Consider the following 72089-nt stretch of genomic DNA (forward strand, 5'->3'; position numbering starts at 1 on the left):
AGAAAGCATACTATCTGGATGCATCACGGCTTGGTACAGCAACTGCTCTGCCCAGGACCGCAAGAAATTGCAGAGAGTTGTGGACACAGCCCAGCGCGTCACAGAAACCAGCCTCCCCTCCACGGACTCTGTCTACACTTCCCGCTGCCTCGGTAAAGCAGCCGACATAAACAATGACCCCACCCACCCCGGACATTCTCTCTTCTCCCCCCTCCCATCGGGCAGAAGATACAAAAGCCTGAAAGCACGTACCACCAGGCTCAAGGACAGCTTCTATCCCGCTGTTATAAGACTATTGAACAATAAGATGGACTCTTAACCTCATAATTTACCTCATTGTGGCCCTTGCACCTTATTGTCTGCCTGCACTGCACTTTCTCTGAAACTGTAACACTTTATTCTGCATTCTGTTACTGTTTTAACCTTGTACTGCCTCAATGCACTGATGTAGTGAATTGATCTGTATGAACAGGACAAGTTTTTCACTGTACCTCGGTACATGTGACAATAATAAACCAATTCCAAGATACCAGAAGACTGAGGCGAGCTAATGTTTTGTGGAGTCATGGATTCACAGAACACAGAGGCCCTTCAGTCCAACACGTCCATGCTGACCATTCTGCCCTTCTCTCTGCCCCAGTTCTACCTGAAACTGAACGTTTCTCTCTCCACAGATGCTGCCTGACCAGCTGAGTCTTTCCAGCATTTTTTGTTCTATCCTTTCTATACCCTGCCTATTCAAGTGTCTGCCTAAATGTCTCTTAAACGGTGACTATATCTGATGCCACCACCTCCTCTGGTGGCAAATGCCAGATATCAACCACACTTACCCCTCTGATCCCCTCTCCAACTCCCTCCTCTCACCTTAAACCTGTGCTCTCTAGTTTTTGCTCTCCCTGCCGCAGGAAAGAGATTCTGACCACCTACCCTCTCCGTGCCTCTCAGAACCTTACACGCTTCCAACAGGTCACCCCTCAGCCTCCTCTGCTCCAGGGAAAACAAGCCCATCCTGTCCAATCTCTCCCCATAACTAGAGTCCTCCAATCCAAGCAACGCCCTGGTTTAAGAAAGGCAGCACGAATAAGCCTGGTAGCTATAGGCCGGTGAGACTTACATCAGTGGAGAAAATCCCAAGGGAAAGGAATTAAGTACCTTTAGAAAGCCAAGGACTGATCAGGGGTAGTCAGCATGGCTTTGTGTGGGGGAAATCCTGCCTCACTAGTTTAATTGAGTTTTTTGAGCAGGTAACTAAGAAGATTGAAGACAGGGTGGTAGATGGTGTCTGTATGGACTTCAGTAAGGCAGTTGACAAGATCCCGCATGGTAGGCTGGTCCAGAAGGTTAAGGTCCATGGGATCCAAGGGGACCCGGCTAATTGGATCCAAAATTGGCTTGGTAACGGGAGGCAGATGGTGGTGGGGGGGGTAGGATGGTTCTCCGATTGAAGGTCTGTTTCCAGTGCCATACCGCAGGGATCGGTGCTGGGACTCCTGTTGTTTGTTGCATACATTAATAATTTATGTGGGCAGGCACGGTAGCGTAGCGGTTAGCGTAACGCTATTACAGCGCCAGCGACCCTGGTTCAATTCCCACCACTGTCTGTAAGGAGTTTGTACGTTCTCCCCATGTCTGCGTGGGTTTCCTCCGGGTGCTCCGGTTTCCTCCCATGTTCCAAAGACGTACGGGTTAGGAAGTTGCGGGCGTGCTATGTTGGCGCCGGAAGCGTGGCGACACTTGCGGGCTGCCCCCAGAACACTACGCAAAAGATGTATTTCACTGTGTGTTTCGATGTACATGTGACTAATAAAGATATCTATCTCTCTACGTGTGACTGTAGGAGGTGTGATCAGTAAGTCTGCCAATGACACAAAAAGTTGGTGGTGATGCAGATAGTGAGGAAGGTTGTCCAAGGACACAGCGGGAGATAGATCAGATGGAAAGTTGGGAGGGAGTGTTAGCAGGTGGAATTTAACCCCGACAAGTGTGAGGGGAGTCAGACCGGGGAAGGACGTGTACAGCAAATGCTGGGGTGGTAAGGAATGTTGAGGACCTTGGGGTTCAAGTCCATTGTTCCCAAAGTGGCAACACCGGTGGATAGGGCGGTGAAGAAGGCGTACGGCGTGCTTGCCTTCGCCGGTCGGGGCAGAGAACATCAGAGTCGGGACGTTATGTTGTAACTTTACAAAGTGATCGGACCGCACTTGGAGCACTGCGTGCAGTTCTGGTCACCACAGGAGGTGACTGCACTGGGGAGGGTGCAGAGGAGATTCCCCAGGGTGTCGCCTGGATCGGAGGACTTCGGTTACGGGGAGAGGTCGGAGAGGCCGGGACTGCTTTCCCCGGAACGAAGGAGGCTGAGGGGGGATCCGATACAGGTGTGAGAGGCAGAGACAGGGTAGACGGTCCGAACCTTTCTCCCCGTGGTCGGGATATCAAAAACAAGAGGGTGCGGGTTTAAGGAGAGAGGGAGGAGATTTAAAGGGGGTGAAGTGTTCCACACGGGGAGTGGGTAATATCTGGGCTGCCGGGGGAAGGGGTGGAACCGGACACAGTCAGGAGGCATTGAGACAGGCACTTAAATAGGCAAAGAAGGATACAGACCTAATGCGGGCAAATGGGAATAGCGTAGATGGGCAAAAAGGTCAGCATGGATGTGCTGGGTTTCTGCGCTGTACTGGAGATCGTGCAAACTCCACACACACACAGAGTGCCAGAGATCAGGATCAAACCCGGGCTGCTGAAGGTGTAAAGCAGCTGTTTTCCTTCTTATTTACTTTATTGTTAAAACACTACGGGGAGTTAGGTTGTGACTGCTTAACAAGGGGGCTTATTAGCCAATGTAGAACTTTTGTACTGGTGCCTAGTCATACCGCTGCTGCTAATACCGCCAGTATCGTCCATGCTCTGACCAATCAGATTCGCATGTCACTTCCCCCAGTCGTTGCCCTGGTTGAGACTTTCTGAAGGATACTCCCTTGTAAAATGGTTTATTATTGTCACATGTATGGAGGTACAGTGAAAATCTTTGTTTTGCAAGCTGTCCATACAGATCACTTCACCACATCAGTACATTGAGGGAAAAGCAATAACAGAATGCAGAATGAAGTGTTACAGCTACAGAGAAAGTGTGGTGCAGGCAGATAATAAGGTGCAAGGGCCACGATGAGGTAGATTGTGAGGTCAAGAGTCCATCTTATTGTTCAATAGTCTTAGAAGCTGTCCTTGAGCCTGGTGGTATGTGCTTTCACACTTTTGTATCTTCTGCCCGATGGGAGGGGGGAGAAGAGGGAATGTCCGGGGTGGGAGGGGTCTTTGATTATGTCGGCTGCTTTCCCAAGGCAGTGAGAAGTGTAGACAGAGTCCACGGATGGGAGGTTGGTTTCTGTGATGTGCTGAGCTGTGTCCACAACTCCCCACGGTTTCTTGCAGTCCTGGGCAGAGCAATTGCCGTACCAAGCCGTGATGCATCCGGATAGGATGCTTTCTATGGTGCATTGGTAAAAATTAGTGAGGGTCAAAGGCGACATGCCGAATTTCTTCAGCCTCCTGATGAAGTAGAGGCACTGGTGAGCCTCCTTGGCTTTGCAAAGTTGTCTATCAAGTAGTATCTAGTACCTTAGCCTAAAAATATCCACGCTGGTTATTTTTGTAAGGCTTTTTTTTTCTCTCTCTTGTCAAGCAGGGCTGCGTGGAACAAGTGGTTCAGTGTGTTAGCCTTTCTGCTCCTGGGCTCGAGGTCTGCACCCAGCCTCGACCGATGATGGGAAAGTATTTTCTGTCTGATGCGCTCCCAGCAGAACCAGCTGGGGTAAGGCACTGTGAGGGTTGTTTGTCTGGCCGCCCACAGCATCACACGGTGGTGTCTGCACATTGTATCCGCCCTCTGAGAGGCTGGTGTGAGGCAGAGTGGAACGTGCTAAGTGTTATAGAGTTGTACGGCACCCAGAAAGGCCCTTTAGCCCGCAGTGTCCATACTATCGATATAGTGGGACCCAGGAATACAGGTACATAGTCCACTGAAAGTGGCCTCATGGGTAGACAGGGCGGTGAAGAAGGCGCTTGGCACGCTGGTCAGGGCATAGAAGTTAGGACGTTGTGTTGCAGTTGTACAAGATTGCGCTTGGAGTATTGAGTACAACTTTGCTATAGGAAAGACGTCATTAAGCTGGGAAGAGTACAGAGAAGATGTTGCCGGGACTCGAGAGCCTGGGTTATAGGGAGAGGAAGGGCGGGTTAGGACTTTATTCCTTGAAATTCGGAGGCTGAGGAGTGACCTTATGGAGGTGTATAAAATCATGAGGGGCATAGATAGGGTGAGTACACTCAGTCTTTTTCCCAGGCAAAGGGAACCAAGAACTAGAGGGCGTGGGTTTAAGGTGAGAGGGGAGAGATTTAAAAGGGAACCTGAGGGGTAACTTCTTCACCCAGAGGGTGGACCGTAGATGGAACGAGCTGCCAGAGGAAGTAGTTGAGGCAGGTACAATAACAACATTTTAAAGACATTTGGTTTTGAGGGATATGGGCCAAATGCAACTGGCAAATGGGACTGGCTTAGATGGGCAACTTGGTCGGCACGGACTGGTTGGGCCGAAGGGCCTGTTTCTGTGCTGCGTGACTCTATAATACTAATCCCACCTACCAGCACTAGGTCCATGGCCTTTTCTACCTTGGTGATTCAAGTTCTTGTCCGGATACTCCTTCAATGTTGTGAGAGTCTCTGCCTCCACCACCCCCTCAGGCAGTGTTCCTGATTCCAAACCCCCTCCCCCCACCCCCAGGGGGTAAAAGATCCTCCGATCTCCTCTAAAACTCCTTCCCCTCACCTCAACCCTATGCCCTTTGGTCTTAGGTGTCTCCATTGTGGGGTAAACTTTCTATCTCTGCCCCTCATAATTTTGGACACTTTCCCCATCAGCCTTGTCCGTTCCAGGGAGAACACACCCAGCCTTACCGTGCCTACGAATCTCCGCCGCCCACTCGGCATTCTGTGTAGCAGGCTCATTGCTACCAATCGGAGACAGCCGTGAAGAAGGCTTGCCAACGTCTCTACTTTTTCAGAAGCTGAAGGAGGTTCGTATCTCACCAAACGCTCCAACAAACCGATGCAATGTTGAAAGTGTCCTGACTGGTTGCGTCACGGTCTGGTATGGCAATTCCAACGCAAGAGGCTGCAGAGAGTAGTGGACACAGCCCAGTCCATCACGGGTACAGCCCTCCCCACCACTGACAGCACCTATAGGAGGTGCTGCCTCAAGAAGGCAACATCCATCACCAAAGATCCCCACTATCCGGGCTGTGCCGTCTTCTCGCAGCTCCCATCGGGCAGGAGGTACAGAAGCCTGAAGTCCCACACCACCAGGTTCAGGAACAGCGACTTCCCTTCAACCATCAGGTTCTTGAACCAACCGGCACAACCCTAACCCCCACCTCAGCAACGGGACATTTACGGACCGCCTCTTGCACTGCCGTGGAGTTGTCTCTGATTGTGTCTTTGTTGCACTAATGTGTTGTTTTGCGGTCTATTTTCTTCTCTGTATAATTATACTTCTTCACTGTATATAATTATACTTCTACACTATTTTCTTCACTGTATATAATTCACTGTATATAATTCATTGTATTCACTGTATACACCACTGTATTTAATTCACTGTATATAATTCACTGTATACACTTCACTGTTTATAATTCACTGTATTCACTGTATACACTTCACTGTATACAATTCACTGCATATAATTCACTGTATTCACTGCATACACTTCACTGCATATAATTCACTGTATTCACTGTATACACTTCACTGTATACACTTCACTGTATATAATTCATTGTATTCACTGCATACACTTCACTGCATATAATTCACTGTATTCACTGTATACACTTCACTGTATATAATTCACTGTATATAATTCACTGTATATACTTCACTGTATACACTTCACTGTATCTAATTCACTATTCACTGTATACACTTCACTGTATATAATTATACCACTTCACTATTTTCTTCACTGTATAATTATACTTCTTGTATAATTTATGTATGATTTATGTTCTGTGTGTTGTCTGTACCCTTGTGCCTGTGATGCTGCTGCAAGCACGTTTTTCATTGTACCCGTACCTCCCTGTACTTGTGCACATTGACAAAGTCAAAGTCAAGCTTATTGTCTTACACATGAGTCCATGTGTGCACAGGTGCAATGAAAAACTTGCAGCAGCATCACAGGCACAGAGCATCAGATAAGCCGCATTCACAAGAAAAACATAAATTATACACAATTGCTTGTTGTGAGGCTCTCTGCCTCCAACACCTGCCTCAGGCAGTGGGTTCCTGATTCCAACCCCCCGTGGGGGAGAAGATTCTTCCTCAGATCCCTTTACCCCTTCCATTGCCCTCTGGTTACAGAAACCTTTGCTGTGAGGAGTGATTTCCTGCTATCTATGCTCTTCATCATTTTGCATCCCTCGATCAGGTCCCCCCTCACCCTCCTTCGTTCCAAGGAAAACAAATCCAAACTCTTGCATCTCTCCTCATAACTGAAACACTCCACCCCAGGCAAAATCCTGATCAATCTCCTCTGCACCCTCTACAGTGCAACCACTTTCTTCCTCTAGTGTGGCGACCAGGAGTACACACAGTACTCCAGCTGTGGTCTGACCAATGTTTTATAAAGGTGGACCATGATCTCCCTGCTTTTATATTCCATGGTCCAGCTAATGAAGGCAAGTATGCTGAACACCTTCTTCACCACCTCATCCACCTGTGCTGTCACTTTCAGGGGCCCTTGGACTTGTACACCAAGGTCCCTCTGTTCCTCAATGAGCCCTAGGGCCCGACCATTCATTGTGTTTGTGGGGGGGGGGGGGGGGGGGGGGGGGGGGGGGGGGGGGGGTGGTCAGGGGAAACGTGGATCTGAGGTTATAGCCCACGTTATAGAATGACGGGGTCAGATTTAAGGGGCTTCCACCTGATTCCACCGTGTGTGTTCTGTTGAAATGTCAAACTGAGGCCTCGTGTCCTCTCTGGGGGAGATGAAAGATCCCATGGAAACACGTCAAAGAATTGTCAAGAGTTCTCCCCTCTTTCCCAGGCCAGTCTTTATGCCTCAATGAAGATTTTGGAAAGAGGTGACCTGGTTGCTATCGTTACTTTGAACCAGACTTCGGAAGCAGGGATGGAGACACGAGATTCTGCAGACGCTGGAATCTGGAGCAACACACAAAAAGTGCTGGAGGAACTCAGCAGGTCAGGCAGCATCTATGGAGGGAAATAGTCGATGTTTCGGGTCGAGACCCTTCATCAGGACTGGTGTTTCGTGTGTGTTGTTCCGAAGCAGATGCTCTTTTCCAAGCTCCATCATGGGAAGAGTTACCAGGCAAACAAAGGGAAAGGTTCAAGGATCCACTCGATCCTTGAAGGATCCCAATGCCTTTATTAGTCTAGGCACCGAGTTCAAGGGTTGGGAAGTTATGTTGCAGCTGTATAAAACTCTGGTTAGACCGCATTGGGAGCATTGCGTGCAGTTCTGGTCGCCCCGTTACAGGAAGGATGTGGAGATTTGCAGAGGCTGCAGAAGAGGTTCACCAGGATGCTGCCTGGATTAGAGAGCATGAACTATAAGGAGAGGTCGGACAAACTTGGTTGTTTTCTCTGGAGCGGCGGAGGCTGAGGGGAGACCCGATAGAGGTTTATAAGATTGTGAGAGGCACAGATAGAGTAGACAGCCGGTATCTTTTTCCCCCAGGGTCGAAATGTCTAATATTAGAGAACATGAATTTAAGATGAGGGGGGTAAGTTCGAAGGAGATGTGCAGGGCAATTTTTTTTACACAGAGAGCGGTGGGTGCCTGGAATGTGCTGCCAGGGGTGGGGGTGGAGGCAGAGGCAGATACGATAGAGGGGTTTGAGGCTCTTAGATGAATGTGCATGGAATGGAGGGAGATGGACATTGTGTAGGTGTTCAGGCGCCTAGTTCAGTTAGGCATTTAATTACTTAGTTCGGCACAACATGGTGGGCTGTTCCTGTGCTGTACTGTTCAATGTTCTACATTCCCTGTTCTATGTTCGTTCTATGTTCTATGTTCAATGTTCTATGTTCAACGTTCTATGTGTGTGCAACATCCCTCCTGACTCCTGGGAATCTCTGACCTGTCACTTCTCAAGGTAGAGGAGGTATGTTTGGGATGGGTTTGAGAACCTCAAGTCCGAGTCTGGGGTGCACGGAGCAGTGCGTGAACAGCAGAAGGGGCTGTCGCCTCTTGCCTCCCTGCGGTACAACCTGTGGTTGCCCCATTGGCTTCACCCTGCCACCTCAGGATCCACCGAACCAGAATGGGAGCAAGTTATCCTTCAGGGAATCCCTAAGAAGGAAAAGGGTCCTTGTGAGATCTTGCTGGGTACAAACTGGCCGCCATATTATCAACAGTGACTTCATTGCAAAACTCTGACGTCGTTAAAACATAACAGCACAGAAACAGGCCCTTGAACATCAACATTTAATCAATTTATATGCATCCCCACTTCATTCTCCCCACATTCCCATCAACTCCCCCCAGAGTCTACCCCTCACCCACACACCAAGGGGGCACAATTTACAGCGGCCGATTAACCCACCGACCCCGCACGTCGTTGGGATGTGGGAGGGAACTGGAGCACCCGGGGGGGTGGGGGGAAGCTCAGGAGTGTTTGGAGAGGTTCCGTAATGGAAATGTCAGGTCCTACATTAATACAACTCTTTCTAGCTTTGAGTTTAAAAGCTAGCCCATTGTTTGAAGATGGGACTTGCATAAATAGTGAGATCTTTCCCAGCAGGATAAGTTGGACCAGGGGATGCTGCAACCTTTGGACTCCAACCTAACTAGAAACCTCGGCTACGTATAACTCATAAATAACTATCACTGAGTAACTGGCGTCGAAGACCAATAATGCATTGTGCGTATGTTTCTATAAAAGCTGCTCCACAAATATTATTGAAGTACTTCCATTCAATGGAATATCAATTCATTAACAATTTAGGAAACGGGCTGGGTAGGGCAAACAGTCGCTTGCTTCAGTCAACTATAAATAATTTGAACAAATAAAGGAAATCAAGGAACACAAGATGTGAATGGGCCAAATTCAGTCAAAATTGGATAAATAAATATTTGGTGGTGTGACATCACCCCTGGGCAAAGCTCACTAAATCCGGTGTTCCATAAATACAATAGAATTAAGAGAAAATAAACAGACTGGATAAAGTACTCAAAAGGCTGCAGATCCTAGGGCAGAGAGAGAGAGAGAGAGAGAGTGAGAGAGTGAGAGAGAGAGAGAGAGGGGGGGGAGGGAGGGAGGGAGGGAGAGGGAGGGAGGGAGGGAGGGGGAGAGACAGACAGACAGACAGACAGATTGAGAGAGAGAGAGTAAAACCGATAATCTGGTGGTGCCAATTTTCTGGACTATCGGATGTTACTCCTGTTAATACCCAGACACTTTTTTTTCTTTTGCGCATTACACAGTAGTATAATAAATCTTACAGTGAACCCAGTGAGTTTAAAGGGAGCAGGAGTTTAAAGGGCCCAGCACACAGATGCAATCACAAGGAAGGCGCGCCAGCGTCTTTACTTTCTTAGGAGGTTAAGGAGGTTCGGCTTGTCACCAAGCACTCTGACAAACTTCTTCAGATGTGCTGTTGGAAGTGTCCTGACTGGTTGCATCACGGTCTGGTACGGCAATTCGAAACACGCAGGAATGTAAGAAGCTGCAGAAAGTGGTGGACTCTGCCCAATACATCACGGGCACATCCCTCCCCACCATCAGGAGCATCTACAGGAGGCGCTGCCTCAAGAAGGCAACGTCCATTGTCAAAGATCCCCACCATCCGGGCCGTGCCATCTTCTTGCAGCTCCCATCTGGCAGGAGGTACAGAAGCCTGAAGTCCCACGCCACCAGGTTCAGGAACAGCGACTTCCCTTCAACCATTCAGTTCTTGAACCAACCGGCACAACCCTAATCACTGCCTCAGTACAGCAACACTGGAACTGCTTTGAGCACTTTGCACTAAAGTGGACTTTGCTTTTTTGTTCTAATTGTGTTCTTTCCTGTAAAAATTGTGTATAATTTATGTTTAATTTATGTTTTTCTTGTGAACGTTGTGTATCTGATGCTCTGTGCCTGTGATGCTGCTGCGAATAAGTTTTTCATTGCCCCTGTGCAGACATGGACTTGTGCATGTAACAATAAACTCGACTTTGACTTTGATATATAAGGATTCTGGAACCCGGCCTCAACTGCAAACCCACCCACATTCCTGATACCCGGAATGCCACACAAAGCCCCCAGATTCGGGCGCATGCCGTGCCCACAGTCTGGATCCTGGCTCAGATTCCGGATTGATGAGTGAGCAGGAATTTCCGAACAATCGGAGTTTTACTGTACAGAGCAAAAGTCTCACTTGGGGGTGTGTGGGGAGTCCTTTCTACCCTCTTGTGATATCCCACGGCTAGGATTCAGAAGAGGAGAGGTAAAGTTCTCTGCTTTGATTTACCCCTCAGACATTGCCTCTTAAAACAGATTCACTGGAGATTATTTTCCCCTGCTAGTTAGTGCTTAAATTGGCTGCAATATTTCCCGAATTATGCAAGTGACTTCTCAAAATTAGGTCTGTTTTCTTGGGTGTTTCAGAGAATTCGGGGGGTGGGGGGAGATATCACTGAAACATCTCAGACCCTGAGATGATACGACGGGGTAGATCTTTCCACCAGTGAGAGAGTCTCAGACGAGGAGACGTAGTTACAGGATTGGGAGTGGGGGGCAGTCATTTAACACTGAGGTGTGTGGGACCTTCTCACAGAGGGTGGGGGATCTCTAGAATTCTCCTCCCCGGAGGGCTGGGGTGGATTTAAAGAGGAGGGAGAGATGTTGTTGAAGGATTGGGCGGGGGGGGGGGGAGGAGTGAGGGTAGTGGGGAACTGGGACAGAAGAGGGGATGAGGGTGGCGGCAGATCAGCTATGATCGTGTTGAATGGTGGGGATAGGCTTGAGGGGCCAAGTGGCCAACAATTGCTCCTGTCTTCTGGCTCCATTTTCTATTTTTACTTTAAAAATTGGGGGCAGCGCAGTGGGTAGAGCCACTGCCTCATGGCTCCAGAGACCAGGGTTCGATCCCCCCCACCTCCGGCGCTGTGTGTGTGTGTGTGTGTGTGTGTGTGTGTGTGTGTGTGTGTGTGTGTGTGTGTGTGTGTGTGTGTGTGTGTGTGTGTGTGTGTGTGTGTGGAGTTTGCACATTCTCCCTGTGACCGCATGGGCTTTCGCCAGGTGCTCCGGTTCCCTCCCACATCGCAACGACGTGCAGGGTCGTTGGGTTAATCAGCCGCTGTAAATCGGCCCCCCTAAGTGTGTGGGTGAGGGGTAGGATTTGGGGTACGCCCTGCACCTGGAGCCCTGTGTCCAGTTTTGTTCACCCTGTTATAGGAAAGACGTCATTAAGCTGGAAAGAGCGCAGAGGAGATTTACAAGGATGTTGCCGGGACTCGAGGGCCTGAGTTACAGGTAGAGGTTGGGCAGGCTGGGACTTTATTCCTTGGAGCGTAGGGGTGACCTTATAGAGGTGTATAAAACAGATAGGGTGAACGCACACAGTCTTTTTCACAGGGAAAGGGAACCAAAAGTTAGAAGGCATAGGTTTAAAGTGAGAGGGGAGAGGGACCTGAGGGGCAACTTCTTCACCCAGAGGGTGGTCCGTATATGGAACTAGCTGAGGCAGGTACATTGACAACATTTAAAAGGTACTTGGACAGGTACACGGATGGGAAAGGTTTAGAGGGATACGGGCCAAACGTGGGCAAATGGGACCGGCTCAGAGGGGCACCAATGGACGAGTTGGGCCGAAGGGCCTGTTTCCGTGTTGTGTTCCTCAACGACTCCAGTAGAATCAGTGGGGGAATGGGATTGCTCTGTGAGCTGGCAGAGACTTGATGGGTTGAATGGCCTGTAAGGAAAGATGGAGAGGGGGTAAATCGCAGGATGGTTTACCAGGTTCACTGCCTCCCGGGGTGCTGAACTCCTGATGGCTCAAAGACTGAGTGTTCCCGGAACATACAACCCCACCAGGTCTCGGCTCCTATGTTTATTTCTGTGGTCTGTGGTCAGTCTGTGGAGGCATGTGACGTATGTTGGGAGCGTCTGTCTGTCTGACCCTGTCAGCGATGATTCAGTTTCAGCCTCAGATCAGCAGGCACTGGGGAGGGCCAGGTGAACCGCCCAGTTCAGTGATAGAGCGCCCAGCCACACCTGAGACAATGGGTGGGCACGGTGGTACAGCGGATAGAGCTGCTGCCTCACAGCTCCAGAGACCCGGGTTTGAACCCGACCTCCAGCGCTTTGTGTGTGTGTGTGTGTGTGTGCGTGCGTGCGGAGTTTGCACGCTCTCCCTGTGACCGTGTGGGTTTCCCCCCGGTGCTCCGGTTCCCTCCCACCTCCCAGTGACTTACCGGTGGGTTGATCATACATTATAGTGTGGCCGTAGATTTTAAAAGGGGGGTTGGAGAGAAAATACAGAGGGATCTTGGGGTTCAAGTCCAGGGCTCCGTGAAAGTGGCCACACAAGTAGATAGGGGGTAACGAAGGTGTACTGCATGCTTGCCTTCATCGGTTGGGGCGTTGAGTATAAGAAAGTCACATTGCAGCTGTATAAAACTTTGGTTTGGCCACAATTGTCTGCAGTTCTGGTGGCCCCCCCCCCCCCCCCCCCCCATTACAGGAAGGATGCGGAGGCTTCGGAGAGGGTGCGGAAGACGCTCACCAGGATGCTGCCTGGATTAGAGAGCATGAGCTATAAGGAGAGGTCGGACCAACTTGGGTTGTTTTCTCTGGAGCGGTGGAGGCTGAGGGGAGACCTGATAGAAGTTTATGAAATTATGAGAGGCAGAAATAGGGTAGACAGTCTGAATCTTTTTCTCAGGTAGAAGTGTCAAGTACTAGAGGGCGTGCATTTCAGGTGAGAGGGGGAAAGTTCAAAGGAGATGTGCGAGGCAGGTTTTTTACACAGAGAGTGGTGGGTGCCTGGAATGTGCTGCCAGGAGTGGAGGTGGAGGCAGATACGATAGAGGCGTTTCAGAGGCTGTTAGATAGACACATGCAGGGAATGGAGGGAGATGGATCATGCGCAGGCAGAAGGGACAGTTTAATTTGGCATCGTGTTCGGCACAGACACAGTGGGCTGAAGGGCCTGTTCCTGTGCTGGACTGTTCTATGTTCTACGTTCTACGTATACAGTGGGGTAATGACTCTGAGCTGAATGCTATGCAGGGAGTTAGGGAAGTTCAGTAAAACTCCAATAATCCAGCATCCGATCATTTGGAAATCTGGATCGTCCCGTATCTGGTTCATTTATTAGTCCGAAATGTGTGTTGAGGGTCAAGTCGACTCGAGTTTATTGCTGTGTGCACAAGTACGGGGAGGTACAGGTACAATGAAAGGTGTGCTTGCAGCAGCATCACAGGCATGTAGGTACAGACAACAGGATGTAATTTATACAAGACTTAAAGAGAATAGTGTGCAAAATCAAGACTTTGCAAAAAAAAAGACACAATCAGAGACAAGTCCACGGCAGTGTAAGAGGCGGTCCGTCGTGTTCTGTTGCTGAGGTGGGGTTAGGGATGTGCAGGTCGGTTCAAGAACCGAATGGGTGTAGGGAAGTCGCTGTTCCTGATCCTGGTGGTGTGGGACCAGAGCCTGGGGTGTGGAATGTGGGTTGAGTGTGTGGCCAGAGGTGGGGTACTGATCTGCAGCACCAGGGGTCAGGAAACTGGGTGGGTTTGTCTCCGAGCTGTGGTCTGAAGTCTTCCTCCCACTCCCTTTAAACTCACCAGGTTACTGAGTTCGCTCGAAAGTTTATCATTAACGTTTAAAAAATGTCAAATAAAGGTGTGTGTGTGTGTGTGTGTGTGTGTGTGTGGGCATTGGAGACACATGAGACCACAGATGCTGGAACCTGGAGCAACAAACAAGCAGCTGGAGGAACTCAGCGGGTCGAGCACCGGAAATGGGCAGATGACATTTCGGGTCGAGACCCTTCATCTGGACCACTGAGATCTATTGTTGACTGTGGGAGAATGAGGGGTGACCTTATACAGGTGTATAAAATCACGAGGGGTATAAATGGGGTAAACGTACACAGTTTTTTCCCCCCAGGGAAGGGGGAACTAAAAACTAAAGGGCGTAGGTTTAAGGTGAGAGAAGAAAGATTTGAAAGGGACCTGAGGGGCAACTTCTTCACACAGAGGATCAAGTTGCCTGAGAAAGTGGTTGAGGCAGGTACGATAATATTTGAAAAACATTTGGATGAGTGCATGGATAGGAAAAGTTTAGAGGGATATGGGCCAAATGCGGGCAAATGGGACTGGCTTGGATGGGAATCTTGGTCGGCACGGACCAGTTGGGCCGAACGGCCTGTTTCTGTGCTGTGTTACTCTATGACTCAAAGATCCCCACCATCCGGGCCATGCCATCTTCTTGCAGCAGGTACAGAATCCTGAAGCCCCACACCATCAGGTTCTGGTCGCCCCCATTACAGGAAGGATGGGGAGGCTTTGGAGAGGGTGCAGAAGACGTTCACCAGGATGCTGCCTGGATTAGAGGGCATGAGCTATAAGGAGAGGTTGGATAAACTTGGGTTAATTTCGCTGGAGCGTGGGAGACTGAGGGGAGACCTGAAAGGAATTTATAAAATTATGAGAGCCAGCACCTTTCTCCCAGGGTGGAAACGTCTGTTACTAGAGGGCATGCATTTAAGGTGAGAGGGGGAAAGTTTAAAGGAGATGTGTGGGGCAAGTTTTTTTTACACAGAGAGTGGTGGGTGCCTGGAATGTGCTGCCAGGGGTGGGGGTGGAGGCAGATACAATAAGAGGCATTTAAGAGGCTCTTAGATAGGCAAATGGATGTGCAGGGAATGGAGGGAGATGTATCGGCAGAAGGGACTAGTTTAGTTCGGCCTTTAATTGCTAGTTTAATTAGTTTGGCTCAACATTGTGGGCTGAAGGGCCTGTTCCTGTGCTGTACCTATGATCTATGTTCTAACAGTGACTTCCCTTCAACCATTCGGTTCTTGAACCCACCGGCAGAATCCTAATCACTACCTCAGTACAGCAACACTGGGACCACTTTGCACTGCAATGGACTTTTTTTTGTTCTAATTGTGTTCTTTCTTGTAAAGAATGTGCATAACATGCTTAGTTTACATTTTTTGGTGAATGTTGTGTATCTGTGATACTGCTGCAAGTTTCTCATTCCACCTGACAATATTTTGTCATTGCATGTGACAATAATTGTATATGACAAAAGCAATCATTGCATTTGACCATAAGCTTGGCTTTATAGTTCTCTGCTGCCTGACCCACTGGGGTCTTCCAGCAGCCCGTTATATTGCTGTGATTGGGACTGACATCCAATAGTCTGGAAAGGCACAAGGTGCCAGATTGTGGGAGTCTAACCCAATGAGAAAGAATCATAGAACGTAGAACAGTACAGCACAATACAGGCCCTTCGGCCCACAATGTTGTGCCATCCTTTAAACCTCACCTAAGACTATCTAACCCCTTCCTCCCACATATCCCTCCACATGCTTATCTAGCAATCTCTTGAGTAAAGCCCTAGCTCCCTTAGTCTCTCCTCATAATGCATACTCTCTAAACCAGGCAGCATCCTGGTAAATCTCCTCTGCACCCTTTCCAATGCTTCCACATCCTTCCTATAAAGAGTTAAGGAAAATCCCACTTCCATCCGTTTATCCCGCCTTGTTTGTGAGCTCAAGTACACGTGAGGCCGAAGCGGACTAATAGATTCCTTAAAACATGAGGAAGTGGGTGGTCCTATCGACTGCCAGAGACAGGGAGGTGAGTGCCGGGCTGCCTGTCTTTTCGCTTCCCTTCGCCTGATCCCTCCCAAATTTTCATCCAGTCCGACCACGGTGGGGAGTCAAGAATGGGTCCTGCTCTCCACGGCCTGGAGAGACTGTGTAACGGATCACTGTGAGCAGCCTTAGAGCGTCTGGGAGAACCTGGATCAGCCAAGAAGTTCTTCGGGAAGCGGCGCTGGGAAGTGAGTGTCTTTATTTTCCGGGGGTGGGGGGGGGGGGGGGGGGTGTAGGGGTAATGACGTTTGTGAAATCCTAAACTTGTTTTCCCTAGAAAAAAAGATTTAAACGGGCTCCTTTTGCTTTTAATCTGTAAATTGTTCAGAATTTCACTATTAAAGGAAAACTTCCTTTAAAAAAGTTTGCAAACATTTTAAAACGAATAAAACTTTTAACCCACAACTTGCAAAGATTTAAACATTAAAAACGGGGAGAAGAGAATCTGTCACGTTGTAAGGTTTAAGAAGTTTGGTAACTTTTGCAAACTTAAACTTGCAACATTACCACTTCTCTTATTTCTGCAGACTTATAAGAAATTGCAACATAAACCATTTCTCTCCCTATTTTTGCAAACTTTTAAAACTTGTAACAAAACCATTTCCCTATTTTTGCAAACTTTTAAAAATTCGCAACATGACCATTTCCCTATGTTTGCAAACATTTAAAATTTATAACGTAACTATTACTCTCATTTTTTGCAAACTTTTAAACATTTGCAACATGACATTTCTCTCCCTATATTTGCACTTTAAAAAATTTGCAACATGACCATTTCTCTTCGCAAACTTGCAACATAATAATTTATTTTTGCAAATTTTTTTATAAAGAATTTGCAACATGACGGTTTCTCTCCCTGTTTTGAGTGTGACTCCGGCTGTCTAATCTGTGCAAGCTGCCTCAACGTCTGACGTTGGTCTCAAAACTTTTTGCAAAGTTTTTGAAAACTTTTTTAACGAGTGGCTTTTGTTCCCCCCCTTCTCTCTCTCTCTTCTCCCCCCCCTTCTCTCTCTCTCTTCTCCCCCCCCTTCTCTCTCTCTCTTCTCCCCCCCCTTCTCTCTCTCTCTTCTCCCCCCTTCTCTCTCTCTCTTCTCCCCCCCTTCTCTCTCTCTCTTCTCCCCCCCTTCTCTCTCTCTCTTCTCCCCCCCTTCTCTCTCTCTCTTCTCCCCCCCTTCTCTCTCTCTCTTCTCCCCCCCTTCTCTCTCTCTCTTCTCCCCCCCCTTCTCTCTCTCTCTTCTCCCCCCCCTTCTCTCTCTCTCTTCTCCCCCCCCTTCTCTCTCTCTCTTCTCCCCCCCCTTCTCTCTCTCTCTTCTCCCCCCCCTTCTCTCTCTCTCTTCTCCCCCCCCTTCTCTCTCTCTCTTCTCCCCCCCTTCTCTCTCTCTCTTCTCCCCCCCCTTCTCTCTCTCTCTCTTCTCCCCCCCCTTCTCTCTCTCTCTTCTCCCCCCCCCTTCTCTCCCTCTCTTCTCCCCCCCCCTTCTCTCTCTCTCTTCTCCCCCCCCCTTCTCTCTCTCTCTTCTCCCCCCCCTTCTCTCTCTCTCTTCTCCCCCCCCTTCTCTCTCTCTCTTCTCCCCCCCCTTCTCTCTCTCTCTTCTCCCCCCCCCTTCTCTCTCTCTCTTCTCCCCCCCCTTCTCTCTCTCTCTTCTCCCCCCCCCTTCTCTCTCTCTCTTCTCCCCCCCCTTCTCTCTCTCTCTTCTCCCCCCCCTTCTCTCTCTCTCTTCTCCCCCCCCTTCTCTCTCTCTCTTCTCCCCCCCCTTCTCTCTCTCTCTTCTCCCCCCCCCCTTCTCTCTCTCTCTTCTCCCCCCCCCTTCTCTCTCTCTCTTCTCCCCCCCCCTTCTCTCTCTCTCTTCTCCCCCCCCCTTCTCTCTCTCTCTTCTCCCCCCCCCCTTCTCTCTCTCTCTTCTCCCCCCCCCCCCTTCTCTCTCTCTCTTCTCCCCCCCCCCCTTCTCTCTCTCTCTTCTCCCCCCCCCCTTCTCTCTCTCTCTTCTTCCCCCCCCCCCCCCCTCCCGTTCCTGGATGCGGAGCAGTTCCTCGCTCCTCACCAGCCCCTTCTCTCACTGGTGAATGAGCTGTCCGCTGAGCCGCTACCCTGGCGTCGTATGTTCTCCTCTCGACGTTCGTCCGCCGTCCGGAGACTGTGGAGGAACCGCTGCGTGGCGGCCGGGCAGAATGAGGAGCCGCCGGCCTCGCTGAAGCCGATCACCCACTCGCTGTTCAAGAGGCTGCGGGACGACCAGTTGGAGCTGCTGGCTCGGGCGGTGGAAGCCGGGGGAGCCGAGGAGCGCATCGGCTGCGTCTTCCTGCCCCGGGGCGAGGTGAACTGCTGGCCCCAGGTGCTGACCTGCAAACTCTTCCGCTGGCCCGACCTGAAGCACCCGCACCAGCTCAAGCGCCTGTGCATCTGCGAGTGTTCGCGGAGGGCGGCGGAGGAGGCGGGTGTAGTGTGCTGCAACCCCTACCACTTCGGCCGGCTGTGTGAACCAGGTGGGTCCGGGAGGGGGTCCCGCCGCCCTGGCTCCGGGAGAGATTCCCCGCTGAGTTCCTCCAGCACCTTGTGTGTTGCGACACATTCCAGCGTCTGCAGATTTGTGTGTGTGTGTGTGTGTGTCTCTCTCCACCCCCCGCCAGGCCCTTCGGCCCGCCGCGCCCCTGCTTGCCCCCTTGTCACCTGCATCCCGCCTCTGGAGGAGCCCAGCGGGTTCACCTCTGGGTGTTGGGGCACGGGGACAGGCCCTTCGGCCCACCGTGTCTGTGCTGAACACGATGCCCGAGTTAAACTGAATCTCTTCTGCCCGCGGGCGGTCATATAGGACACTACAGCACAGTACAGGCCCTTCGGCCCACGATGTTGTTCCTACATTTTATCCTGCTCTAAGATCTATCAAACCCTTCCTTCCCACATAGCCCCCTTCGTTCCCCACGGGCAGTCCCTATCCCTTCATTACCTGTGCACACTCCCTATCTCTCCGTTCCCTGCAAATTCACGTGTCTCACAGCCTCTTAAACCCCCCTATCGTATCTGCCTCCACCCCCACCCCTGGTAGCACATTCCAGACATCCGCTGCTCTCTGTGTAAGAAAACTTGCCCCGCACATGTCCTTTAAACTCTTTCTCTCCCCCCCCCCCACCTTAAATGCATACCCTCTAGTACTCTACGTTTCAACCCTGTGGGGAAAATGATTCTGACTGCCTACCCTATCTATGCCTCTCGTAGATCTATAAACTTCTTGGGATAAAACCCCTTGCAGTCAGCACTAGCTGTCATAGTCAGTCATACAGCGCAGAAACAGGCCCTTTGGCCCATTGTGTCCATGCCGACCTTTTTTTGTGAGTGTAATTCACCAGCCCCCACATTGTGGGGTAGGAGGAGGCCATTCTTTCCATGCTGACTTCCTGTGAAGGAATCCTATCCATCCTGCCCCTAGTGCTCTCCACTGCTGCCCTGTTTATAAGGAGGAGGAATTCTCTCTGCTATCTGGGTGGCACAGTGGGTAGTGCCGCTGCCTCTCAGCGCTGGAGACCCGGGTTCGATCCCAACCTTCGCTGCTGAGTGTGGAGTTCACATGTCCTCCCTGTGACTGTGTGGGTGTATGTGCTACAGTTCTCAGGAGGATCGGTGTGGCCTCTGATCCATCCAACAGCCCAAGAAGAGTTTTAATTGTTTCCACAAGATGGGATCAATGTTCATGTGAAATATTTGGAAAGTTTGCTAAATCTCTATCACGGTAGTGTAGCGGTTAGTGGAATGCTTTACAGTGCCAGCGACCCGGGTTCAATTCTGGCTGCTGTCTGTAAGGAGCTTGTACGTTCTCCCCGTGTGTCTGTGTGGGTTTCCTCCGGGTGCTCCAGTTTCCTCCCACATTCCAAAAGACGTACGGGTTAGGAAGTTGTGGGCATGCTATGTTGGCGCCGGCAGCATGGTGACACTTGCGGGCTGTCCCCCCCCCCCCCCCCCACCCACAGAACACTCGACGTAAAAGATACATTTCACTGTGTTTCGATGTACATGTGACTAATAAAGATATCTTATCAAACCTTAGTTAACCACACTTGGAGTATTGTGTACAGTTCTGGTCACCCTCCTGTAATCGGGATTCTTGAAGCACTTGGGGTTCAGAGAAGATTACAATGATGATACCAGATATTGGAAGATATAAAGACTGGGTCTCCTCTTTTGACAAAGGTTTGAAGAGAGCCCTATAACGAAGATTTTGCAGTGGATAGAGAGTGAACGTGACGCCTTTAGCAAAAGTGGGAACGAGAGGCTGCTGGGTTAAGATGGTCTCCGAGAATCCAGTAGTAAATGCAGAAGGAACTCTGTGGTGAAGATGTGGAACTTGCTCCCACAGGGATTGGTTGAGGCAGATAGTGAAGGTGCATTGGAGGTGAGGGTGGATGTTGGGTAGAAGATGTTGGGTGGATGTTGATGGATTTAGAAGGGTCAGAAATGTTGGCGTGGAGAAGTGACATCAGGTCTCTTGTCTCTGTGATGGCCACAACATTGTAATTCCATGTGCTGATCCGTGCTCTGAGTTCATCACCCTTATTCTTAACACTTCTTGCATTAAAGGAAACTCATTTCAACCCATCCAACTGACTTCTGTACACATCACATCTACTTCCACACCAACTGATCCATCTGAGCAGGCACAGCAGTGTAGCGGTTAGCGTAACGTTATTACAGTGCCAGCAACCCGGGTTCGATTCTGGCCGCTGTCCGTAAGGAGTTTATACGTTCTCCCCGTGTCTGCCTGGATTTCCTCCCACGTTCCAAAGATGTACCGGTTAGGAAGTTGTGGGCGTGCTGTGTTGGCGCTGGAAGTGTGGCGACACTTGCGGGCTGCCTCCCAGAACACTCTACGCAAAAAGATGCATTTCACTGTGTTTCGATGTACATGTGACTAATAAAGAAATCTTATCTTATGTGCACACGTACAGGTACAATGAAAAACTTGCTTGCAGCAGCATCCCAGGCACGTAGGTACAGACAACACACAGAACATACATTATACAACACAGTGAAGGAAAGAAAGACTGCAAAAACAAGACCTTAGTGCAAAAAAACACAATCAGAGACAAGTCCACAGCAGTGCAAGAGGAGGTCTGTAGTGTCCTGTTGCTGAGGTAGGGTTAGGGTTGTGCAGGTTGGTTCAAAAACCTGATGGTTGTAGGGAAGTAGCTGTTCCTGAACCTGGTGGTGTGGGACTTCTGTACCTCCTGCAGCAAGAAGAGGGCACGGCCCGGATGGCGGGGATCCTTGATGATAGTTGCTGCCGCCTTGAGGCAGCACCTCCTGTAGATGCCGTCAGTGGTGGGGAGGGCTGTGTCCAGTACTCTGTGCAGCCTCTTGTGTTGGAATTGCCGTACCAGACCGTGATGCAACCAGTCGGGATACTGGTGCAGTGGTAGAAGTTTGTTGGTATTTAGTCAAGTGGCAAATCTCCTTAAGCAGCTAAGAATGTAGAGGCGCTGGCAAACCTTCTTTGTGATTTGGCCAAATAACCTTTTATCTTTTCTCTGCTGTCTTCTAACCACTCCCCCCAGCCCCATGACTGAAAGTCTATGCCCATCGTCACTGCCACATTGGCATGTAATTGAAGCATCTGTTATTGAGGGCAATGTCTCCAATTGGCCAGTATCAAGCCACCAAAAGTTACAATGACTGGACGATTAGCTTTAGTGATGTTGGTTGGAGGGTTAACATTTGCCAGAGGTGACTCTGTTCTGACACCAGCCATGGGATCTTTATAAGATAAGATTTACTTCTCAGTCAAATGTACATCGAAACACACGGTGAAATGCGTCTCTCTGCGTTACTGAGAATGTGCTGAGGGAGCAGCTGCAAGTGTCGCCACTCTTCTGGCGCCAAGATAGCATGCCCACAACTTCCTAACCTGTACGTCTTGTTTTTTGGAATGTGGGAGAAAGCCGGAGCACCCGGAGGAAACCCACGCAGACACGGGAGAAAGTACAAACTCCTTACAGACAGCAGCCGGAATTGAACTTGGGTCGCTGGCGCTGTAATAGTGTCATGCTAACCGCTATACTGCTGTGATGGCCACCCAGGAGAGTACAGTAAAGCTTCAATAATAGCACTGAAGATGTTGCAGGCTGTTGGATGTTATAGCTGGTACACAGTAGTATGAAACGTTTACTGGTGACCCCAGAGGGTTTGAAGGGAGCATAGTGAACAACACCTGATGGGCTAACTGCTAAAGCACTGATTTCTGAGAAGTTAGACAGCAGGTTTTTGGACTTTCGCTACGTGAGGAACTGTAATTCAAAAGGTGGGACAATCTGCAGTGTAGCAATCCCTCTGGAATGCTGAAGAATTGGCCTGGATTTCTGTGATCGGGTCCCTGGAGTGTGGGCTCAAACCCGCGATCCCATTTGGGGACGGCCCAGTGGCTCAACTGGTAGAGCTGCTGCCTCACGGCTCCAGAGACCCGGGTTCGATCCCGACCTGGCACTGTGTGTGTGTAGAGTTTGCACATTCTCCCTGTGACAGCGTGGGTTTCCCCCTGGGTGCTCCGGTTCCCTCCCGCATCCCAACGACGTGCGGGGTCGGTGGGGTTAATTGGCCCCCGGTGTGTGGGTGAGGGGTAGAATCTGGGGGGGAGTAGTTGGGAGGATAAAATGGGGTTCGGTGTAAATGGGTGGTTGGTGGTCGGCACAGACTCAATGGGCCGGAGGGCCTGTTTCCGCTTGGGGAGGAATTTAGACAGGCAGGGGAGGGAAGTAGACCAAGTGTAAAATTGTGGCCGGCACGGACTCGAAGGGCCTGTGTCTCTGGGGAACCTGGGACTGCGAGGCAGCAGGGCTAACTGCTGCTCTGCCAAACCCTTCCTTGGGGTTGAGGGGCTCCAAGTTAACGTGGGATTTACCCAGCGAGGGGGGGGATAATTGCCCTGATCGCCCCTGAGCCGTGAGGTGGACTGGTTCCCTGTGGAATGCGTGGCTGCTGTTCCTGCCCTTGCAGGAATGGGGGTGGGGAGTGGTCACAGGGTCAGGACGTTTCCCCGATGGGGGAGATCTGTGCACAGCAAGGTCCCACGAATCTGCACCGGGTGCCGTAGTCGCAGGCCGAGACAAGCCTGTAGTCACAGCAGGATGACCCGGGATGTCCCGGGTCAGTTCCGCATTGGGCAGTTTATTTCCTGCAGCAGGAAACTGCTCTGCAGTCCGTTTGTCCGGTGCAATAAACAGGGAGTCTGATTGTTTCGGCAGCTCCTGCTCCTCCTTCCTCCCTACTCGGGGGCTCCTTGCTTGGCTGTGCCCAGGGCCAACAGCAGCAGGAACCTGCGTCTGCACTGACTGCCCTCTTTAAGACAGCCGGAAGCCCCGGGGAGGGGGTGTCCGAGGGGCAATAATTACTGTAGACTGATCTGAGGCCAATAATTAGACCGTCAACCACCCATTTACGCCCATCCCCATCTCATTCTCCCCACTTTCCCATCAAACCCCCCCCTGAGATTCTACCCCCTTGCCCACACACTTCAGGGGCAATGGACCCACTGACCCTGCATGTTTTTGGGATCCAGGAGGACCAGAAAACATGAGGCAGTTTTTTTTCCCCAGGGTGGAAATGCCTAATGCTAGAGGGTATGTATTTAAGGTGGGGAGGGGCCAAGTTCAAAGGAGATGTGCGGGGCAAGTTTTTTTTACACAGAGAGCGGTGGGTGCCTGGAATGTGCTGCCGGGGTGGGGGTGGAGGCAGATATGATAGACGGGTTTAAGAGGCTCTTAGATAGTGGAGGGAGATGGACAGTGGGCAGGCAGAAGGGATTGTTTGGCATTTTAATTACATGGGCTGAAGGGCCTATTTCTGTGCTGAACTGGCAGAGAAGAGGAAATGAGGGGCTGGGATAAATCAGGCAGGCTTGAGTGCCGAGTGGCTTACTCTGTAGTGGTTAGCGTAACACTATTACAGCGCCAGCGACCCAGGTTCAATTCCGGCCGCTGTCTGTAAGGAGTTTGTACGTCCTCCCCGTGTCTGCGTGGCTTTCCTCCGGGTGCTCCGGTTTCCTCCCACATTCCAAAAGACGTACAGGTTAGGAAGTTGTGGGCATGCTATGTTGGCGCCAGAAGTGTGGCGACACTTACGGGCTGCCCCAGCACATTCTCAGTAACGCAGAAAGATGCATTTCACTGTGTTTTTCGATGTACATGTGACTAATAAATATCTTGTATGTTACACTGGAGACCAGGACAGGCTATTGGCGATGTTCACTCCTTGGAACTTGAAGCTCTCAACCCTCTCGACCTCGGCACCGTTGATGTAGACAGGAGCGTGTGCACTGTTTATTCCACCCCCCACCCCACCGCCTTCCTGAAGTCAATGACCCGCTCTTCTGTTTTGCTGACGTTGAGGGAAAGGTTGTTGTCGAGTTCGCAGACAGTACAAAGATTGGTGGGGAGTTGTGGATAGTGCAGAAGGTTGCCAAAGGATATAGCAGAATATAGATCAGTTGCAGATACGGGCGGAGAAATGGCAGATGGAGCTTAATCCGGCCAAGTGCGAGGTGTTGCACTTTGGGAGATCAAACGTAAAAGGAGAGCACACAGTTAATGGCAGGACTCTGAACAGACATGGAGCCATTACCCAGACCGGTACTGAGTTCCAAACCTTCCTCTGCTAGGATGTGGTGGAAATCCAGAACTTGCAGGCAGAAACCCCCATCACCTTGTCAATTAACCCCCCTGTAGGAGCACCTGACTTGCCTTGTCCCACACACTGGGCAGTGGGATTAAGGCAGGGAAGCCGCACTGACTGGTGCGGACTTGACAGCCTTATTCTGTGCTGAAGATTTAAAGACTTCTATCCTCTTAAGTAGACATGAGATCGCGCGGGGGAAACGTGCATACACAGCACCCGAGGTCAGGATTGAGCTCGGTTGCTGGAGCTATGAGGTGATGGCTCTGCCAGCCCTTGACTTGAAGTCTGAAAATTATGGTCTTTAAGTATGGGATAGACACTAATGAGAATCAGGTTTATTATCACTGACGTATGTCGTGAAATTTGTTGTTTTGCGGCAACTTATTTATTTGGCAACTTAAAAGTACAATACATAAAAGTTACTATAATTTGCCAAAATAAGAAGTGCAAAAAAGGAAAACAAGGTAGTGTTCATGGACCGTTCAGGAATCTGATGGCGGAGGGGAAGAAGCTGTTCCTGAATCGTTGAGTGTGGGTCTTCAGGCTCCTGTACCTCCTCCCCGATGGTAGTAATGAGAAGAGGGCATGTCCCGGGTGGTGAGGGTCCTTAGTGATGAATACTGTCCTCTTGGGGCACTGCCTCTTGAAGATGTCCTCGACGGCGGGGAGGGTTGTGGCTGTGATGGAGCTACAACCCTCTGCAGCCTCCAATCCTGCACATTGGAGCCTCCATACCAGGCAGTAATGTAACCAGTCAGAATGCTCTCCACCGTACATCTGTAGAAATTTGCAAGAGTTTTTGGTGACATACCAAATGTCCTCAAACTCCTAATGAAGTACAGCCGCTGACGTGCCTTCTTCGTGACTGCATCAATGTGTTAGATCCTCTGAGATGTTGACACCCAGGAACTTGAAACTGCTTGCCCTTTCCACCGCTGACCCCTCAGTGAGGACTGGTGTGTGTTCTCCCGACTCGCCCTCCCTGAAGTCCACAATCAATTCCTTGGTCTTGCTGACGCTGAGCGCGAGGTTGTTGTTGCGACACCACTCAAACAGATGATCTACTTCACTCCTCTAGGCCTCCTCAGCGCCATCTGAGATTCTGCCAACAACAGTGGTGTCATTGGTGAATTTATGGATGGCGTTTGAGCTGTGCCCAGCCACACAGTCATGAGCGTAGAGAGAATTAAGGGGAGATAACTTTACTCTGAAGCAGTAGAGGTGAATGACAAGTATGAGGAGTAAACTGCAGAATGCATGTCGGAGAGGACAGCAAGGGTATGAGGCAGAGATGGTTGTATGGAGCCCATCTGCCAGCAAGGACGTTCCATCCCTGTTGTTTATCTATTTCTAAATGAGGGCAATTTCCCCTTGTATGACCACAGCACAGAGCAAACCCAACAGCGGATAACCCTGTGGGACGATCATTGGGCTGCCAGTCTTGTGCCTGTGTGCAGTCCTAGGTGGGCATGTGCCAGGTTGGCACACGGAGATGGCTTCAGCCAGTCGGCACTGAGGGCGTCCACACCTAACCCAGGAGTGCCTTGTGGATGGGCCTTGGTGATCGAGGTGTCCACAACTCTGACACCTCTCATGCAAACCATACAAGCACAGGAACAGGCCCTTTTGGCCCACCATGTCAATGGTACCCATTGCACATCCACATTAATCCCATTTACCTGAATTGGGTGTGTATCCTTCTGTGCCTTGGCCCACCACACGTAACATAGTTATGGACAATCAAATTCGAATCCCACCTTGGCAGCTAGGGAATTTAAATTCAAGTACTTAATTCTTGAATTTTTTTTTTCAGAAAAGGCTAGTCTTGGGAATGACAGCCATGAAATCAGAATTGTTGCAAAACCAATTTGAATCACGTACAGCACAGAAACAGGCCCTTCGGCCCAACCAGTCCATGCCAACCGAGATTCCCATCTAAGCTAGTCCCATTTGCCTGCGTTTGGCCCATATCCTCCTTAAACCTTTCCTATCTGTGTACCTGTCCAAGTGTCTTTTAAATGTTGTTAATGTACCTGCCTCAACCACTTCCTCTGACAGCTCATTCCATATAGGGGGTGAAAAAGTTGCCCCTCAAGTTCCTATTAAATCTCTCCCCTTAAACCTATGCCCTCTAGTTTTTGATTCCCCAACACTGGGGAAAAAGATGGTGCACATTCACCCTATCTATGCCCCTCATTATTTTATACACTTCTATAAGGTCACTCCTCATTGTCCTACGTTCCAATGAATAAAGTCCCAATCTGCTCAACCTCTCTCCATAACTCAGTCCCTCGAGTCCCGGCAACATCCTCCTAAATCTCCTCTGCTCTTTCCAGAGTAATAGCATCTTTCCTATAGCAGGGTGACCAAAACTGAACACAATTTTCCATATGTGGCCTCACCAACTTCTTGAGTCTGCTAATGTTATTTTTAAGGAAGGAATTCTGCTGACCTTAGCTGATCTGGCCGATTTAGATAAGTCCAGACCCACCAGTGGAATGGTGATGGACAACAAATGCTGGCGTTCACATCTTGTGGATAAGTTTACTAAAACTGGATAGAAATTGTGTATGGGAATGCCACAGTTTTTATTGGTCAAATCCTTTTTTACGCAGTGCTGTTGCTTTGTAATGTTTCACAGCACATAAAGCAATGTGATTAAATACAAAAGCCTGAAAGCACGTACCACCAGGCTCAAGGACAGCTTCTATCCCGCTGTTATAAGACTATTGAATGTTCCGCTAGTACGATAAGATGGACTCCTGACCTCACAATCTACCTCATTGTGGCCCTTGCACCTTATTGTCTGGCTGCACTGCACTTTCTCTGTAACTGTAACACTTTATTCTGCATTCTGTTATTGCTTTTCCCTTGTACTACCTCAAAGTCAAAGTCGAGTTTATTGTTGTATGCACACGTACTTGTGTGCACAGGTGCAGTGGAAAACTTACTTGCAGCAGCATCACAGGCACAGAGCATCATGTAAGCGGCATTCATTAAACATAAGTTGCACACAATTTTTACAAGAAAGAACACAATTAGAACAAGACAAAAGTCCATTTTAATGCAAAGTGGTCCCAGTGTTGCTGTACTGAGGCAGTGATTAGGGTTGTGCTGGTTGGCTCAAGAACTGAATAGTTGTTCCCGAACCTGGTGGTGTGGGGACTTCAGGCTTCTGTACCTCCTGCCCGATGGGAGCTGTGAGAAGATGGCATGGCCAGGATGGTGGGCCATATGATACATTGATGGGGTGAAATGCATTGGATGGTATGCAGAACAAAGTTTTACATGTGACAATAATAAACCAATTCACCAATTTATCAGATAACCTGGTGTTAGTTGAGTGAGTAACCAGGTATTGGTTTATTATTGTCACTTGTACCGAGGTACAGTGAAAAGCTTGTCTTACAAACCGATCGTACAGGTCAATTCATTACACAGTGCAGTTACATTGAGTCAGTACAGAGTGCATTGATGTAGTACAGGTAAAAACAATAACACTACAGAGTAAAGTGCCACAGCTACAGAGAGTGCAGAGAAATAAGGTGCAAGGTCACAACAAGGTAGATCATGACGTCATAGTCCATCTCATTGTATAAGGTAACCATTAAATGGTCTTATCACAGTGGGGTAGAAGCTGTCCTTAAGTCTGGTGGTACGTGCCCTCAGGCTCCTGTATCTTCTACCCGATGGAAGAGGAGAGAAGAGAGAATGACCCAGGTGGGTGGGGTCTTTGATTATGCTGGCTGCTTCACCAAGACAACGAGAGGTAAAGTCAGAGTCCACGGAGGGGAGGCTGGTGTCTGTAATGCGCTGGGCTGTGTCCACAACTCTCTGCAGTTTCTTGCAGTTGGTAAAACTACTTGGATCTTCCAAAGCAACAACCAATCTACTGGAGGAACTCAGCAGTTCCTCCAGGAGATTGTTGCTCCAGATTCTTGTGTCTCCGGGTCTTCCAAAGGTGTCTTTTCCATTGATGTTTAACCTCTGGCTTGAAGGACAGCACACCACCGTCTCAGTCTTGAGCTTAAGCAGGTCAGTCCAAACTTCGTTGTGTGCTTCGCCTCTGGAGTTGTGTTGGCACTGTTGCCTGCTCTTTGCAATACTCAATAAAAAAAAAACCATTCTGGGAAATGTGCCAGGCTGCTTTTCCAAGACTTTTGGAATTTGCAACTGGTGCCAGCCTTTGCTGTTTGGAGATCAACTTGTGCATTTTTCTTGACTGTGTTTTTCCGGTGTTGAGGTTGGGACTGCTTTGCATACCACAACCTTGCCAGTGGACTGTTCTGAAAGGAGTGGATGTCATTCATTCATTGTATTCGGATGTGGGCTGGGTTGGGTGGCGGTTTGAGGCAGTCCACTCCTTCTGCTGCCTACATGGGACCTCTGTGTTGTCCTGATGCACGGCCTCTATGTACTCAATCCCATCCTGAATGCTCCTTCTCCACTTGGGTGATCACGGGTCACAGATTCCAAGAGGTCGCTGAGGATGTTGCAATTCTTCATGGAGGCTCCTTGAATCTCTGGAAATCTCTGGGTTTTGAATAGTGCGTTTGTTTTTGGGAGTCTGGTGTAGGATGTGAGAATAACAACACTAGGTGCAATCAGTCGACCTGGGAGAGGATGCTGACTTCGGCTTACTTATTCTTCCAGTGAATTTGGGGTGATTTTGTGGAGACAATCTCTTGGTACTGGTTTATTACTGTCATTTGTACTGAGGTACAGTGGAAAAACTTGTCTTGTAAGTACAGATCAATTAATTATACAGTGCATTGAGGTAGTACAGGGTAAAAACAATAACAGAATACAGAGTAAAGTGTCACAGCTACAGGGAAGTGCATTGCAGGTAGACAATAAGGTGCAAGGTCACAACAAGGTAGATTGTGAGGTCAAGAGTCCATCTCATTGTATAAGGGAACCGTTCAATAGTCGTATCACAGTGGGGTAGAAGCTGTCCTTGAGCCTCAGGCTCCTGTATCTTTTCCCTGATGGGAGAGGGGAGAAGAGAGAATGTCCCGGGTGGGTGGGGTCTTTGATTATGCTGGCTGCTTCGCCAGGGCAGCGAGAGGTATAGACAGAGTCCATGGAGGGGAGGCTGGTTTCTGCGATGTGCTGGGTTCGGTGACGTCTTTAGATCTAGGTCTCTGAAGCGCTTATAGAGAACTCCATTATCCTCACTGCTTCACAGAGGGTAATGAGTCAAGTCGATGATGACCTGGAGTTCTCTGTATGTGCTTCAGGACGTTATTGTGCTAATAGTGAGATTTATTAATGGAGTGTCGGAGGCTGACGGGCAACCTGAGAGAAGTTTATAATATTATGAAAGACATCGATTCTGACTGTCTACTCTTATCTTTCTCCCCAGGGTAGAAATGTCAAGTAATAGAAGACATGCATTGAAGGTGGGAGGGGTAGGATTTGTGTAAGATATCTTTATTGGTCACATGTACATGGAAACACACAGTGAAATGCATCTTTTGCGTATAGTGTTCTGGGGGCAGCCCATAAGTGTCTCCACGCTTCTGGCGCCAACATAGCACGCCCACAACTTCCTGACCCGTACGTCTTTGGAATGTGGGAGGAAACCGGAGGACCCGGAGGAAACCCACGCAGACACACGGGGAGAACGTACAAACCCCTTACAGACAGTGGACGGAATTGAACCCGGGTCGCTGGTGCTGTAATAGCGTTACGCTAACTGCTGCACTACCGTGCCTTAAAGGAGATGTCTGTGGCCTTTGTTTTTTTTACACAGAGAGTGGTGGGTGCCTGGAACAAGCTGCCAGGGGTAGTGGTGGAAGCAGATACGATAGTGGCATTTAAGGGGCTGTTAGATGCACACATATGGATGGAGATGTGGCATTTAAGGGGCTGTTAGATGCACACATATGGATGGAGATGGATCAAATGCAGGCAGAAGAGATTTAGTTTAATTTGGCATTGTATTCGACACAGACATCGAGGGCTGAAGGGCCTGTTCCTGTGCTGTACTGTTCCATGTTCAGTCATAAAATTGGTATTGGTTTATTATTGTCACTTGTACGGAGGTACAGTGGAAAAACTTGTTTTGCATACCAATCATACAGGTCAATTTGTACTGCTACAAGAGAGCATTCGGCCCATTGGGGCTAGTACAACAATCCCAACAACCCCTACTCCTTTCCCCTCAACCCTACAGGTTGCTCCCTCTAGTGCTGACCTTTTTGAACGTGATCATTGTCTCTGCTCTCCTCCGGTTTCCTGACCCACGTAGGCAATGGGAGCTGCTGTTTAAATTGGGCAGCACAGTGGTGCAGAAAGTGCACTGTAAAGTCATTTTCAAAGCGTAACTTTTGATTGCTAAAATTATACCTATAATAAGAACATAGGAGTGGGACCAGAAGAACAGATGCTTTACCACAGTGGTGTGTGCTCAGTGCCAGAGACCCAGGTTCAATCCTGACCTTGGGGGCCCTGTCTGTGTGGAGTGTGCACATTCTCCCTGTGATCGTGTAGGTTCCCACCACATCCCAATGACATGCGGGTTGATAAGATTTCTTTATTAGTCACGTACATCGAAACACACAGTGAAATGCATCTTTTGCGCGAAGTGTTCTGGGGGCAGCCCGCAAGTGTTGCCATGCTTCCGGTGCCAACATAGCACGCCCACAACTTAATTAGGTTAATTGGCTGCTGTAAATTGCCCCTAGTTTGTAGGTGAGTGGTAAAATCTGGGGGGGAGGGGGGGGGAATAAAAAACTGAACTAATGTAGGATTAGTGTAAATGGGTGGTTGACAGTTAGCACAGACTCGGTGGGCAGAAGGGCCTGTTTCTGTGCTGTATCTTTCTACGATTCAATGGCTGGAATAATAAAATTGGGCTAATCTTCTAGCAGTAGGTTTGAGATATTGAAATGGTTAATTTCTAAGAAGTTTGAGATCCCATGACTTGCTTTGTGGTTTGAAAGATCTGCAGATTATGCCCAATTGTGTTAGTCTAGATGTCAATTTTGTCTAAAGTTGCTTAGACTTACTGTATGAACTGTTTGTACTCTCTGAAGTATGAGAGCTCTCCATTTCCAAATTAAAAGACCAACAAATGTTTTTTTTTCCAGAAACTCCTCCGCCACCTTACTCCAAGCTGTCTCCAAGCAAAAACCAGAACAACATTGATGGCAAGTTTACACCTGGCTGCCTTTGCTTGTTACGTGAGCCTTTGGTGTTGAGGTTCCCCGTGTAATTTTGTCTGTATCTGCAAATCTCAAGTTTTTTTTACACAGTGGTGGGTGCGTGGAATGCACTGCCAGCAGAGGTTGTGGGGGCAGATGTATTAGGGACATTTAAGAGACTCTTAGATAGACACATGATAGAGAAATGGGGGACCATGTGGGAGGGAAGGGTTAGATAGATCTTAGAGCAGGATAAAATGTCGGCACAACATTGTGGGCTGAAGGGCCTGTACTGTGCTGTAATGTTCTGTGTTCTAAATGGAGGTCCCTAGAACCTGCTCAATCAACTTGGTATCCTGACCAATTGATATCCCAGATGTACACCCTCCTCCGTGTCCCTTAGCAGTTGATGAATCTATTGATCAGATTTTTAATCATTACCAATTGACTTGACATCAATTGTCACTTGTAGAAGGGAGTTCCAAATTTTCCCCTTGTGGTAGAAGAGTTTCCAAACTTCATGTCTGAAATCTGCTGACTAAAGTTTGGGATTCTGTCCTCCCAGTGGCACAGCGGGTAGAGCCACTGCCTCACGGCTCCAGAGTCCTGGGTTCAGTCCCGACCTCCGGCGCTCTGTGTGCGTGGAGTTTGCGCATTCTCCCTGTGACCGTGTGGGTCGTTTCCCACCCCCCCCGGGCTCCGGTTCCCTCCCACATCCCAAAGATGTGCCGGGTCACTGGGTTAGTTGGCCGCTGTAAACTGCTCCCCTCCCCAGTGTGTTTGTAAATGGTGGCTTATGGGGGTAGTAGATGGGAATGCGGGGAGAATAAAATGGACATGAGTGTAAAAACATAGAAAACCTACAGCACAATTCAGGCCCTTCGGCCCACAAAGCTGTGCTGAACATGTCCCTACCCTAGAAATTACTAGGCTTACCCCCAGCCCTCTATTTTTCTCAGCCCCATGTATCTATCCAAAAGTCTCTTAAGACCCTATCGTATCCACCTCCACCTCCGTTGCCGGCAGCCCATTCCACACACTCACCACTCTCTAATTAAAAAAAAAACCTACCCCGACATCTCCTCTACCTACTTCCCAGCACCTTAAACCTGGCAACCATTTCAGCCCTGGGGAAAAGCCTCTGACTATCCACCCGATCAATGCCTCTCATCATCTTATACACCTCTATCAGGTCACCCCTCATCCTCTGTCGCTCCAAGGAGAAAAGGCCGAGTTCCCTCAACCTCCTTTCATAAGGCATGCTCTGCTTTCCAGGCAGCATCCTTGTATATCTCCTCTGCACCCACTCTATGGCTTCCACATCCTTCCTGTAGTGAGGCGACCAGAACTGAACATAGTACTCCAAGTGGGGTCTGACCAGGGTCCTACATAGCTGCAGCATTACCTCTCAGCTAGGATTCGTCATCAGGGACTTGGTGGTCTGAAGGGCCCATTTCCATATTGCAAGACTATGAGTCTGTGACTTCCCAACCAGTGAAACTAGGCTCTCTATCCACCTGTCAGTTCTCCCAGATACATTTTAAACGTTCGTCAAATCTCCTTGTCGCTCCCAATTCCAGGGATACGTTTTACATTACTTGGGAGTCCCCCTTTCTTGCAAGTCGCTCAGCACTGCTTCTGCTACAAGGCTGGTACCTCCTGCCTGAGGTCTGGCATTCAGAACTGCACGGTGCACTGGATGTGGTTTGAAGAAGACTGTGTACCCCTGATTTGTGTATTTCCGACCTCCCAGATGTTTAAGTCGGGACTGCGTTAGTCTTCAGATTATTTTCAGTATTGAGTGCAGATCAATTGGCAATCCATACACCAGCCTAGACGCCCCCTCCCTCCACCGGCGCACAGGGGCTGCAGTGTGCACCATCTACATAGTGCTCTTGCCCAGGCTACTCCCTCAGCATCTCCCAAACCTACCACCTCTCCCGCCAAGGGCAGCGGGTGCAGGGGAGCACCACCACCCACAGGTTCCCCCTCCACTGTCCCGACTTGGAATTATGCTGGCTCCCCACCTGCATTTGATCCTGACATCTGATGCTGTCAACGTACCCGGTGCGATCTCGCCTTCACTGTGGCTTTACCCAATTCCTCTTGAGGGCCACAATGGAAATTGCCTCCACCTCGTCTGGAAGGAGCGTGCCCCAGACTCCAACCTGTGTAAATAACCAGGTTGCAGTATTTAAAATAAAAATCTTAAAATCTGTTACGTCAAACTAGAAAGAGTGCAGAAAAGATTTCCCAGGATGTTGCCTGGACTTGGGTGCCTGAGTTACAAGGAGAGGTTGCGTAGACTGGGATTTTATTCCCTGGAACGTAGGAGATTGGGGAGGGGTGTGACCTAATGGAGGTATATAAGATCATGAGGGGCATAGACAGGGTGAAAGCGCTTTGCCCTCTTGTTTTTAAGCACCCCCTCCCTGGGAAAAAGACAGAGGTTTAAGATCGGAGGCGAGAGATTTGAAAGGGACATCAGGGACAGCTTCTTCACACAATGGGCACATGAGCAACGTTTAAAAGCCATCTAGATGAGTACATGGATAGGAGGGGTTTCGAGGGCTATGTGCCAAACACGGGCAGATGGGACTAGCTCGCTGGGCAACACAGTCGGCATGGATGAGTTGGGCTGATGGGCCTGTTTTTGTGCTGTGTGACTCTTAAAACTTTGCAGTTTGTGGAAATCTGAAAATGCTGGAAACACTCAGCAGGTCAGGCAGTGTCTGTGGAGCGAGAAGTGGTTAAGGTTGAAGCTTGGAACGTAAAGGATGTTTGATCTGAAATGGTAAATGATTCCCCTTCACCGATGCTGCCTGACCCGTGAGTGCTTCCATCACTCGAGAGTTGTACTATATGGAAACAGGCCCTTTGGCCCATTGTGTGTATGATAGCCATCTGTACTAATCCCATTTGCCATCATTTGGCCCATATCCTTGTAGGCCTTGGCAGTTCGAGTGCTCCTCTAGATACTAAAATGTTGTGAGTCTGTCTCCACCATCCCTTCAGGCAGTAAGTTCCAGATTCCAACCATCTTCTGAAAAGAATCTTTGAGTCATACAGCACGGAAACAGGCCCTTCAGCCCAACTCGTCCATGCCGACCACAGTGGCTTCCTGTGCGAGTCCCATTTGCCTGCGTTTGGCCCATATCCCTCTAAACCTTTCCTATCCAGGTACCTGTCCAAATGCCTTTTAATCTTTGCAATTGTACCCACTTCTATACCAGTTCCTCTGGCAGCTCGTTCCATATACCCACCACCCTCTGGGGGAAAAGTTGCCCCTCAGGTCCCCTTTAAATCTCTCCCCTCTCACAAACCTGTGCCCTCTAGTTTTAGACTCCCCTACTCTGGGGAAAAGACTGTGACCATTACATCTTATCTATGCCTCTCATGATCTTGTAAACCTCTGTAAGGTCACCCCTCAGCCGCCTTCGCTCCAGGGAAAACAGTCCCAGTCTGTCCAGCTTCTCCTTATAACTCAAGCTCTCCAGTCCTGGGAACGTCCTTGTGAATGTTTCCTGCACCCTTTCTACTTTAATGACACCTTCCTACAGCTGGCTGACCAGAACTACACACAATACTCCAAGTGTGGTCTCACCAACATCTTGTAACAGCTGTAACATGATGTCCTAAATCTTGTACTCCATGCCCTGACCAATGAAGGCCGGCCTGCCAAACCTTCACCACCCTGAATACCTGTGTGGTCACTTTCAGGGAATCTTCCTCATTAAACCTCCTATCTCTTACCCTAAACGTAGCATTTGATGACTCTGGGCCTGTACTCGCTGGAGTTTAGAAGAATGGGAGAATTGGGGGTGGGTGGTGGGGGGATTCTCATTGAAACCTACTGACTAGTGAAAGGCCTGGATAGAGAGGATGTTTCCATCAGTAGGATACTCTAGGACCAGAGGGCACAGCCTCAGAATAAAAGGACATCCCTTTACAACAGAGATGAGGAGGAATCTCTTCCACCAGAGGGGTGGTGAATCTGTGGAATTCATTGCCACAGAGGGCGGTGGAGGCCAAGTCATTGGGTGTATTTAAAGTGGAGGTTGAAAGGTCCTTGATTACTAAGGGTTTCATAGGGAGAAGGCAGAATGGGGTTGAGAGGGAAAACGAAATCAGCCATGATCGAATGGTGGAGCAGACTCGATGGGCCGAATGATCTAATTCTGCTCCTATGTCTTATGGTCTGACATGTGTCCTCTGATTATACACATCTCTGCTAAGGGGAGAAGGTTTTCCACTGTCTGCCCTAATTATGCTCCTCTTAAATTTTATACACCTCCATCGTCTCCAAAGAAAATCCAGTCTCTACTGGTGGCTGAACTGCTCCGCCCCAAGATCCTGTTTCCCTCTGTAGTATTTTGTTTTTTAAAAAAAACATTTGTTTCTCAAGTCCAGTATCTTGCCCAGTCTAGCCTCAGTGACTCCAAATCCGCAGCACTGAGGTTGACGTGTTGTTCTAAGACATTCATCCAGTTCACGGGCCATAAATGCTGGATCTTGCCAGTGACATTTTCGTCAATGCGCACTCCTATTTTTAACTCTTGGCTTGTCCAAACGGGTTTTGCAGTTGTGAATGTTGTTGACTGATGTAAAATGTCTTCACCCCCCCCCCCCCATCCCCACCCCTTAGATTTCCTGGAACACAAATTAACTCATGATCACAGGGCGATTGAGCCTTCCAACAACACGAGTGAGATATGGCCAGGTAAGGACAAGAGTGCCAGTAATATCACTACAGTTGGGTGGGGCTACTGGTTCAATGTCTTGACTACGGGAGGGATGGGAGTGGGTGTAATGGTCTTGGGACCATATTTATGATGTATCGTTCCCCTTTGTTCTCACCATCTAAGCTGGTCCCATTTTCACGCAGCAACGCACACAAAATGCTGGAGGAACTCGGTGGGTCAGGCAGCATCTGTGGAAGGAAATGGACAGTTGACGTTTAGGGCCGAGACCCTTCAAGAAGAAGGGGTGGAGCACAAGTTGGTGGGTGATGGAGGGGGAAGGTAGGTGGGTCCACTTCCCTCCACAGAAGCTGCCTGACCCACTGAGTTCCTCCAGCATTTTGTGTGTGTTACTCCAGATTTCCAGCATCTGTCGTCTCTCTTGTGTCCCCATTTGCCCGTGTTTGGCCCGTATCCCTCTAAACCTTTCCTATCCATGTATCTGTTCAAGTTTGATACTTTCTCTTTGAGTCTTGTGTTCTGGTGGATACTATTAAAAGGGGAACTTCTTTAAAAATATTCATTCAAGGCATACGGGCTTAACAGGTTGAACCAGCATTTAATTGCCCTCCCCTAGCTGCCCTTGAGAAGGCGGTGGTGAGCTGCCTTCTTGAACCGCTGCAGTCCTTGAGGTGTGGGTGTACCCACAGTGCTGTCAGCGAAGGAGTTCCAGGATCTTGACTCAGCGATGGTGAAGCAACAGTGATATATTTCTGAGTTGGGACGGTGTGTGGCTCGGAGGGCAACTCCCAGGGGGTGGTGTTCCCCGTGCTTTTGCAGCCCTTGTCCTTCTAGCTGGTAGAGGTGGTGGGTTTGGAAGGTGCTGTCTGACGAGTCTTGGTGAGTTGCTGCAGTGCGTCCTGCAGATGGTACAAACCGCTGCTACTGTGCATCAGTGGTGCAGTGAGTGAATGGGGTGCCTATCGGGTGGGCTGCTGTGTCCTGGATGGTGTCGAGCTTCTCGAGTGTTGTTGAAGCGAACTCATCCAAGCAGGTGGAGAGGGCAGCTTCAACAACATTCGAGAGGTACTAACAGGAGCTGGTGGCAATGCTCAACAGGCTGGGCAGCTCCAGTGGGAAGGAAAACAGCCAAAGGGTTGAAGACTCTTTATCAGAGTTGCTTATTGAATGGCGTGACAGCTTCAGAAGTTTGCCACTTCTGATGAAGGAAATTCACTTGAAACATTCTCTCTCCCTCCTCTCTCTCTCTCTCTCTAGCTCTGTGTGTGTGTGTGTGTGTGTGTGTGTGTGTCTCTCTCTCTCTCTCTAGCGCGCTCTCCCTCTACAAATGCTGCCTGACTTACTGAGTGCTTGCAGCATCCTCTGCTTTTATTTCAGATTTCCAGCAGCTGCCGTTTGTATTTCATTTACCGTTAAAGTGAGGGTGTTTTCCAACAGCAGAAATGGAATGTGTTCTTGTGGGCCATAGATAACTGGGTTGGACACAGTTCCCTCTACACTGTCCCGTCACGTACACTCCTGGGGAGGGGCGGCACAGGTTACAGACACAGTAAAGCTTCCTCTAGACTCTAACACACTCCCAGGACTGGGCAGCAGGGGTTAGATACTGAGCAAAGCGAATGTTTGATATTTCTATCCTGGGAAAAAGATTCTGACTGTCTACCCTATCTGTGTGTCTCATAATTTTATAAACTTCTATCAGGTCTCCCCTCAGCCTCTGCTCCAGAGAAAACAACCCAAGTTTGTCCAACCTCTCCTTGTAGCACATGCCCTCTAATCCAGCCAGCATCCTGGTGAACCTCTTCTGCACGCTCTCCAAATCCTGTAGTGGATTAGCTCGCCGGGTAGCACAGTCGGCATGGATGAGCTGGGCTGAAGGGCCTGTGTCTGTGCTGTGTGACTCTATGACTAATCTAGAGCGGTCACTCTTACCGACGAAGACCTTCACCCTAACCCTTCCTGAGCTGGGTGAGAGGGGTGCCATTGGAGGAAAGCTGACGCGGTCTGTCGGATGTCGGTTTGGTTTCTGGCTGTGCAGAGCGAGAAGGAGAGCTATTGGGCTGAGTGATTTCCCCACTCCCACCTTCCCATTACCTCACTCCCATTTTCCCTGACAGTTCAGAGTTTTGAACGGAAGCGAGGGACTGTCTATTATTATCATGTGCTTGTTGTTAGACCACTTTTATCATGGGATGAAGTAAGTAAGGCTTGTTGGGTCTGTATTTGTCCTGTAACAATCTTGGATCGAGTGCAGGACACTGTCTTGATCTGTTTCCTGTTGCTATTTGGATAAATCAGTAAATAAACTCTTCCTCCTCCACCACCTCTCTCCCCACCCCCCCCCCCCCCCCCCAAAACCAGAAACTAAATCCATTCAAAAAAAAGTCCCCTCTTTTCCACTCCCTCCCCCCCGCCCCCCCACTCCAATACGTGGAGTTTTGACAGTTATTTTTGGACACCCTTCCCTCTGGACCCTGCCAGAGGAAATCAAAGCTAGCACAACAGCGGAGCACAATGTGCCTTGACGCACATTCTAAGGAACACTTTTTCAAAAAAAGAAGTTGTGCACTTGGCTGTGCTCCCAGGAGTAGTGCTTGGCTGCTTTCTGTTGTAGGTGGGGGAGCCCCATGACCACAACACAGCAGTCAGAATGTCTGGTCCCATTACTGCTGTGCTGTGCTCGCTCGCTGACCTTTACCACAGCCTTGCCCCTTCCATCTCCAGCTCCTGTCAGGACTAACTGATCCTAATCCTGATCCCCATTAACCTTCTCGTAACGCACGCAGTCTTTTTTTTCCCCCCAGGGTTGGGAATCAGGAATCAAAGAGTGCACAGGTTTAAGATGAGAGGGGAGAGATTTAATAGAAAACTGAGGGGCAACTTCATTGCCCATAGGGTGGTCCATATGTAGGATGAAGTGGTAGAGGCAGGTACATTAACAGCTTTTAGAAACATAGAAAACCTACAGCACAATTCAGGCCCTTCGGCCCACAAAGCTGTGCCGAACATGTCCCTACCTTAGAAATTACTAGGCTTACCCATAGCCCTCTATTTTTCTCAGCTCCATATACCTATCCAACAGTCTCTTAAAAGACCCTATCGTATCCGTCTCCACCACTGTTGCCGGCAGCCCATTCCACGCACTCGCCACTCTGAGTAAAAAAAAACTTACCCCTGACATCTCCTCTGTACCTACTCCCCAGCACCTTAAACCTGTGTCCTCTTGTGGCCACTATCTCAGCCTTGGGGGAAAAAGCCGCTGACTATCCACACAATCAATGCCTCTCATACACCTCTATCAGGTCACCCCTCATCCTCCGTCGCTTCAAGGAGAAAAGGCCGAGTTCACTCAACCTGTTTTCATGAGGCATGCTCCCCAATCCAGGCAGCATCCTTGTAAATCTCCTCTGCAGCCTTTCTATGGCTTCCACATTCTTCCTGTAGTGAGGCAACCAGAACTGAGCACAGTACTCCAAGTGGGGTCTGACCAGGGTCCTATATAGCTGCAGCATTACCTCTCGGCTCCTAAATTCAATTCCCCGATTGATGAAGGACATTACACCATATGCCTTCCTAACCAGAGTCAACCTGTGCAGCTGCTTTGAGCGTCCTATGGACTTGGACCCCAAGATCCCTCTGATCCTCCACACTTCTAAAAGACACCTGGACAGGTACATGAGGGACATGGGCCAAACTTGGGCAAATGGGACTGGCGTAGAGGGGAATCTTGGTCGGCATGGACCAGTTGGGCCAAAGGGCCTGTTTCTGTGCTGTATGTGACTCTAATGTCCTCCCTGCCCAATTAGGGTAAGCTAGAGAGGGTGCAGAAAAGATTCACACGGATGTTGCTGGGACTGGAGGGCTTGAGTTATAGGGAGAGACTGGATAGGCTGGGATTGCTTTCCTCGGAAAGGGCGAGACCACACCAGGAATATTGTGTGCAGTTCTGGTCATTGTACTATTGGAAGGATGTGATTCAGCTGGAGAGGGGGCAGGAAAGATTCACGGGGATGTTGCTGGGATCGGAGGGCTCGAGTTATAAGGAGAGGCTGGACGAGCTGGGGCTGTTTTCCCTGGAGCGAAGGAGGCTGAGGGGTGACCTTATGGAGGTTTATAAAATCATGAGGGGTGTAGGTAATGTGCATGGTCAGTCTTTTTCCCCAGGGTAGGGGGAGTCTAAAACTAGAGGGTGTAGGTTTAAGGTGAGAGGGGAAAGATTTAAAGGGGCAAGTTTTTCTACATATAGGGTGGTGGGTACATGGAATGAACTGCCAGAGGAAGTGGTGGAGGTGTGTACAATTACACCATTTGAAATATATTTGGATGGGTACGTGGATATCATAGAACAGTACAGCACAATACAGGCCCTTTGGCCCACAATGTTATGCCGACCATTAAACCTCACCTAAGACTATCTAACCCCTTCTTCCCACATATCCCTCTATTTTAAATTCCTCCATATGCTTATCTAGCAATCTCTTGAATTTGATCAATGTACCTGCCTCCACCACCGCCCCAGGCAGAACATTCCACGCCCCAACCACTCTCTGGGTTAAAAAAAACCTTTCTTTGATATCTCCCTTGAACTTCCCACCCATTACTTTAAAGCCATGCCCTCTTGTATTGAGCACGGATATGAAAGATTGAGAGGGATGTGGGCCAAACGCAGGCAAATGGGACGAGCTCAGGAAGCCACTGTGGTCAGCATGGACGAGTTGGGCCGAAGGGCCTGTTTCCCTGCTGCATGACTATGATTTTTATTAAATGTGTTTCTCAATGAATGCTCTTGCCTACTGCATGCTAGTCCAGTAACTTAACCATCGTACTACCAGATACCAAGCGACAAAATTAAAAGTTATCTTTCTTGTTAATCTTCTATGGATTTGCAATGGAAAACTAATGAAGTGAGACTGATTTTAAAACTGAGGTAAGATGGTGCACTAGTAGAGCCACTGACTTTCAGCTCTAAGGACTGAGGTATGTTCCTGACCTCTGGTGCTGTCTGTACGTGGAGCTTGCACGTTCTCCTTGTGACCGCGTGGGCTTCCTCCCAGACCCTGTGGGTGTGCCAGCTTGGTGGGTTAATAGGCTACTGTGAATTGTCCCCTAATATAGGTGGGTGGTAGAAGAATGTGATGGGGTGGGGGCTGGTGATATGATGAGTGCAGATGGGAAGTATTGGTTTATTATTGTCACTTGTACTGAGGTACAGTGAAAAACCTGTCTCGCATACCATTCGTACAGGTCAATTCATTACACAGTGCCGTTACATTGAGTTAGTACAGAGTGCATTGATGTAGTACAGGTAAAAACAATAACAGTACAGAGTGAAGTATGGCTACAGAGAGAGTGCAGTGCAATAAGGTGCAAGGTCACAACAAGGTAGGTCGTGGGGTACAGGTCTTCCTGAGATGATGAAGGGGCTTTATTTTTACCGATGTCCATGAGTCGATTTTGTGTATTTTCTGACTAAAATCACTTGACCTCATCATGGCCCCTTGCACTTTATTTCTCTGCCTGCACTGCACTCTGAAAATGTACCACCATATTCTGCATTCTGTTTCTCTTTTTACTACCTCAATGTACTCGCGTACGGAATGAGCTGTCTGGATGGCACGCAAACAAAAGCTTCTCACTGTATCTCGGTACATGTGGCAATAGTACTCCAGTAACCAATAGGTTTAAGGTGTGAGGGGAAAGATTTAAAGGAGACCTGAGGGGCAACTTCTTTCACGCAGAGGGTGGTGGGTATATGAAATGAGCTAGGACAGACTCTGTCATAGAGTTATACAGCATGGAAACAGGCCCTTCGGCCCAATTGGTCCATGCCAACCAAGATTCCCATCTAAGCCTCGTTTGGCCCATACCCCTCTTAAACCTTTCCTATTCGCGTACCTGGCCTTCCAATTTGCAATCATGCTAGGACGGAGTCATACAGAGCTGTCAGAGAAAGTGGTGGATACAATAATGACATTAAAGAGACATTTAGATGGGTATATACATAGGAAAAGTTTAGAGGGATATGGGACTAGCTCAGGCAGGCAACTTATACCAGATAAGATTTATTTATTAGTCACGTGTACATCGAAACACACAGTGAAATGCATCTTTTGTGTAGAGTGTTCTGGGGGGCAGCCTGCAAGTGTCACCACACTTCCGGCACCAACATAGCATGCCCACAACTTCCTAACTCGTACGTCTTTGGAATGTGGGAGGAAACCGGAGGAAACCCACGCAGATGCGGGGAGAACGTACAAACTCCTTACAGACAATGGCCGGCATTGAACCCAGGTCGTTAGACGAGTTGGGCCGAAGGGCCCGTTTCTGTGCTGTATAACTACGAATAAGTGGATTGTCTTTGGGCTCTAATTAGTGGGGTACCCCAGGGATTGGTGCTTGGGACCCCAGCTATTTTACAGTCTATATGAAGTAGACGGGAAACCAGTTTTATCTATCTTTTTAAAAAAAAAGCCTCAAGTTTCTTGGGGACACGAGAGGGAGTGGAGGTGCTGGAATCTGGTGCAACATACACAACACTGGAGGAACTCGGTGGGTCAAGGCAGCATTGGTGGGGGGGGGGGAGATGGAAAATGGATGTCAGCTGACCATTCCCTTCATGGACGCTGCCTGACCTGCCGAGTTCCTACATCAGTTTCTTGGGGTTATTTTATTTTTGGACGTGCTCTGATTTTTGTCCTGTGTCGTTGAGTGTCATAACCCTGTCTTGCAGATTTTGGCGTGTCTCCATACCTGCCCAGAGAGGGGCACTGGTGCAGTGTGGCGTATTGGGAGCACAGGACCAGAGTGGGCCGTCTCTACGCGGTCCACGAGCCTTCGGTGGGCGTTTTCTGCGACCTGCCCCGCGGCAACGGCTTCTGCCTGGGCCAGCTGCACGTGGCGAATCGCCACGAGATGGTGAGGCGGACGCGGGGCAAGATCGGCGGCGGGGTTCTGCTGAGCAGGGAGCGGGACGGGGTCTGGGTCTACAACCGCAGCCAGCACCCCGTCTTCGTCAACTCCCCCACCCTGGGCCTTCCCAGCTCCCGCCTGCTGTCTGTCCACAAGGTGCTGCCCGGCTACTCCGTCAAAGTCTTCGACTACGCCAAGTCGTGTGCCTTGCAGCGGGCGGCCGCCCCCCCTGATCTTTCCGACGGCCCCTACGATCCCAACAGTGTCCGGATAAGCTTCGCGAAAGGCTGGGGCCCCTGCTATTCCAGGCAGTTCATCACTTCGTGCCCCTGCTGGTTGGAGATACTGCTGAACCACTCTTGAAGGATTGTCCTCCTTGCTGATAGGAATCCTTCCCTCTCCCTCCTCCCACCTCCTTGCCACCTTTTTGCCTCTTGCTGTTCCTGGTGAGGCCAGTTGGAACCTTGCTGGACTTTGCTGGTTCCGGGGGTTGGTGCTGGGGGAGATTACCCTGCTAGTGACCTCCTCCTCTGCCAGCTCCCCACTGTCCTTTCTGGTTTCCCTCCAACCTCCCCGAACAATCTGCCCTCAGCTTCAAGCCCCCTCCCCCTTCCCCAACCCCCCCACACCTTGCCGCACTTCCCGTCCTCGGGCCGAGGACCCATCGTAATGTCGAGTTGCCTGGTGAGGATCGTTTTGGATGTTGATCTCTCCCTTTCTGCCAGCTCCCTCTGCACCACGAACCCACTATTGAGCATCAGGCCACAATTCCTCAAGAGCTCTTCAGTCCAGCCTCGCTCTCCCACCTCCTCCAGCTCCAGGATTCCTGGTAGACCCTTCGTTTTGGGCTGTTTCTCTCCTGCAGGTTTGCCTCCTTCCTAACATGACCACCCCCTCCCCCAGCCTGTTCGTCTTTCCTGTAGAACCCCACCAGATTTCGTGGTGGTTCGCGTACTAATGGCCTCTGCACATGCTGTGCGCAGTTCTGGTCACTACAGGAAGGAAGAGACTACGCTGGAGAGGGTGCGGAGGAGATACCCCAGCGCGGGGCCTGGGATGGAGTGTTTCCATTATGAGGAGAGGCTGGAGGTTGAGGGGGGGGGATCTGATAGGTGTACAGAATTGTGGGGGGATGGTGGTGGTAGATAATAAGAATCTTTCCCACTTGGTGCAAGTGTCTAGGACAAAGAGGGCATGGTTTAAGGCGAGAGGTAGGAGATTTGGACGGGATCTGAGGGTGATTTTTCTTTCTCCTGGGGGGGGGGGGGGGTTGGAATCTGGAACGCACTGCCTGAGGGGGCCTTGGAGGCAGAGACACAGCATTTAAGAAGCATCGGAACAGGCTCTTGAATCGCCAAGGTCTAGAAGGCTATGGACTCAACACGGGTGATGGGATTAGTGCAGAGAGCTACAGTGGTCAGCACGGAAATAGTGGGCAACTATGACACAACTGAGTATCTTCTCTCTGCGTGTACTTTCAAAATCCTTTCCAATAGATTTTAAAGATCGCCAAGTTTGCAGGGAAGAAGGATCCCCATCCGTAAATGAGAGTTTTTACTCTTCAGTGTCATCTTGCGAATGGATTTATTTCAGTGGTAGGAGAGGTGAATAAATCTTAACTTTTTTTCCTTCCCTTGGACCCCCCCCCACCCCCTTTCAAATCCCACCTTGGGGGTTCCTTGTGTTTGTAAAAGTGTGCACACACTGTGTCGGAGTCCCTGCCTGCACTGCGATGTCCTCGTTGGGCTTCGTGCGTTGTTGAGGCAAGAGTGGTGCAGCGGGCAGAGCTGTCGCTTCACAGCTCCAGAGACCTGGGTTTGATCCCGACCTCCGGTGCTGTGTGTGTGTGGAGCTTGCACGTTCTCCCTGTAACCGCGTGGGTTTGGGTTTCCACCCGGGTGCTCCAGTTCCTTCCCACACCCCAACAACGTGCGGGGTGGGTGGGTTAATTGGCCCCTTAGTGTGTGGGTGAGGGGTAGCATCTGGGGAGGGGGAGGGATGTGAGAATGGGTTGAGAGGAACGTGAGGAGGATAAAATGGGATGTGTGTAAATGGGTGATGGATGGTTGGCAGATACTTGATGGGCCAGAGTGCTTGGATATGATGTGTTGGAGCAGTGAATACCTTGGCATGATTTGTCAAGGGAGGGTAGTGAGCTTGAGGATGGAAAAATGTCTGATTAAACCCTTTCTTGTATCGAAGTGAGGCAAAATATTTTAATCGCAACCCAACGCTTGCCTGCGTCCTAGTTTGGGGGAAGTCTTGCTGCCCAGAAGAGTTCCAGTTGAACTCTTGAGTAAGGGGTGTGTGCCCGTTCTCATTCTCCACATTTGCACCCCTTTCTTTCCACCTCCCGCCCCCCCAAGGGCTGTTGTCTACCCAGGCAAAGGACTTCTAAATGGGGATGTCCAACAGCTGGGAATTATGCAGACTGATGTGTGTAAAATCCTGAGGGGCATTGATAGGGTGAACGCACTCAGTCTTTTTCCCAGGGTTGGGAAATCGAGAACTAGAGGTTGTGGATTTAAGGTGAGAGGGGAGAGAGATTTAATAGGAACTTGAGGGGCAACAAAGGGTGGTGGGTATGTGGAACGAGCTGCCAGAGGAGGTGGTTGAGGCAGGTACATGAACAACATTTAAAAGACAGTTGGACAGGAACATGGATGGGAGAGGTTTGGAAGGTTATGGGCCACACGTGGGCAAATGGGACTAGCTTGGATGGGAGTCTTGGTCGGCATGGATGAATTGGACCAAAGGGCCTATTTCTGTGCTGTATGACTCTATAATGGGAGGGTGGGGTGGTGCAGCAGGTAGAGCAACTGCCTCGCAGCCCTGGAGACCCGGGTTCGATCCCGACTTCCAGCATTGTCTGTGTCCGTGTGTGGAGTTTGCACGTTCTGTGACCCTGTGGGTTTCCCTCAGGTGCTCTGGTTTCCTCCTGCATTCCAAAGATGTGTGGGTTGGTGGGCTAGTTGGTCACTGTAAGTTGGCCCCCTAGTGTGTGGGTGAGGGGTGGGAGTAGTGGCAGGGGGTTGACAGGCATGCGAGAGAGAACAGGTTGCAGGTAAAGTAAGTGGGGATTGTGGTTGCTTTGAGTGTTGGCATAGAACTGATGGACTGAATGGCCTTGTGTTGTAAGGATATACAATAGTCAATGAGGAAATCTGTGTTTTGGCTGCTGTTGTGAATTGCAAGACAAACAGTTAGTGGGATCTGCTTGTGCACAAGTGACAGGCCTGTATGTGCACTACCAGAGTTGTATCAGTATATCTACCACTGGCTGTCCCTCATTACACTGTACAAGACATGGGCAACCTTTCGCCCTAACCCCCCCCCCCCCCCACACACACACCAGTTCATTGAAGGGGAGTGGACTGGCATGTCTTGAGGGAGAAGTTGTTGCAGGAGCACAGGGAAATGAGGAGAGATGGTACTACTCTGGGAACCAGCAGGGACCCTGGGGCCATATCACACTCCTCCTGGGTTATAGGACACAAGCATACAGTACCTGCTGACCAAATGACTGGCTTTGCGAGTGATGGACTTGCGATTTCACTTGGAAATGCAATGGAAAAGGATTTGAGATTAACCTTTGAATTGACCTTTGGAGGGCTGTAGAGGAACACAGGAGACTATCAAAGAGCTAGTATGGGCCCGATAGCTCCACGTTCTTGACATTGTATGTGCTGTATAGGAGCATGACTACAAACATGCCTTGCATTTCAGAAGTCAGGAGAACCCAGCCAACAAAACAAAACACACCATAAACATGGACAGGAAATAGTCGGCAGGTCACACAGCATTCACGGAGAGAGAACCAGGACTAACGTTTCAAGCTGATGATACTTTGATCAAAAATTATGGCAGGGCTATGTGTGTTAATTGGAAGGGGGAGCTGGAGCGGCTGGGGGTAAAGCAGCCACAACTGTAGCTTGGAAGGTTTTGTGCAGTCCAGTTTAGATGGGTGCCATTTATATATGGATCTGAACCAACCTGTCCCAGTGCAGAGACTTAATCTCCCTCCTTCCCATCTGCCTATCAGCCCTCCTCACCTGGATCCACCCATTGCTTGCTCCACCCTTTCCCCTCACCTCTTTATACTGTCTCCCCCCACTCTCAGTCCTGATGAAGGGTCTCGACCCTAAACATCGACTGTCCATTTCCCTCCACAGATGCTGCCTGACCTGCTGAGTTCCTCCAGCATCTTGCGCGTTGCTCCAGGTTCCAGCATCTGCGGTCACTTGTCTCTGTCTTAATTCCCCCCTTTTTTATGGGTGTGATGTTTTCTACCCATTATCATGGTATCTTTTTGGTTATTTTTTAAACAAAGTGGATGGATGGTGCCCAGTAAAGCTGATCAGGTCCTGTGACTTGAGTAAGAAATTGGACAGCAGAGATGGGTGGGAGATGACCTTTCCCCACTGATGCCGCCTGGCAGCATCCTTATTATTGTGACTTGAGTTTCCTTGTTGGTAAGACTAACTATTCTGGTCATAGTCATACAGCAGGGATACAGGCCCTTTGGCTCAACCAGTCTGTGCCAACCACAGTGCCCACCCAGCCAGTCCCAATTTCCAGCGTTCGGCCCATATCCCTCCAAGCCTCGCCCCTCCATGTACCTGTCCAAGTGCTTCTTAAATGATACTGTTGTACTGTACCTGCCTCAGCCACTTCCTCTGGCAGCTCATTCCATAGACCCACCACCTCTGTGTGGAAAAAGTTGCCCCCTTTTTTAAATCTCTCACCCTGAACCTATGCCCCTCCAGTTTTCGGTTCCCCTACCCTGGGGAAAAGACCGTTACCGTCCACCATTGGTGTTTGGGGAAGATCTTGTGCGTGAACATCTCTGCATAATCTTTGGTCAAATGTTACTCGAGTGGAGCTCCCTCGTCTCTCTTGTGCAGGTGGCTGTTTGATAAACAATTTGGACCAAATCAGTTGGGTTGATTTTTGTTGTAAACCTCTCCGCAAGGTGGAATTCCACTCATTTATACAGGAATTTCACTCAACTTTAATACTGATAATCCATTGATGCCCATCTCGGAGGGGACCAGCTGTTGGGAATGAATTGTCCCCACTGGCTTCTCTGGTATCTGGTTTTGTATGTTAAAAAACCTCCTGCTGCTCTTGCTATAAGAGTCAATGTCTGATTCCATTGGGCTACCTCTCCCCACTAGGTGATCCTGGTGTCGGTCTGTTTCTTTGTTGGTCAGTTCTGTTTGTCACAGACGTGACCCCCTTTTACAATGATAAAGGAGTGCACTGCTTTGTAAGACCACTTCAACTCACTGCCACTCTTCAAAATGCATTAATGGCAAATCACACAGCCACAAATCTTAACGGGGCTCAATGCTTCCCCCGCACATCACGCCTGGAAGGACAGACTCTGGAGTTGGAATAGTGTGTGGTATCATTTTGTTTCTCTGTAGCCCCCTCATGTTCCTGCATGACAATTTTCTTTGCCCACTGGTGTGTGTCACTGAAATTCTAGCAACAACTTTGTACAGTGGAACTCTGATAATCCATCATCCTTGGGACTTTGGTAGTGGATTTGCAGATTTTCCAGACTAGTGGATGTTGCTCCTGTTAATATCCCAGCCCAGATTTAATTCATTTTTACACAATGGCGTAATAAACGTTTCAGTGCACGGGTTAAAGAGAGCATGGGGAACGCAACCCAGGAGCGTGGTAAACAGGACCCCGGTGAGCTTAAAGGGATCCATCTCCTTGTGAGCCAGATGCCAGACAATCGGATAGCAGATTATTGGAATTGTACCACGCTTAGTTGGAGAACCATCAAAGCTGTTGATACCCATTTCCATCACTTGTACGTTAAAACAGATGCCAATATACGGACAAATTCTCCTTTGATTAGAGTTGATCAGAAGGAGAAACCTTCTCAATATATATGCTCAGATTTAATATAAAGATTTATATTAAAATATTATAATTGTAAATATGGAGGTGTTTACATAGTGATTATTTATGTATTTTCAAATGTATACAAGGACTACAAAGGAGACTAAATGCACTTTGTCAATTGCCAGTATATCACACCTAGCTATCCTTAAAGATGCTAAGTAAAATGTATGCTAATAAACTCACATTTTATTCACCTGGAGACTTTGTGTTGTACAGAGCGAATGGTGTGGGTTGTAATTTGCTTGCGTGACTCAAACCTGCAGAACCAAGGAGAACCATTTCATGATTACAGCTCTAATTTTGAAATTCTTGCACTTTTAAAGTTCCACTGTGACCTGCCTCATTATCCATGACCATCTCCATTCTGGTTTTAACTCTATCCTCCTGTCAGCACATCACGAAAACCAGCCTCCCCTCTGTGGATTCTGTCTACACTTATCGCTGCTTTGCTAAAGCAGCCAACATAATCAAAGACCCCCTCCTACCCTAGACAGTCTCTCTCCTCCCCCCCCCCCCCCCATCTTGCAGAGGATGCAAAGTACCACCAGGCTCAAGGACAGCTTCTGTCCCGCTGTTATAAGACTATTGAATGGTCCCCTACTATGATAAGATGGACTCTTGACCTCACAATCTACCTCATTGTGACCCTTGCCACTTATTGTCTGCCTCCACTGCACTTTCTCTGTAACTAACACTTTATTCAGCATTCTGTTATTGCTTTTCCCTTGTACTACCTCGATGTACTGATGTGATGAAATGATCTGTATGGATGGCATGCAAAACAAAGTTTTTCACTGTCCCTCGGTACACGTGACAATAATAAATAACTTTTAATTTACCAATTTTGTGTACCAATGATCGACACTGGTATCTCTTCCCATCTCTACAGTTCCCTGTTGTTATAGTTTTTTCAGGAAGTGTTGCAAACTATATTTCTTTCTCTGTTGCTTAGTTTTTGGGATCTATTCACCATGCTTGGAAGTTTATCTTTTTCAGGCCCTGTACCTAGATTAAATGTAGCCTGGTGGTTGTCATAGAGTCACACAGCACGGAAACAGGTCCTTTGGACCAACTGGTCCATGCCAACCAAGATGCCATCTAAGCCAGTCCTATTTGCCTGCATTTTGCCCATAACCCTCTAAACCTTTCCCATCCAGGTACCTGCCCAAGTACCTTTTAAAAGTTGTTGTACCTGCCTCAACCACTTCCCCTGGCAGCTCGTTCCATATATTATCCACCCTCTGGGTGAAAAAGCTGACCCTTGGGTTCCTATTAGACTGGGCAGGTACAGTAGTGTAGCGGCTAGCGTAACGCTTTACAGCGCCAGCAACTCGGGTTCAAATCCTGCCACTGTAAGGAGTTTGTACGTTCTCCCCATGTCTGCGTGGGTTTCCTCTGGGTGCTCCGGTTTCCTCCCACGTTCCAAAGTCGTACGGGTTAGGAAGTTGTGGGCATGCTATGTTGGTGCCGGAAGTGTGGCAACACTTGCGGGCTGCCCCCAGAACACTCTACGCAAAAGATGCATTTCCCTGTGTTTCGATGTACATGTGACTAATAAAGATATCTTAAATCTCTCCCCTCTCACCTTAAGCCTTGATTCCCCAACCCTGGGAAAAGGTGTGCATTCACTCTATCTATGGCCCTCATGACCTTACACACCTCTATAAGATCACCTCTCAGTCTCCTACGCTCCAAGGAATAAAGTCCTAACCTGTCCAACCTCTCCCTGTAACTCAGTCCTTCAAGTCCTGGTAACATCCTTGTAAATATTTTCTGCACCCTTTCTAGTTTAATAACATCTTTCCTATAGCAGGGTGACCAAAACTGAACACAATCCTCCAAGTGCTGCCTCACCGATGTCCTGTACAACCGCATGGTGACCTCCCAACTTTTATACTCAATGCCCTGACTTATGAAGGCCAGTGTGCCAAAAGCCTTCTTCACCACCCTGTCTACCTTTGACTCCACTTTCAGTGAACCGTGTACTTGAACTCCAAAGTCCCCCTGTTCTGCAACACTCTCCAGGGCCCTGCTGTTCACTGTGAAAGTCCTACCTGGATTTGACTTCCCAAAATGCAACACCACGCACTTATCTGAATTGAACTCCATTTGCCATTCCTTGGCCCACTTAGCTGATCAAGATCCCCCTATAATTTTTGATAACCTTCATCATTGTCCACTAGACCACCTATTTTAGTGTCATCTGCAAACTTACTAATCATGCCTTGTACATTCTTATCCAAATTGCAGTAATGAAACTCAACCATTATAATGCATTAACCTTGTGCTGTTTCTTCTATCTCTGCGATACAAGACTGAAACGTTCATAATTTACAAATAATATAGAACATAGAACAGTACAGCACAGGAACAGGCCCTTCAGCCCACCATGTCTGTGCTGAACATGATGCCGAATTAAACACTTCTGCTGGTACGTATTGGTATTGGTTTATTATTGTCAGGTACAGTGAAAAACTTGTCTTGCATACCGATTGTACAGGTCAATTCATTACACAGAGCAGTTATATTGGGTTAGTTACAGAGTGCATTGAGGTAGTACAGGTAAATACAGTAAAAGTACAGAGTAAAGTGTCACAGCTACAGAGAAAGTGCAGTGCAATAAGGTGCAAGGTCACAGAAGATAGATTGTGAAGTCATAGTCCATCTCATCGTATAAGGGAACCATTCAATAGTCTTATCACAGTGGGGTAGAAGCTGTCCTTAAGTCTGGTGGTATGTGCCCTTCTCCCCGATGGAAGAGGAGAGAAGAGAGAATGACCTGGGTGGGAGGGGTCTTTGATTATGCTGGCCGCTTCACCGAGACAGCGAGAGGTAAAGACAGAGTCCAAGGAGGGGAGGCTGGTGTCCGTGATGCGATGGTCTGTGTCCACAACTCTCTGCAGTTTCTTGTGGTCCCGGGCAGAGCAGTTGCCGTACCAAGCAGTGATGCATCCGGATAGGATGCTTTCTATGGTGCATCGATAAAAGTTGGTGAGTGTCAAAGGGGACAAACCGAAATCCATGTCCCTCTGTGATCCATATCCCTCCATTCCCTGGATATTCATGTGTCTGACAGCCTCTTCAACACCACTTGTAATATGTGATTGAACATTACAACTAAACATTCTTAACTGGAGCAGGTAAAGAAGCTAACAAGAACAGTGTGAGTAGCATAAGGGGTCACTTGGCAAGACTGCTGTTTCTAGCACCTCCCCTTTTAACCCATTTTAGGTGGGGGTGCTCCCGTGCTTTTGCTTGCCTCTCGTCCTTTGAGCTGATAGAGGATGTGGGTTTGGCAGGTGCTGTCTAAGGAGTTTTAGTTTCACAAGGTTCCTGATGCAGGGTTTTGACTCGAGACGTCGACAATTCCTTTCCTCCCACGAAGTGCTGCTCGACCCGCTGAGCTCCCCCAGCAGATTGTTTGCTGGTTTCACAAGGTTTCGTGTGGGAGCAGAAAACAGGAAGTGATGCTGAACCTGTTGCCTCACAGCACCAGAGACCCGGGTTCAATCCCGACCTCCGGCGCTCTGAGGGTGCGTGTGCGTGCCTGTGTGGAGTTTGCACGTTCCTCCCTGTGACCGCGCAGGTTTCCCCCAGGTGCTCCGGTTCCCTCCTGCATCCCAACGACGTGCAGGGTTGGCGGGTGAATCGGCCTCTGTGAATTGTCCCCCTACTGTGTGTGTGTGTGTGTGTGTGGGTGAGTTGAAGTCGAGTTTATCATCATCTGCACAAGTACAGGTGTGCACAGGTGCAATGAAAAACTTACTTGCAGCAGCATCACAGGCACAGAGCATCAGATAAGCAGCATTCACAAGAAAAAAACTTGAATTTTACAAGAAAGAGCCAATTAGAACAAAAAAAAACGTCCATTTATTCTACCAAGGGGTAGAATCTGGGGGGAGTTGACGGGAATGTGAGAGAGAATGAGTTCTAGGGAAGCGAATAGGGGAATGTGATTGCTCTGAGAGGTGGCAAACACTTGATGCACCAAATGGCCTCCCATGTTGTAAGGAAATATGGAACAGGGAAGCCAGGGTTGGAAATGTGCTGTCTGAGGGGTTGGACTGAGTGCTCCATCACTGTGAACTAACGTAATCTGTGGGAAAGAACCACAGCACCATCTTGTTGTAGAGGAAAGAATTACTCTCCTGTGTTTATTCTTCACAGGGCAGAGGACAGTAACACGGATCAAAGCCCTGTAAATCTGGTGGCAATAACTTCATCATGCTTTTTCCAATCATCCTGAATGTTTCCCTGGTTAATCAACTTCCAACTATTGATGACTGCAGATGCTATAAACCGGAGCAACACACAGAGCTGGAGGAGCTCAGCAGGTTGGGCAGCATCTGGGGAAGGTAATGGACAGCCGACGTTTCGGGTTCAGACCCTTCTTCTGCAATGACGACTGCCCATTTCCCTCCACAGATGCTGCCTGACCATCCTCTTTTATTCAGTCTATTGAAACCCATCATTGTCCTTCGCCCACCATGACCACACTAACCAATGAGTTCCCCACCTACACTACTCCCATTTTCCAGAGCTTGGCCCCTAGCCTTCTACGCCTTGGAGATTTTGAATGGTCCATGAGCTCCATCTCTACAGTAAGAGAGCTAAACCCTGCTCCCTACCATTCCAAATCGAGCCTAAGGGCCTGTTCCCATGTTGTGTAACTGTACAACCCTATCAAATGAGACAAGCTGAGGTAGGCTGCTTGGTCGGCATGGATGAGTTGGGCAGAAGGGCCTGTCTCTGTGCTGTCTATGACTTTCTCACCTCAAGGCACAGGAGGCCCTTTGGACCATTCAGACCGTGCTGGCTTTCCCATCAGTCTCTACCCCCCCACCCCCCATTCCCCCTTTATTTCTCTGTCACCTATTCTCCCTCACGAGCCCATCATCTCCAACCCCCCTGATTAGCCCAGCACCCATCTACACTAGGGGTCCTTCACAGCCACCAACTTACCTGCCAACTAGCACCTCTTTGAGTCAAGCCCAACAAGACCATGCTGTCAGGTACCATTTACACTAATTCAATATTTATTCCCCCCATGTTCCTGTTACTTGACCCCCCCCCTCAGATTCTACCCCTCACCCATACACTGGGGGCAACTTACAGCAGCTAATTACCCCACCGATCATCATGTCTTTGGGATGTGAGTCAAGTCAAGTCGTCAAGTCAAGTCAATCTTGCGTGATTAAATTAAAGGGCAGGACAGGCCTGAAGGGCCCAATGGCCAACTCCAGCTGCTATTTTCTTGTGTTCTTGTGCTAATGGGGCGATTGGGTCTAACACCAATGGACTGCTCTGCTATTGTACTTAACCACCAACTCCAGGAGGGGAAAGTGGCTTCCCTTAAAAGTAGGGAAAGGGCGACATCATGTGGCGATAAGGAATTATTCCGCTGGAATAAGATGGGTTTTCCTTGGATGTCACAGAGTGGGAAACAGCCTGTTTGGATCATGTTCGGTTAATTGACTGGAGTAATAATCCGAAGGCTTGGACCAACAATTTGAAGGTCTGAGTTCAAGTCCCACCTTGGCAACTGTGGAATTTAAACTAATAATTTGGAATTAAAATAAAAAACAGCTAATTTTAACAATTGTGACCACAAAATTAGAGGTTTGTAATAAAAACCCATTTGATTGCATCAGATAGAGCTGCTGCCTCACAGGTCCAACATTCTTGAACCAACTAGCACAACCCTAATCACCGGTGTTGCAGTTACAGAAAGAGTGCAGGGACACAATGAGGTAGATTGGGAGATCAATCAGGTAGGTAGTGCTGTTGTCTCACAGCTCCTGAGGCCAAGTTTTGATCCCGTCCTCTGGCGCTTTCTGCGTGTGTGTGTGCGTGCGTGCGTATGTGTGTGTGTTGTGTGTGTGTAGTTTAGACATTGGAGTTTCCTACCCCGGGTTCTCCGCTTCCCTCCCACATCCCAACGACGTGTGGGGTCGGTGGGTTAAGTTGGCTGCTATAAATCACCCCACTGATGGGTTGGTGAGGGATGGAATCTTGGGGGAGTTGATGCAGAATGAGTGTAAATGGGTGGTCCTCGGTTGCTGTGGGCTTGGTGTGCCAAAGGGCCTGTTTCTGTGCTGTGTCTCCATGTTGTTTAAAGGACAATGCACACAGTTTGGAATCCAGAAGATCCCCACCATCCGGACTGTGCTATCTTCTCGCAGCTCCCATCAGGCAGGAGGTACAGAAGCCTGAAGTCCCACACCACCAGGTTCAGGAACAGCTACTTCCCTTCAACCATTCAGTTCTTGAACCAACCGGCACAACCCTCATCACTACCTCAGTACAGCAACACTGGGACCACTTTGCTACAATGGACATTTTTTTTGTTCTAATTGTTTTTTCTAGTATAATTTTGTATATTTTATGTTTTTCTTGTGAGTGTTGTGTCTCTATGTGCCTGTGATGCTGCTGCAAGTAAGTTTTTCATTGCACCTGTGCATACACTTGTGCATATGACAATAAACTTGACTTTAACTTTGAGGGGTTAACCTGGCTCATCCTAAATCCCATGGTTGCTCTGGGCAGATACTTATGCCTCAATCAACCTCACTTCAATAAACATCATCTGGTCTTTACTGGTTGAGGTTGCTACATACTGGACATGTATTGGACAGTAAAGACACCTATGTTAGACTATTGTTTATTGACTACAGCTCCACCTTCAATACTATAATTCCAAGCAAACTCATCACCGAACTCTGAGACCTGGGACAACACCTCCCTCTGCAACTGGATCCTTGACTTGCTGAACAACAGACCGCAATCAGTGAGAATAGGCAGCAACACCTCCAGCATGATTATTCTCAACACTGGTGCCCCACAAGGCTGCGTCCTCAGCCCTCTACTCCCTATATACTCATGACTGTGTGGCCAGTTTCTGCTGTAACTCCATCTACAAGTTTGCAGATGATACCACCGTAGTAGACCGTATCTCAAATAATGATGAGTCGGAGTACAGGAAGGAGATAGAGAGCTTAGTGACATGGTGTCATGACAACAACCTTTCCTTCAACGTCAGCAAGACAGAAGAGCTGATCATTGACTTCAGGAAGGGGGGCGGTGTACATGCACCTGTACATCAATGGTGCTGAGGTCAAGAGGGTTGAGAGCTTCAAGTTCCTAGGAGTGAACACACCAGTAGCCTGTCCTGGTCCAACCACGTAGACGCCACGGCTGAGAAAGCTCACCAGCGCCTCTACTTACTCAGGTGGCTAAAGAAATTTGGTATGTCCCCTTTGACATTCACCAATTTTTATCAATGCACCATAGAAAGCATCCTATCCGGATGCATCATGGCTTGGTATGGCAAGTGCTCTGCCCAGGAATGCAAGAAACTGCAGAGACTTGTCAACACAGCCCAGCACATCACAGAAACCAGCCTCCCCTCCATGGACTCTGCCTATACCTCTCACTGCCTTGGTGAAGCAGCCAGCATAATCAAAGACCCTACCCACCTGGGTCATTCTTCTCTCCTCTCCCATCAGGCAGAATATACAGGAGCCTGAGGGCACGTACCACCAGGCTCAAGGACAGCTTTTACTCCACAGTGATAAGACTATTGAATGGTTCTCTTATACGATGAGATAGACACTTTGACCTCACGATCTACCTTGTTTGACCTTGCACCTTATTGCAATGCACTTCCCTATAACTGTGACACTTTACTCTGTATTCTGTTATTATTTTTACCTTGTACTACCTCAATGCACTCTGTAATGAATTGGATCTGTACAAACGGTATGCAAGACAAGTTTTTCACTGTACCTCGGTACAAGTGACAATAATAAACCAATACCAACACCAATACCAATATGCGTTGACCACTTTAAGCACCTCGTCAGGATCCAGGGTTTTCACACATAAGGCCTCTGTGTAAGGAGCTTCAAAGCTATTATACAGCCTCACCCGAACTGTTGCCACTGCTCTAGCCGTTTATTCTGGGATACGACCATTGCAGCAATGCGACCTAATCAACCACATCCCTGAACAGTAGTTAGTTCTGTTGCGTCACAGTGCCAGAGTCCCGGGTTTGATCCCGATCTCCGGGACTCTGTGTGTGTGTGTGTGTGTGTGTGTGTGTGTGTGTGTGTGTGTGGAGTTTGCACACTCTCCCTGTGACCGCGTGCGTTTCCCCTGGGGGCTCCGGTTCCCTCCCATGTCCCGATGACATGCAGGATCAGTGGGTTAATCGGCCACTGTAACTCGTGCCCCCCCCCCCCCCCCCCCACCGTGTGGGGGTGAGGGATGGAATCTGGGGTATGTCCTTCACCTGGAGTCTGTGTCCAGTTTTGGTCGCCCTGCTATAGGAAAGACGTCATTAAGCTGGAAAGAGCACAGAGGAGATTTATGAGGATGTTGCCGGGACTCGAGGGCCTGAGTTATAGCGAGAGGTCGGGTAGGCTGCGACAGATGTGATTCCCTCCTACATCCCAATAACGTGAGGGGTTGGTGGGTTTATCGGCTACTGTAAATTGCCTCCCTGGTGTGTTCATGAATGGTGGCATATGGGAGAAGTGGATGGGAATGTGGGGAGAATAAAATGAGGTAAGAAGTGAGTTAATTCACCACTGTAAATTGCCCCCAGTGCAGTTCTATGGAAAGTGAACTAAAAGGAAGTTTATCAGAGTGGGAGAGAGAACATTGCAAGGGAGTGGGCCCGACAGGATCTCTCTGCTGGGAGCTGGCATGAACCTAACGGACCAAATGGCATCTTCTGGTGCTGCAGTCAGTAAGCGAGGAGCTGTCGATGTTTTTTAAAGTGAGCTGTGGCTTAACCCTTCTGTGTCTTGCAATGCCCACACTTGAGAGCTACTGTAAGGAGCTCCACTGACACAATCAGAGAGCAGCTCCCATTAACTCTTCGTGGGCTGAAGCAGCACTTTCACATATGCAAAGGTTAAGCTTCCTCTGACCCCAGTTACCGGGACTTAGTGGGTGTTTGCTTCAACTCGAATAGAGAGCAATTGTTTTTCGAGATTCTTTCACTGCCTTCAAAAAACATACAGGAAACCAAGTATTCAACTGGGTTCTCATCCAGAGTAACTTCATGTTCATAATCAGTTCAAGTTCATTGTTGATATAGGCAGATGTACACTGGGTATCGATGCCGTGAGAACTAGCTTCTTGCAGCAGCAGCACAGTACATTACAAGACGAGGGCAAAAATACATTAACATAAACTTAAATTAACGTAAGTTATACAGAATTTACACGTGTGCAAAACAAACATAATGATATTAGTGAAAGGTTGAGAGAGAGAGGAAAGAATTAAAAGAAATAATTATAATACTAAATTATTATTCATTCAAAATAGTGGAAAATATTCTGGGGGGCAGTATAACTCAACACTTAGAACGATACAGACTAAACAAGAACGTGTGGTGAGTGAATGGCGGCATGGTGGTGAGCTGGTAGAACCACTGTCTCCCAGCTCCAGTGACCCAGCTTCAGTACTAACCACTAAAAGAACATTGCAAACAATGGACCGTCCCCTCCCACAGCACAGGGACACTGCCCTCCCCCTCCCACCAACTCTCCCCCCACCCACTGAATCCCCTCCCACAGCACAGGGACACTCTCCCCCCCCCCCCCCACCAACTCTCCCCCCTCACCCACTGAATCCCCTCCCACAGCACAGGGACACTCTCCACCCCCCCCACCGACTCTCTCCCCCCACCCACTGAATCCCCTCCCACAGCACAGGGACACTCTCCCCCATCACCGACTCTCCCCCCTCACCCACTGAATCCCCCCCCACAGCACAGGGACACTCTCCACCCCCCCCACCGACTCTCTCCCCCCACCCACTGAATCCCCTCCCACAGCACAGGGACACTCTCCCCCATCACCGACTCTCCCCCCACACCCACTGAATCCCCCCCCACAGCCCATGGACACTCCCCCGTCACCAACTCTCCCCCCCCCACCCACTGAATCCCCCCCCACAGCCCATGGACAATCTCCCCCGTCACCAACTCTCCCCCCCCACCCACTGAATCCCCTTCCACAGCCCATGGACACTCCCCCATCACAGACTCTCCCCCCCACCCACTGAATCCCCTCCCACAGCCCACAGACACTCTCCCCCATCACTGACTTCCCCCCCCCACCCACTGAATCCCCTCCCACAGCCCACGGACACTTCCCCCCCCCACCCTCACCGACTCTCCCCCCACCCACTGAATCCTCTCCCACAGCCCACAGACACTCTCCCCCCATCACCGACTCTCCCCCCACCCACTGAATCCCCTCCCACAGCACAGGGAGACTATCCCCCATCACTGACTCTGCCCCCCCCCATCCACTGAATCCCCTCCCACAGCCTACGGACACTCTCCCCCATCACCGACTCTCCCCCCACCCACTGAATCCCCTCCCACAGCCTACGGACACTCTCCCCCATCACCGACTCTCCCCCCACCCACTGAATCCCCTCCCACAGCCCATGGACACTCTCCCCCCACCCACTGAATCCCCTCCCACAGCCTACAGACACTCTCCCCCGTCACTGACTCTCCCCCCACCCACTGAATCCCCTCCCACAGCCCACAGACACCCTCCCCCATCACCACATCTCCCCACCAGAACCCCATCAGCCTCTTGCACTCCAAGGGAAACAAACCCAGCTCATCCAGTCTCTCCTCATAACTGTAATGTTCTGCCCCAGAATGTTAAGAAGTTTGAGAGAAGAAGTGAGGGTGTTAACGTGGGACATCATTTAGCCCAGGGAGAACAAAGATTTGAAGTTTCTGGACTGTGCTTGAAATAAGTCTGTGGGAAAACGCTGATTTCGACAGTGAGGCCAAGCGTAAGGTGGGAGCATCTGGGAAGGTGCAGATCTGCGAATCAGAATTAATTCATGGAAGTTTCCACGATAGGATGGAAGTCGAGAAAATGCTTCCACTCGTGGCAGGGAGACTGAAATTAGGGAACCATCAATCAGTGACAAACCAAATGGAGGGTTAGACAGACTATCTATAGAGTAATACCCCAGAACACTCTACGTAAAAGATGTATTTCACTGCGTGTTCCGATGTACATTTGACTAATAAAGATATCTTATAAAATCTCTCGCCTCTGATTTAAACCTATGCCCTCTTGTTTGAAGCACCCCCTCCCTGGGAAAAAGACCACCCTGTCTATGCCCCTCATGAGCTTATACACCTCTATGAGGTCACCCCTCAATCTCCTATGTTCCAGGGAATAAAGTCCTGGTCTATGTAACCTCTCCTAGTAACTCAGGCCCCCAAGTCCAGGCAATGTTCTGGCAAATCTTTTCTACATTCTTTCTAGTTTAATAACATCTTTCCTATAACAGGGTGACCAAAATTGTTCACGGCACTCTAAGTGCAGCCTCACCAATGTCTTATATTACTGCAATATAACTTCCCAACTCCTATACTCAATGCCTTGACTGAGGAAGGCCAGTGTGCCAAACCCTACTTACCACTCAACCTAGGTCCAGTGATTTGACTAGTTTGCCACTGGCGTGGTGAGATTGTGGGACTGGCTGCCACGTGGCCAGTCAAAGTGAGCAGCAGTGATTGATTTAAGGGAAAATACCTTCTCTGTATTTCCAGCATTTATTTCTCTCTTGCAGCAGTGTTCTGTTCCTCACAGTTCTATCACTGCTTTTCTCCCTCATCTTTACGATTCCACGAAGCAGGTCGGTTGTGGTTAACAAATCTTCACCTCCCTTTCTCAGCCAGCAAGTCGAGTCGAGTTTATTGCCATGTGCATAAGTACAGTGAGGTACAGGTACAATGAAAAAATTGCTGCAGCAGCATCATGGGTGCGGAGGCACAGATGAAACACAGAACATAAATTATACAAGACCGTGAAGAGAGAGGGGTAAACAGAGTGCAAAAAAATTATACAATCAGAGACACCATCAGTAGTATCTACAGGAGGTGCTGCCTCAAGAAGGCAATACCTAACATCAAAGATCCCCCACCATCTTCTCGCAGCTACCATCAGGCAGGAGGTACAGAAGCCTGAAGTCCCACACCACCAAGTTCAGGAACAGCGACTTCCCTTCAACCATTCGGTTCTTGAACCAACTGGCACAACCTGAATCACCGGTGTTGCAGTTACAGAGAAAGTGCAGTGCAGGTAGACAGATAAAGTGTAGGGAAACATTGAGGTAGTACAGGGTAGAAACAATAACAAAATACAGAGTAAAGTGTCACAGCTACAGGGAAGTGCATTGCAGGCAGACAATAAGGTGCAAGGTCAAACAAGGTAGATCGTGAGGTCAAGAGTCCATCTCATCGTATAAGGGAACCATTCAATAGTCTTATCACCGTGGAACAGGAGCTGTCCTTGAGCCTGGTGGTACGTGCCTTCAGGCTCCTGTATCTTCTGCCTGATGGGAGGGGGGAAGAAGAGAGAATGACCTGGGTGGGTGGGGCAGATTGGGAGATCAATCAAGTAGGTAGTGCTGTTGCCTCACAGCTCTTAAGACCAAGTTTTGATCCCGTCCTCCGGTGCTGTGTGTGTGTGTTCATGTGTGTGTGTGTGTGTGTGTGTGTGTGTGTGTGTGTGTGTGTGTGTGTGTGTGTGTGTGTGTGTGTGTCGTTTCCACGTTCTCCCTGTGACTGCGTGGGTTTCCCCCGGGTGATCCACTTTCCTCACACATCCCAACGATATGCTGATAGGTTAATCAGCTGCTGTAAATTGCCCTTCAGCGTAAGTAAGTGACAAAAGAATTAAAATGAAATTGAGGGGCACGTGAGAGAGAAATAAGTTACAGTATAAGAAATGAGACTGATGAGATTGTCGTGCAGGTTGCAGGAAAGGATCCAGTGAGCTGAATATGTCAGACAAAGGCACGCTCTATCAAACTAAAATCAACAATATGAACTATCTACTTATCCACATCCAGGACCTCAAGAAACTGCAGAGAGCTGTGGACACAGCCCAACGCATCACGGAAACCGGCCTCCCCTCCTTGGACTCTGTCTTTACCTCTTGCTGCCTTGGTGAAGCAGTCAGCATAATCAAAGACCCCACCCACCCGGGTCATTCTCTCTTTTCCCCCCTCCCATCAGGCAGAAGATACAGGAGCCTGAGGACACATACCACCAGGCTCAAGGACAGCTCCTATTCCATGAAGATAAGACTATTGAACGGTTCCCTTATACAATGAGATGGACTCTTGACCTCACAATCTACCTTGTTTGACCTTGCACTTTATTGTCTACCTGCAATGCACTTCCCTGTTGCTGTGACACTTTAATCTGTATTCTGTTATTGTTTTTACCCTGTACTACCTCAATGCACTCTGTACTACCTCAATGCACTGTGTAATGGATTGATCTGTACAAATGGTATGCAAGACAAGTTTTTCACTGTACCAGTAATAAACCAATACCAATACCAACATCTAATAAAAATGGAAAATGCTGGAAACAATCAGCAGAGACACTCAGACAAGAATCTTTGACGTTTCAGGTCCTTTGAAGTGTCATCCATTTGAAATGTCAACTCTTATTTCTCTATCTACAGATACTGCCTGATCTGCTGGGTGTTTTCAGCACGTTGAGCTATTACATAAGAACATAAGAAATAGGAGCAGGAGGAAGCCATTTGGCCCATCGAGCCTGCTCTGCCATTCAATACGATCACGGCTGGTCTGGCCGTGGACAGATCCACCTACCTGCCTTTTCCCCATAACCCTTAATTCCCCTACTACGCAAAAATCTATCTAACTGTGTCTTAAATATATTTAATGAGGTAGCCTCTACTGCTTCCCTGGGCAGAGAATTCCACAGATTCACCACCATCGGGCAGGAGGTACAGAAGCCTTAAGTCCCACCACCAGGTTCAAGAACAGTTACTCCCTTTCAACCATTCGGTTTTTGAACCAACCGACAAAACTCTAATCATTGGAGTTTAGCAACACTATGACCACTTTGATCACTTTGCATTAAAATGCTCTTTTTTTTTGTTCTATTTATGTTCTTCTTTGTAAAAATTGGGTATAATTTATGTTTACTTTATGTTTTTCTTGTGAATGCTGCTTAGCTGATGCTCTGTGCCTGTGATGCTACTGCAAGTAAGTTTTTCATTGCACCTGTGCACATACATGGACTTGTGCAGATGACAATAAACTCGACTTTGACTTTGAACTAACTCAATGACGGAACCTCCCTATCCCTCAGGGTAGAGAGTTCCAAAGATTCATCAGCGTCTGAGTGAAGAAGCTTCTTTTTATCTCAGTCCCAAACATCCTACCCCTCATTCTGAGACTAGTCACCCCCTGAATCTAGACTCCTCAGCTGGGGAAACACCCTTTCTGCATCCAGCCTGTCAAAGCCCTGTCAGAATTCTGTAGGTTTCAATGAGATCCCCTCTCATTCTTCTAAACTCTGGAAAATATAGAGCCAGTCGACTTAATCTCTCCTCACATGGCAAATCCCTGGAATCGACCTAGTGAATCTTCCACACGCACCCTCTATGACGTACATTCTTTCTTCAGTAATGAGACCAAGACTGGAATCAACACTCCAAGTGTGGTCTTACCAAGGCTTTCTACAACTGCAGTACTTCTGTACTTATGTTGCAGTTGTACAAGACATTGTTGAGGCCACACTTGGAGTATTGTGTACAGTTTTGGTCATCTTGTTCTAGGAAGGGCGTCATTCAGCTGGAAAGAGTGCAAAGAAGATTTAAGAGAATGTTACCAGGAATCAAGGGGTTGAGTTATAGAGAGAGGTTGAGCAGGCTAGGACTTTATTCCTTGGAGCGTAGGAGACTGAGGGGTGACCTTTTAGAGGTGTATAAAATCACGAGGGCCATAGATAGGGCGAATGCACAGAGTCTTTAGTGCAAAGTGATCAAACTATTGCTATACTGTGGTGATTACATTTGTGCTGGTTGGTTCAAGAACCGAATGGTTGAAGGGAAGTAGCTGTGTCTGAACCTTGTGTTGTGGGGACTTCAGGCTTCCGTACCTCCTGCCCGATGGGAGCTGCGAGAAGATGGCATGGCCCGGATGGTGGGGGATCTTTGACAATGGACGTTGCCTTCTTGAGGCATCGGTTCATGTAGACACTACCGATGGTGGGGAGTAAGTCCACTACTTCAGGTCCCCGGATGGTGGGAAGGGAAGGGGTAAGAGGACAAGCATTGCATTGCCTGTGGTTGCAAGGGAAAGTGCCGTAAGGATAGATACAGGTGGAGCAGGCATAGGGGGTTGAGTGGCTTTCTCCTGATCCTGTGACCTGGATGGTAAGAAGAGTCCGCACCTGCGGAGCAACCTACCCTACTGTCTGGGCTTGAGTATGTGCAGAAGGGCTGATACACTGGAGGACTGCTGGTAGGAAAGAGGATAGTGTAGACAGTGGGAAACTGCTCCCCATAGCGAGGGGGGGTGTGACCAGAGGTCACAGGTTTGGGGTGAGGGGTAAGAGGTTTAAAGGGGATCAGAAGGAAGAACCGAGGAAAGTTGGAATCTGCCTGAGAAGTGGTGGAGAACATTGAAGAAGTATCTGGACGAGCACTTGAATCACCAAGGCAGAGGACGCTATGGACCAATTGCCGGCAAATGGGGCTGGTGTGGATGGGTAGGCACGGACATGGTGGGCCAAAGGGCCTGTTTCCATGCCATTCTATGAGAATGATGAGATGATAGCAGCTCGTCAGGCTACTTCCAGTCTATTTATTGTGTTGGGTGCCTGGAATGTGCTGGCGGGAGGTGGTAGAAGCAGATCGTATCTGCACCTGCACTCTGTCCATAACGGTGATCTGCAATCTGCAGTCCAGATACGACAGCAATGTTTAAGGGGCATTTAGACAGGCACATGAACAGGCAGGGAATTGAGGGATATGGACTATGGCCTTTACTTCCTCAAGAGGCTAAAGAAATTTTTGCATGTCCCCGTTGACCCTCACCAATTTTTACAGATGCACCACAGGAAGCATCCTATCTGGGTGCATCACAGCTTGGTACGGCAACTGCTCTGCTCGGGACCGCAAGAAACTGCGGACAGTCGTGGACACAGCTCAACACATCACGGAAACCAGCCTCCCCTCCACGGACTCTGTCTACACTTCCCACTGCCTCAGTAAAGCAGCCGACATAATCAAAGACCCCTCCCACCCTAGATTTCTCTCTCCTCCCCTCTCCAATCGGGCAGAAAGCCTGAAAGCACCTACCACCAGGCTCAAGGACAGCTTCTATCCCGCCGTTATAAGGCTATTGAACAGTCCCCAGGTACGGTAAGATGGACTCTTGACCTCACAATCTACCTCGTCGTGATCTTTCACCTTATTGTCTGCCTGCACTGTGCTTTCCCTGTAACTGTGACACTATATTCTGCATTCTGTTATTGCTTTTCCCTTGCACTACCTCGATGTACTGATGCGATGAAATGATCTGCATGGATGGCATGCAAAACAAAGTCTTTCAATGTACCTCGGTACACGTGACAATAATAAACCAATTTATCAATTCATGTGCAGGCAGATGTGCAGTTTAAATTGGCATCATGGTCGGTACAGACATTGTGGGCTGAAGGGCCTGTTCCTGTCCCTTGTATGTTCTATGTTCTAATGTCATGACTGCTGAGATTGGAATGAACAGGCAGAAAGCCACTGGCTTGACATTTTAAACGTGATGGCCTCCTCGGTTTATTTCATTTCCTTTCTGGGTCTTGAGCAGTCTCCGGAGGGAAGCGGGCAGCCATTGGCTGTTGATACCGTCAGACCATAAGTTGCAAGATCAGCCGTCTCTGGCTCGAGGCGAGACTTGGGTTTGAAGTGGTTTGCTTTTTGAAGTGGTGCGCTAGGAGAAGTGTCAAGCATCCTCCTCCCGTGTGGCTTCCTGCCCACCCTTTTAACCCTTTCAGAGGCTGATGGAATCAAGCTGACTGTGTTCTCCCCAGCAAGGAGGGGTTACTCCAGCAGCAAAACTACAGCCACCAACACCTCCATGCTAATCACATGCTACTGTAGAACTAATGTTCCATATGAAATAGGAGGCCTTTTGGCCCATTAGTGTGGAATGGGATCATGCCTGATCCCATTCCACACTAATTTTTCCTTTCAACTATCCCACCCACACTCTTTCCAATCCCCTCACTCACTTGCACACTTGGGACAACTAATCTACCAAAACCAAAGAGCTGGTCATTGACTTCAGGAAAAGGGGCGGTGTACATGCACCTGCCTACATCAACGGTGCTGAGGTTGAGATGGTTGAGAACTTCAAGTTCCTGGGAGTGAACATCACCAGCAGCCTGTCCTGGTCAAATCACATAGATGCCATGGCCAAGAAAGCTCACCAGCGCCTCTACTTCCTCAGGAGGCTAAAGAAATTTGGCATGTCCCCTTTGTCCCTGACCAACTTTTATCAATGCACCATAGAGAGCATCCTATCTGGATGTATCACGGCTTGGTACGGCAACTGCTCTGCCCAGGACCACAAGAAACCGCAGAGAGTTGTGGACACAGCCCAGCATGTCATGGAAACCATCCCCCCCTCCTTGGACTCTGTCTTTACCTCTCGCTGCCTTGGTGAAGCAGCCAGCATAATCAAAGACCCCACCCACCCAGGACATTCTCTCTTCTCTCCTCTTCCATCAGGTAGAAGATACAGGAGCCTGAGGGCACGTACCACCAGACAAGGACAGCTTCTACCCCACGGTGATAAGACTATTGAATGGTTCCCTTATACAATGAGATGGACTCTGACCTCACGATCTACCTTGTTGTGACCTTGCACCTTATTGCACTGCACTTCTCTGTAGCTGTGACACTTTACTCTGTACTGTTATTGCTACCTCAATGCACTCTGTATTAACCCAATGTAACTGCACTGTGTAATGAATTGACCTGTACGATCAGTATGCAAGACAAGTTTTTCACTGTACCTCGGTACAAGTGACAATAATAAACCAATCCCAACACCAATACCAACAGGCACATCTTTAGAATGTGGAGGGGGAAACCCACAGGGTTGCAGGGAGAACTCCACACAGACAGCACTGGCGGATGGGATTGAACCCAGGCCGCTGCAGCCTTGCTTGACACTAGATTTAGGTGTGTTGTGGACCCCTTGGTTAAGATGACAGCTTACGTGCCTTCGTGAAGCAGTTACACGGTGGTGACAAACTTACGCAGGCAGACAAATTTGGAAAGGGTGTGTGTCGGGGGTTGATTCTGCTCCCTGTATTTCCCTCACTGTGAGGATCACACTCACTGTGCCTCTAGTTGGATGGAATCCACACTGCAATTTGGGGAGCAGCTCCTCAGCCACTGGGAGGGGGTGGTGGTGGTGGTGGATCCTGTCGATACCCTTCCCCAGTGAGACACCGCAATATGAGCTGGACTGACCAAAGCCGAGTCTGCTCTCCATCAGCCATTCCCGAAGCAATGCTGCCTCGAGAAAGTCAATGTTGAAGGCCTTAAGAGCCCTGCAGAAGTAGCTCCCCTTAGACAGTGCCTCCTAGGCATCCTTCTGGCCAAAGGTTACCAAAGCACCAGGACTCTTGCTTCTACTTGGCATGTCCCCTTTGACCCTCACCAATTTTTATAAATGCACCATAGAAAGCATCCTATCCGGCTTGGTACGGCAACTGCTTTGCCCAAGGCCACAAGAAACTGTAGAGAGTTGTGGACACAGCTCAGCACATCACGGAAACCTGCCTCCCCTCCATGGACTCAGTCTACACTTCTCGCTGCCTCGGGAAAGCAGCCAACATAATCAAAGACCCCACCCTCCCCGGACATTCTCTCTTCTCCCCCCTCCCGTCAGGCAGAAGATACAAAAGCCTGAAAGCACGTACCACCAGGCTCAAGGACAGCTTCTATCCTGCTGTTATAAGACTATTGAACAGTCCCCTAGTATGATAAGATGGACTCTTGGCCTCACAGTCTACTTCATTATGGCACCTTGCACCTTATCATCTGCCTGCTCTGCACTTTCTCTGTAAGTGTAACACTCTATTCTGCATTCTGTTATTGTGTTTCCTTGTACTACCTCGATGTACTGATGTGATGATCTGTATGGACGGCGTGCAAAACAAAGTTTTTCACTGTACCTCAGTATATGTGACAATAATAAACCAATTTACTGATTTAATTTACTTTACCACGCCCAGTGGAGAGGAATTTCAATCACAAATCATTCCCTATGTCTGGGAAGAGGAGGAGATACCGGGAGACCTTAGAGACGCCTTAATCATGACCTCTTCAAGAAAGGAGACAAATCCAACTGGGGTAACTAAGAGGGATCTCCCCACTGTCTGTGATGGGGCAGTCTCTGCCAGGGTGCGGTACAACACAGAAACAGGCCATTTAGCCCACTGGTTCTATGCTAAGCACCAACCACCAATTTACCCTCATCCTACATTCTCATCAATGCCCTTCAGATTTTTCCATTCATCTACACACCAGAGGGAATTAGCAGTGGCTAGTTAATCCATCAATTCGCACAGGTGGGAGGACACCGGAGCAGTGTATTGGTGAGGGGTGGAATCTGGGGAGAGTTTATGGGAATGTGGGGAGAATAGGTTCCAGGGAAAATTAGTGAGGGAATTGGATTGGTCCATGAGCCAGCATGGACTCGATGGGCAGAATGGTCTTCTTCTCTGTAGTCAGGAAATATGCCTCAGTGAGATGAGGAGGAATTCCTTCAGCCAGAGGTGAATCTGTGGAATCCATTGCCACAGAGGGCAGTGGAGGCCAAGTCATTGGGTGTGTTTAAAGCAGAAGTTGATGCACAAGCACTCCCAAGTCCCTCTGCATAACAGCGTGCTGCAATCTTTCACCATTTAAATAATAATCTGATCTTCCATCTTTCCTTCCAAAGTGGATGACCTCGCATTTACCAACATTGTACTCCATCTGCCAAATCCTTGCCCACTCACTTAACCTATCTATATCTCTCTGCAGAGCATCCTCTGCCACATCTATTTCTTGGTTTATTGCCTGTGCCACTGTAATGTTATTATTTGGTGGCCTATAGACAACTCCCACCAGTCATTTTTTCCCTTTACTATTCCTAAGGGCAGGCACGGTAGTGTAGTGGTTAACGTAATGCTATTACGGTGCCAGAGACCCGGGTTCAATTCCAGCCACCATCTGTAAGGAGTTTGTACGTTCTCCCCGTGACTGCGTGGGTTTCCTCTGGGTGCTCTGGTTTCCTCCTACATTCCAAAGACGTACGGGTTAGGAAGTTGTGGGCATGCTATGTTGGCGCCGGAAGCGTGGCGACACTTGTGGGCTGCCCCCAGAACACTCGACGCAAAAGACACATTTCACTGTGTGTTTCGGTGTACGTGTGACTAATAAAGATACCTTGTCTTGTCTTGATTAGTAAGGGTGTCAAAGATTACGGGGAGAAGGCAGTAGGATGGGGTTGAGAGGGAAAAATAAATCAGCCATGATCGAATGGCAGAGCAGATTCGATGGGCTGAATGGCCTCATTCTGCTCCTATGTCTTATAGTCTTGTGCTCTATCTCATGCTTTTCCAGATACAATTATGATATTTAACTGGTGCTTGGACGGGTACTTGGATAGGAAGGCGTAGAGCGATATAGGCTTAATGTGCACAAATGGGACAGGCATCACGGTCGGTATGGACCAGGTGAGCTGAAAGGGTGCGTTCCTGTGCATTGTGTTACTGCATTCACCTGGAAGAACTCCACACAGACAGCGCTGAGGTGTGTGTGTGTGTGTGTGTGTGTGTGTGTGTGTGTGTGTGTGTGTGTGTGTGTGCGCGCGCATGCGCGCGGTGTGTGTGTGTGTCTCGTGTGCGGTGTGTGTGTGCAGTTTGTGTGTGTCTTGTGTGTGTGTGTGTCATGTGTGTGTGTGGTGTGTGTGTGGTGTGTGTCGTGTGTGTAGTGTGTGTGTGTGTATGTGTGTATGTGTGTCTTGTGTGTGATGTGTGTGTGTGGTGTGTGTGTGTGTGGTGTGTGTGTGTGTGGTGTGTGTGTGGTGTGTGTCATGTGTGTATGTGTGTGGTGTGTGTGTGTGGTGTGTGTGTATATGTGTGTGGTGTGAGTGTGTGTGTATGTGTGTATGTGTGTCTTGTGTGTGATGTGTGTGTGTGGTGTGTGTGTGTATGTCATGTGTGTGTGTATGTGTGTCTTGTGTGTGTGTGGTGTGTGTGGTGTGTGTGTGGTGTGTGTCATGTGTGTATGTGTGTGTGTGTGTGTGTGTGTGTGTGTGTGTGTGTGTGTGTGTGTGTGTGTGTGTGTGTGTGGTTTCTCTGCAGACTACAGACTACCCTCAGACTTGCTGTGACTCATTCACAGGTCCACCTCTGACTCAAGGTACTGGGCCCAAGTGCTGCTAGACAGACTTAAGCACAAAAATCTGGGCCAATACTCCAGTACTGGGGGAGTGCTGCACTGCCAGAGGTGCTCAAAGTCAGGTAGGTGGAAAATATTTTGAAGTATAGGGGAGTTATTCCTGATATCCTGACCAATATTTACACATCAAGACATTACTACAGAGAGATCAGCTTCATTGTTGCATCACAGCTTGTGAGAGCTTGTCTGGTCAGAATAGCTGCCTCATTTCCTCCAATGGCACAGCTGGTGCAGCCGCTGCCTCGCAGCCCCAGAGACTTGGGTTCGAATCTGACCTCCAGTGCTGATTGTGTAGACTTTGCACATTCTCCCTGTGACTGTGTGGAGTTCCCCTGGGTGATTCATAGAGTCACAGAGTTATGCAGAACGGAAATAGGCCCTTCGGCACAACTCGTCCATTTGGCCCTCAACCTTACCTCTGCACGTCCCTTTCCAAATGTTGTCATTGCACCCGCCTCTACCACTTGCTCTGGCAGCTCGTTCCATATACCCACCACCCTCTAGGTGAAAAACTTGCCCTTCAGGTCCCCTTTAAATTTCTCCCCTCTCACCTTAAACCTGAGCCCTCTAGGGGCCTAGACTCTAGGCTTTAGACTTTCCTACCCTGGGGAAAAGACTCTGACCATCCACCTTATCTATGCCCCTCATAATATCTCCATAAGGTCACCCCTCAGCCTCCTTCGCTCCAGGGAAGATAGTCCTTGCCTATCCAATCACTCCTTATAACAAGCCCTCCAATTCAAATCCTTTTTGTATCCTCTCTCGCTTAATTACATCCTCCCTATAGTGTGTTGACCAGAACATGCTGGCCCTGAACTCTTCCTATCACGCTTTTAAAAGCCTCCCACTTGCCGGATGTCCTTTTACTTGCTGACAGCACTCTCCCAATCAACCTTTGTAAGTTCCTGTCTAAAGCCTTCAAAATTAGCCTTGTACCAATTTAGGACTTCAACTTGTCACAGAGTCACAGAGATATACAGCACAGAAACAGGCCCTTCAGTCCACTGTGTCCATGCCGACCCCTTTGCCCATTACACTAATCCCATTACCCTGCATTAGGACCGCATCCACCTATACCTTGCCTATTTAAGTGACTGTCTAAATGCCTCTTAATGTAGTGGCTGTATCCGATTCCACCATCTCCTCTGGCAGCCCGTTCCGGATGTCACCCACTCTCTATATAAACAAACTTACTCCTCAGATCCTGTGTAAAACTCCTACCTCTCACCTTAAACCTCTGCCCTCTTGTTTTTGATACCCCTACCATGGGAAAAAAGACTCTGACAATCTGCCTCACCCTACGATTTCTTCATTAGTCATATGTACATCAAAACACACAGTGAAAACCATCTTTTTTGAGTGGAATATTCTGGGGCAGCCCACAAGTTTCGCCACGCTTCCGGTGCCAACATAGCGCGCCCAGAACTTCCTAACCCGTACGTCTTTGGAATGTGGGAGGAAACTGGAGCACCCGGAGGAAACCCACGCAGACACCTCCATCAGGTCACCCCTCAGCCTCCTTTGCTC

At 49.0% G+C, this 72089-nt stretch overlaps 1 protein-coding gene across 1 annotated transcript; it reads left to right on the forward strand.

The window, feature by feature from the left end:
- The first annotated feature begins 15868 nt into the window (after positions 1-15868).
- On the forward strand, positions 15869-49425 carry LOC127587515 (mothers against decapentaplegic homolog 6-like). Its single transcript, XM_052045906.1, has 5 exons — positions 15869-16080; positions 17917-18373; positions 31640-31699; positions 36339-36413; positions 43124-49425. Exons 2-5 carry the CDS (start codon positions 17989-17991, stop codon positions 43663-43665), a joined length of 1062 nt encoding a protein of 353 aa, XP_051901866.1. The 5' UTR covers positions 15869-16080; positions 17917-17988; the 3' UTR covers positions 43666-49425.
- Positions 49426-72089: the final 22664 nt, after the last annotated feature.

This window comes from Pristis pectinata, chromosome 40 (assembly GCF_009764475.1).
Source record: "Pristis pectinata isolate sPriPec2 chromosome 40, sPriPec2.1.pri, whole genome shotgun sequence".
Taxonomy (NCBI): Eukaryota; Metazoa; Chordata; class Chondrichthyes; order Rhinopristiformes; family Pristidae; genus Pristis; species Pristis pectinata.

Bases quoted from the DNA above. Each gene is read 5' to 3' on its own strand.
- LOC127587515 (XM_052045906.1), top strand. From the start codon at position 17,989: ATGTTCTCCTCTCGACGTTCGTCCGCCGTCCGGAGACTGTGGAGGAAC. The intron at 18,374-31,639 runs GTGGGTCCGGGA...TTTTTTTTCCAG, and splicing joins CGGCCGGCTGTGTGAACCAG to AAACTCCTCCGCCACCTTAC. The intron at 36,414-43,123 runs GTAAGGACAAGA...CCTGTCTTGCAG, and splicing joins CACGAGTGAGATATGGCCAG to ATTTTGGCGTGTCTCCATAC.